This window comes from Dipodomys merriami, unplaced genomic scaffold, assembly GCF_024711535.1.
Source record: "Dipodomys merriami isolate MVZ:Mamm:240054 unplaced genomic scaffold, mDipMer1.0.p SCAF_6, whole genome shotgun sequence".
Classification (NCBI taxonomy): domain Eukaryota; kingdom Metazoa; phylum Chordata; class Mammalia; order Rodentia; family Heteromyidae; genus Dipodomys; species Dipodomys merriami.
The window spans coordinates 73086760-73144231 of record NW_027206179.1 but is presented as its reverse complement, the minus strand read 5'-3'; the positions used below and the strand labels follow the sequence as shown (position 1 = coordinate 73144231).

General features: G+C 38.7%; 1 long non-coding RNA gene across 1 annotated transcript; it reads left to right on the top strand.

Annotated features, from left to right (window-relative positions):
- Positions 1-22973: 22973 nt before the first annotated feature.
- LOC138813581 (uncharacterized) lies at positions 22974-31201 on the top strand. Its single transcript, XR_011367854.1, has 3 exons — positions 22974-23192; positions 25830-26001; positions 31110-31201. It is a non-coding gene; the product is annotated as an uncharacterized lncRNA (long non-coding RNA).
- Positions 31202-57472: the final 26271 nt, after the last annotated feature.

Here is a 57472-nt window from a genome sequence, read left to right as displayed (position 1 = left end):
TCCAACCACTTATGTAAATACTTATGTTCATATCTATCTACTATCTATCTATCTATCTATCTATCTATCTATCTATCTATCTATCTATCTATCTATCTATCTATCTATCTATCTATCTATCTATCTATGTTGCTCTATAAATCTGTATCTGGCTAATCTATATGTAGCTCATATAAAATTTTTTTTTTGGTCCGGTCGTGGGGCCTGAACTCTGGGCCTGGGAGCTGTCCCTCAGCTCTTCAGCTCAAGGCTAGCACTCTACCACTTGAGCCACAGCGCCACTTCCGGCTTTTTTCTTTTTGCTTATGTGTTGCTGCGGAATCGTACCCAGGGCCTCATGCATGCAAGGCAAGCTCTACCACTGAGCCACCTCCCAGCCCTGTAGCTCATATAAATTTAATGTTGACTTTCTCTTTCACTCCAGAACCATATATTCAATCACCTATTTGACATTTCTGCCTACTTTTCTAATAAACATGTCAAACTTAACATGGCCAAAACAAGTCTTATTTCCATCTCTAACTGAAGCCTGTTCTTGACCCTGTTCTTGTCAACATTGACACCAGAATCCAGAGTTTTCCTTGCTTCTTCTCTTGAACTTCTTTCCCATTAGCAAATCTTGTTGACCTCACCCTTAGAACTTGTCCTGAATCTCTCTATAGTGCTACATCCCAACTGCTGTGTATACCTTTTCCCCTTCTCTCCAGGTCCATGAACCTTTGTCCTGGTCCTCAGACATGTACTTTGCACAAGCAGCAACTGCCTTCACTTGGAATGTTCATCCCTCTGATTTTTAGATAATTTGCATCCTCTTCTCACTCACTCAAATGAAAGGTTTCTTCTTCAGAAGTCTCTTCACAAACATTGTATTGAAAGCATTTACTCACACACTTGTCTATCACTCCAGTTTAATATATAAAATATTTATTTATCTAATATTACAATATATTATAAAATGTGTAGTATTTAGTAAATAGGTATTATTTAATATTCATCTCACATTAGGTATCTGTTTATAACTTGTCTCCTTTACAAGAAGGATCTCTGCCAGCTTTGTTCACTGCTGTGTCCCTGGTGCCTAAAGTAGAACATATTGCAGGCTTATATACATTTTTTAAAATATACATTTATTGAGAAAGTGAGGAAAATGTGGAATACGAATCCTACCAACATTCTAAGACTTGGGTCCTCCAGATTCTGGTTAAATGATACAGGAACCCAGATTAACAGGACTTGCCATTTTGTTGTAACAACCATTTTGCCATGCCCCTCCCCCTAGTGATCCTGGCCTTCATTCCAACCCTGTAGGATAAATAAAGTCATTAAGATAGTCAGCTGAGAATGTCATGATATACCTACACTATTTTTCACTGATATTTGAGAGGTTACTAATATATTATGATTGGCTGTAGTTTTCCTTTATCCAGCTTAGCATAGAAAACCCTTCCCTTTTACCTTGGTGTTCACATATCCTCCAATTTTGCTGTCATCAAAAACATTTTTTTCTGTCTGCAAGTTCCTAATAAACTGTATTCTGTATAAACTCCTATCCATATGCTCTTTCTTTGGTCTCTTATCATCTTCTACCTTCAGTGACTGGCTCTCATACAAAGAATTTTTCTTAAACACATGAGTTTATTTCCCATTTCTGACAGTTGGATCCAATATACTTCATCACTGCTTCTGGCAATGCCTAGTGTCCATTGTGTTAACTCCTTCACTGCTAATGATACAATTTGTATTTCTTATTTTAATATTCAATGGTGCTTACAAATAATGAGGTTGAAATAAAACAAGGGAACAGAAAAAGTTCCCAGTGTCTTCTATGTCCAAATCTCATAGAGAGATTTCTTAAAACAAAGACATACAAATAATTGTACAAATTGTAATATGACAGCGTTCCTAGGATTTCATGTATGGGTATTTATTCCATTAACTTTCAGATTTTTAGTTCAATTTTTTTATCTTTAAAACACGTTCTCATGGAGAGTCAATTTTATTCAATATTTTAAGCAATCTCAGACAGTGTTTCTAGTAGATTGTCAAATTCTCATGTCTGGGAGACATACTGCACTTCTTTTTGGCCCTTTTCCCATTTAGCCCAGAGAGGGCTAAAGGATCTTTCCAAACATAGCATTCTGGGTAGATAATAGCAGTAATCACAGTTTGTAAGAAAGATGACACCTTTTGGCCCCCCTTAGTTTAAATGAAGCCAACTTTGGATGTAATGAATTTAGATTAAATAAAGTGGGTATCAGATTGAAAAGCCATTTTGTGCTGTAGTATTGTGGACTTGAAAAGACTTGGTAAATTACTTGTCTGATTTATCAGAAACTTCTGACTATTAAATCAGCCTTAATTTCTGATTCCTTACAGGGATGGCTCTGGTCATCTTTTTCTAGTGGTCATCTGGGAGGGCCTGCTTGTATCCACATGGTTCACAGGAGTTTTAAAATATAAAATATTTTTAAAATATAATATTTTATAAAATATAAGCACAAAAGCAAGCATCTGGGTATGAATCACTGCTGTACTACAAACCAGCCACAGACCTTGCCTAACCTCTCAGAAACTGCTTGTTCCTCTTCGATGTGAGATGAAGAATATATTCTTTGAAGTGCTATTACAGATAAAGCTGAAAAGGTTCCTGGTACATAGTAGGTGTTTAATAATAAATGATATAACTATATAAACTGTGGGTTTTATCCAGGATCTACAACTATAAAAAAAAAAAAGCAGAAGAATCATGAAAAGCATAGCCAGGAGTAGTGGTACACACCTGTAGTCCTAGCTACTCCAGAGGTGGAGGCTGGATGATTATAAATTTTTGCCCAGGCCCAAAGCAGCATGGCCCTGTTTTAAAACAAAATAAAAACAAAACAGCTGGGGGTATTGCTCAAGTAGTAGAGAACTCTGTTAGAATGTGCAAGGCCCTGCCTTCAATCCTGAGTGCTAGAAAAAACAACAACAACAATAATATATTAAACTCCACCGATGGGGATCAAAAATATCCACAGAATTTATGAGAATGTTAAAGGTAAGAAGGAAAAGAATATTATCTGGAAGAGGAGGTGAGGCAGAAGATGGAAAGAAATCCAGAGAGAAAACAGAACGCAGAAATGCCTCCCTCCAAGGTGATTGAGAGGCCCGTCCAGTAAGATGGTACTATAACTCACACATAGAGAATGGAAGGTCAGTGGCAATGGTACCGCTTGCCTTGTTAGTTTAGTCTAAGGGCCAAGGAGAATGGTGAGCTAGAACCCACAATTTTTACCTCCTTCACACTCTCCTCCCACTCACCAGCATAAAACAGAAAGGTAGACCTTGCTTTCCAGGGAGTCAGTGGAAAATGTTCTAACGAGGGGCAAAAATAGCAGCATTGTCTATTGCTATAGTGGCCAAGAAATGCTGTTTAGGCAAGAAGGGAGGTAACAGGCAAAAGTGGAAAAATCAGGCTACTCACTACAGCCACAAGGTCCCTCCCTGCCAGTTGAATACATCTCTTAGGGCAAAATCATATCCATTTATGAGCACCAGTGGTTCACACCTCTCATTGTAGCTGCTCAGGAGGAAGAGAACAAGAGGATCACAATGCCAGGCCTTCCCAAATAAAAAAATTCAAGAGTATAAATCTCAGCAGAAAGAGCTGGATGTGGTGGCACCCATTTGTCATCCCAGCTGTGCAGAAAATGCAAAATAGACCACTGAGGTTCAGGCTGGCAAGGCAAAACTAAATAAGACCCTTAAAAAAAAAATGAAGCAAAAAAGGCCAGAGACATAGCTCAAGCAGTAGAAAGCTTGCTTAGTAACTGTGAAGCCCAGAGCTCAAACTATATGGAGCCAGTACAAAAAAAAAAAAAAAAGACTAAACTAACTCCTCAAATCCTCCCCCCCCCCACATCAACTTAGAATGCTTGAGTCTTGTCTAAGATTTTCTTTATCCATAGGAATGAAAGCTATCTCCAACTCTTATCATCAATGTCCTCTAACAGAAATATTATCCAATTGAGGTGATATAAGAATTTAACCCACTTTTCCAAAAAACATACCAGTATAATATCTAATTATATATGACTACTATAAATAATCTCAGTGGCTGTGGTTTGTAATGGATGCGCTTTATAATGGCAAGGCTCATGAGACCCAAATCACCTGAGTTTCAAGTGGAGATTGCTACCTCTCTGCCTCTGAGCCTGATCTTGCTCTTGGCAACAGGCTGTCCATTGCCAACAGCAACTGTAACCTAGAATACATTAAGAATAACAGTGATTGACTCCAATCTAGTTAACAGATGGTAAAGCTGTTACACTAGGATTGTAGGTCAGACTAAGGTCCAAAGGTCAGTCAACATAGGGGACATGCAGCATGTTTTTTCTTGTCCTGCCATAGCTCTGAGAAGGACATCCTATCTTTTTTTTGGTATTACATTCACCAGCTTGACCTAAGAATGTAAAAGTGACAAGCTAAATGGGAGAATCCTGTATAAGCATTGATTTTTTCCCCCTACAAGAAGCCATGATCTAAAGCTTAAAAAATGTTTTTCAAACCACAAAGCCCTAGATTTTGTAGGAAAGTGAAACAAAAGATTATTCCACAGTGAACACATGCCAGCCTTCCAGCGTGATCTGATGGTCTCTTCATTGTAAGAGATTCCACAGCTGCCTTCATGACATAGTCTAAAGCTTAATGCTTCCTCAGCCAAAACTCACTGCATTGTTCTAACTTAACACTCCTTGACCATGATGAAAACCTACTGTGTAAAGATCATAGACTAGATATTACAGACACTTGGAAAGACATTTATTTTTTATTTATGATTTGCCTCTCTCACTTATTTAAATGACTAAGATATCTGCAGATGATTTTTCATCAGGTTTTCTCTTCTCTGACCAAGGAAGGTCTTTTTCTGTTTTCTTTCCTCCTCCTCCTCCTCCTCCTGCTCCTCCTTCTTTTCTTTTCTTTTTTTCTTTTTTCTTTGGCTGTCCTTGGGCTTGAACTCAAGGCCTGAGCACTGTCCCTGAGCTTCTTTTTGCTCAAGGTTATCAATCTACCACTTGAGCCACAGTGCCACTTCTGGCTTTTTCTGTGTATGTGATACTGAGTTATCAAACCCAGGGCTTCATGCATGCTAGGCAAGCATTCTACCACTAAACTGTGTTTCCAGCCCAGGAAGGTCTTTTTCTATGCAAATTTGTATCAGTGGTTTCACCCAGAATAGTCAGTTCTGAGTTATTTTCCCATCACTACCCAGCTTCTCCTTACCTGTTCAAACCTTTTCCCACCAGGTTGGCCCTTCACTTTCATGAGGTCTTTTATATTGTTGACTCTCCCTCTGTAATGCTCTTGCTTTCCCATTCTATGTTCCATGACACTTCTTACTTCAGCAGTGAGTAGACTCCCTCTGTATTGAACTCCTAAAGTGCTCTGTCCACACCTCACAGCCTAACACTCCCTAATACCTTCACCATTCACCGTTGTCCATATGGAGCATTGTTGGTGGGAGTGCAAACTTGTTCAAAAACTTTGGAAAATAGTATGGAGGTTCCTCAAAAGACTCCACATAGAGCTCCCCTCAATCCCACTTTTGGGCATTTACCCGAATGATCACAAACAAGACCACACTAAAGCTACCAGCACAACTATGTTTATTGCAGCATTATTTACCATAGCTAAGATATGGAACCAACTCAGATGCCCCTCAGTAGATGAATGGATCAAGAAAATGTGGTATATATACACAATGGAATTCTATGCCTGCATCAGAAAGAATGACATAGCCACATTTTTTAGGAAATGGAAAGACTCAAAAAATTATGTGAAGTAAGCCAAAGAAATATAGGTCCCATGGTTTCCCTTATTTGCAATTACTAGTATATGTCTGAGACAAGCAGAAAAGGACAGATAGGATGATGTTTAATGTTATCATCTTGTACTATTTTTACACATTACTTGGGATTAGGAAACCAGCACTGATATGTTACTATTGACTAGATTCCAGACCTTATTTGGATTGCACCAATTTTACCTTAAAGTAATCTTCTTATTCTAGGATCCCAAGATCTGGAATACCACATTACATAATTTATTTTATTATATTAGCAGTAGTAGTATCTTCTATTCTTCTGGTGAGAATTTCACAACTTTTTCTTGTTTTTCTCATCATATTGACCTTGATGATTCTTTTTGTGTGTGCCAGTACTGGGGCTTGTACACAGGGCCTTGGTAACGTCCCTTAGCTTTTTTTGCTCAAGGATGGTACTCTACCACTTGAACCATCGCTCCACTTTTGGCTTTGGGGTGGTTAATTGGAGATAAGAATCTTATAGACTTTCCTGCGTAGGCTAGCTTTGAACCATGATACTTAGATTTCAGCTTCCTGAATCACTAAGATTACAGGTGTGATCCATCAGCACCTGGCTCTTTGACAATTTTGAGAAATACAAGCTCAGTGTTTTGTAGCATATCCTCCACTCGAGGTTGGTGTGCTCTTTTTCTAATGATAAGACAGCATAGGTTTCAGAAAAGAATACCACAGAAGTCAAGTACAGCCTTACCACATTAAATCTGGAGTACATCAGATGACCAATAAACACACACACACACACACACACACACACACACACACACACACACACACACACACACGGAAATGTTAAACATCCTTATCTGTAAAAGAAATGCAAATCAAAACTACACTGAAATTCCATCTCTCCTCGGTCAGAATGACAATCATCACGTAAAAAATAAAAACAAATGTGATGTTAGGAAAATGAACCCTTAGATATGTATTTTAACGTTTTTTTTCTTTCATGCATGTGTTTCTAATGCATTTATAAGATTATTTCTTTGTTGCTTTGTATGTCCCTCCCCCACAGTATAACCCCTGCTTTCACTATATTTGATGTCAGTATAACTTGTGGAGGAGATGGGGAAAAACAAGTCGTTTAAGGATACAGGTGGACCTGTTGCAACAATGAGAAGTACAAGTTGTCATGTCGAAAACGAGCTTTACAACGTTGGTGCGGGGGGGGGGGAAGGATTGGGGAGGAGGGGGGAGGCTGGGAAGGGATGTGAAGGGTAAACAAAGGAGGAGGCTGCAATGCTTGGTAAGAAATGTACGCATTATCCTGCCCATGTAATTGTAACCCCTCTGTACAATATGTTCACAAATAAAATAAAATAAAATATAAAAAAAAAGAAAAAATAAAAGAAAAACAAATGTTAGTGAGACTGCATGGAAAAGGAATCCTCATATACTATTAGGTAAAATGCAAGTCAGTGCAGACACTATAGTTTAAATCAGTATGGAGATTCCTCTATATGATCCTGTAAACCATTCCTGGGCCTACATCTGAAGGAACATTCGTCTGCATATAATTGAGATACCTAAATACTTTTGCCTATTATAGGTGTATTCACAATAGTCAAGCATTAGAACCAACATAGTTGCTAAGTGCCCCATAAATGGAGATTCAATTTTTAAAAGGTGATGCATAAATACATACATAGAAACCATGATGCATATAGATTACACTTATATGTCATAGATGTATAATATATAGTACATATGTATCATATATCATGAAAATTATATATCACGGAAATATTTATATTTATATATGATACATATGAGAAGTGCTCAGCCATGAAGAATGAAATTATGTCACTTGCAAGAAAATAAATGGGCAAGAGACTATTATGTTACATGAAATAATCTAGACTGAGAAAGAAATATTGTATATTCTCTCTCATATGTAGAGCTACCCTTTAAAATGAAAGACAAAAATTTTTAAAAAAAACAGGTTCTGGTTGGGAGTAAGTACCAGGGAAATGGAAGAGAGTGAAAGGAGAGCATGAATATGATCAAAGCACTTCATTTGCATGCATGAAAATAGAATAATGAAACTCGCTAAAAATGATTTTCAAAAGAGAGTGAAGGGATAAGGAAAAGTAATAAAGGGAATGAATTTGATCAAAATGTATTATATTCATGTATAGAAATACTATGAGACCCCTTTGTACAACTAATATATTCTAACAATCAAAGAAAATAAAAATCAGGGATATATGCACAAGTTACTGACTCTAGCCCAAACTTAAAAGACACTGCTTCACATATGCACACCAAAACATAGAATTCTTTTTAAGCATCTGATCAGTTTGGATTCAATTTTGGGAGAACTTTCTAAATGCTCTGTATCTTTTCTCAAAGTTTTTCTTTAAAAGGAATATAATATTTTCATATGGCATTTCCCCCATACAGGCTGCTATACCAAATACTGGTGGTACTAGTGGTTTATAAACAGTAGACACTTATTTTTAGAGCTGGAAGTTCAAGATCAGTGACTCATCAAAATCAGGTTGATTGTCCCTCTTCCTGAGTCCCATCAGAAAACGATTGTTTTCTTGTTTTCTCACGTGGTGGGAGAAGAGCAAGGGCTCCCTGGGACTTTGGTATCTGTCCCATCCATAGGGTTCAGCCCTCACAATCTGATCTCCTAGCAAAACCCCCACCGCTTAATATAACTTCATATTGGAGTCAGGACTTTAATAGCTGAATTATGCAGGTAGGGGTATACAAAATCTAAGCCCATAACATATGGATGTAACAGAATAAACATTTTAAACAGAATAAACATGTTTAAAACCTCTATACATTATACCCTGGCCTGCCTGTCTTTCTTTCTTTTTCTTTCTTTCTTTCTTTCTTTCTTTCTTTCTTTCTTTCTTTCTTTCTTTCTTTCTTCCTTCCTTCCTTCCTTCCTTTCTTCCTTTCTTTCTTTCTTTCTTTCTTTCTTTCTTTCTTTCTTTCTTTCTTTCTTTCTTCCTTTCTTTCTTTCTTTCTTTCTTTCTTTCTTTCTTTCTTTCTTTCTTTCTTTCTTTCTTTCTTTCTTTTTCTTTCTTTCTTTTCTTCCTTTCCTTCTTTCTTTCCTTTTTCTCCCTCTATTCCTTTCCCTTTTCTTCTTTCTTTTTAGTGCTAGTCACAGGGCTTGAACTCAGGGCCTGGGTCTTTTTGTGTGGTTAATTGGAAATAAAAGTTTGACAGTCTTCTGCCTGTTCTGGCTTCAGATTATGATCTTCAGTTCTTGGCATCCTAAGTGGCTAGGATTATAGACGTGAGCTGTCAGCATTCAGCTTAGGCCAATAATTTTTATATTATTTCTTTACCCTATCCTATAATTCTTTTGAGGCTATTACAAATTAACACAGCAAATATTTCTTAATGGGTTGTTTTCAAAGTACATTGAAAACTACATCAAAAAGAAATGATCCTAGATAAATCCTTTAAAAAAAACAATTTCAGAAAAAGAAGAGAGCCAACTGTTATGCATAGGATTTGTCAATGGAGTATTTTCGGCAACTTTGATGTAATGGAAAAATTAAAATGGAATTTAGGGTTAGGAGTGAGTGGTTTGAAGTAGGAGCACAAATAGACTGAAGTGGAGGTGTGGGTGGCAGAACGGTCATAGGGAAGAGAAATGCAGTGTGTGGAGCTGTGTTTGCAGAGGTGTTTTTCTCCCATGACTGTATAAATAGAGAGGAAGGCCAGATGTTTTCACAATTGGATTAACACTGGCTAGAAGGATGGGACTGAATAATGAACAAGATCAATTAAACCTTTAATAATTTCACGACTCTACAGCTTTTAAATTAATGGAAAAAATTTCAGATTTATACCTTTGTTAATAGTGTGTTCTACTGGGTCCATCTGGCTCAGGTATACTTCTTGGTCCTTGTGCTGCAGAATATTAATCCCGTAAGACGTAACTCGACTGTGCTTCTCAAAACAATATAGACTGGAAATTTACAAACTTTTTCTGTATAAGGCCAGACAGTAAATACACACACACACACACACACACACACACACACACACACACACACACACACACACACACACACACACACACACACGTGTGTATGAGGGAGGAGGAGGGGAGGGTAAAGGAAAGGGAGAGAAGGAGTGTGGGGGAGGTGGAGAGAAAGTGAGAGGGAAAGGCCGAAGGAGAGGATTAGCTTACATGATTGGAAGCTGGAAGATCAACAATGGTGGATTGCATGCTGTATATGTGGAGAAGCCAGTAGCTGCTTGGTTCCAGAATCTGGAAGCTTAAGTACAAGAGTCAGGAACTAAAGCTGCCCCAGTCCAAGACTGTCAGCCTGGGAGCCCCTGGAGAGTCACTGGTAGGAGTTTTCATCGAAAGGCTAAAGAAACTGGAGGCTCCTCTCCATGGATGACCCCAACAGCAATAGCTATTTAGGAAGGATGGAGCTTGCATGTGCTTACTGGCTTTCTCTGCTTCCACTTTTGTTCCAGCTTCTCCTGAGCCTATTAGAATGTGGTGCTGCCCACAATCAGGGCAGTTCTTGCCCCCTTAGTTGCTGGCTCACACGCCAATCCTCCATGGAAATACCCTCACAGACACACCCAGAAGTGTGCTTTACTAATCCCTAAGGCATCTCTCAATCCAGTCAAGCTTTACATTCTTCTTCATCTTCCTTTTAAACAACACTGTTAAAAGGGGTAACAAACATTCTTCAGGGTTGCACAAATTCTGCCGATGGGGCAGAATAGTACACTGACTGGGTACTTTGCTCAATTCTGCCTCAGGGCTTTCCTGAATATTATATATTGGCACGTTAGAGACAGAAAAGATTTGTAGTATAGGAAGAATTTTCCATTGTTCATCCAGATTTATTCTAAAATTATTTGACCATATAACTAAATTTTTCTTGCCTACATATTATCTCACAAAACTAGTTCCTTATAGAAAATTCTGGCTTGGAGGGATATTCTGGCCTTTTTCATATATGGAGAATAATAAAGTTTGGGGCTGGGAAGTTGGCTCAGTGGTAGAGTGCTTGCCTTGCATTCATGAGGCTCTGGGTTCGAGTCCTCAGCACCACATAAGCAGAAAAAAGCCAGAAGTAATGCTGTGGCTCAAGTGGTAGGGCACTAGCCTTGAGTGAAGAGCTGAGGGACAGCGCCCAGGCCCAGAGTTCAGCCCCCATAACTGGCAAAAAAAAAAAAGAAGAATAAAGTTTATTTCTAATTCCTCTTACACATATAGATACCCTTTAGATGACTTCAAAACATAGAAAAGGAACAGAGATAATCTCTAAGCCTTTAAGTATTAATAGATTTCCAAGTAGCATCTCCAAGGTACAAAAGAATGAGGTAAAAATTATGGATTTGACTACATTAAAATTAAGAATTCCTGTTCAATGAGTAACACCAATGGATAATTTAATGATCAATTAAAAGAGTACACAAATACTGTCAGTGTCAGAAAACATGAAAGATTAATATTTCAAAGAGCTTTTACCAATATATTTTTTAAAGTATTGAAGCTTCAATGGAGCAAATGATATGAATAAGCAATGTGTAGAAGGGAAAAACCAGAATGGCAATGACTAGTTGATGTTTAACCTCATTAGCAATTAGAGGAAAGCATATATGAAGGAGATGAAATTCCCTTTTGTGCTACACATAGGTTGGCAAATATTTATTAAATCAGATAATAACTAATGTTAACATGTTGACAAGAACAAGGGAAGATGGTTTTCTCAGGCTCTGCTAGCAGGAGCAAAAGAACAGTGTGACCATTCTGAAAGTAGTTGGTAAAATAGTAAAATTCATTATATAAATACTCTGGAACATAAACCCAGAGAAAATTATCCACAGATCCACAGATTATAAACACAAAAGAATTCATCACTGTATTATTTTAAGGTGTGTGTGGCAGACTACTCCCTATCACTAGGAAATAAATAAAATGTAGCAGAAGCTTTTCATAGACTATGATACCAACAGCCAGAACCAGCAAACACGAACTACATAAAGCAGCATGGACAGGGCTGTAAGAATAATGTCAAGTGCTGGTCATCAGTGACTCATACTTGTATTCCTGGCTACTGAGGAGGCTGAGATTTGAGGATCACCAATGAAAGGGAGCCCAGACAGACAAATCTGAGAGATTCTTGTCTCCAATTGACCAGCAAAAAAGCTGAAAGTAAAAGTGTAGCTCAAGTGGTAGAGTGCCAGCCTTTGGTAAAAAAGCTAAGGGAGGTTGCCTAGGCCCTGACTTTAAGCACCAGTACATAACTCTCTCTGTCTCGCTCTGTCTCTGTCTCTGTCTCTGTCTCAATCTCTCTCACACATGTGTTAAGTTTAAAAATGGGAAATGGTGAGATGTATAGTATAACATCAATTATACCAATATATATGCACACACATATATACAATACATATATACCCATACATATTTGAAACACAAGATGTAAAGGAGGAAACCAGTAAAGTCAAGCTAACAGCAAATCTTAGTGTGCTATGAACAGGAAAGTTCAATTGATTCAACCCTTGACAACTGATGTTAAACCATGCGTGTTGGTTAGAGAAGTGTAAATGCCTATTACTATTTGACTTTCCCCAAGGTTCATCCTCTGTGAGAGAGGAAAGTTAAGTTGATTGTATGTCCTTTTCCTTGACACTGATCAGCATCCAGCAGAAAACAACTTGCCTTGAACATATTTTCTAAAATATTTTTTTATATTGTAAGCAACATGTAAATTTTTACCATTGTTAGGTGCAACTACCAACACCACAAATCTTCTCCAGAACTATTTCTGTCTTCATAAATTAAAACTCCATTCCTATTAACCAATAGCCTCCTGTCGCCTGGTCACCACAGACCTTGGCCACTATGATTTTATTGTCTCCATGAATTTTATATAGAATGGTGCCTCCCACAAGTAGAATCTTACAATATTTGTCACACAGTATTTGTGTGTGTGTGTGTGTGTGTGTGCCAGATTTTCCATTTTTCATTGTATGTATGTTTTGTACATACAGTGTATATTTTGTTTACCCATTAATCAATAGATAACTTCTATTGGTTATTACCATCTTTGGGCAGTAATGCTGCTAGGTACATGAAAATTTATTCAAATTTCTTTCTTGATTCTTTGGAGAGTATTCCTAAAAATTGAACTGATAGATCACAGGGTAACCCCATGCTTATTATTATTATTATTATTATTATTATTTACCAAAATAGTATAGTTTCCTCAAATAACATATTATTCTAAATATCTGAAGTGATAACTTTGCTCGTATAGCTCTTGGACTATTCATGTAATAAAAAGCTCTTTGTAAACAAAAGCTCTCTGTGATAAGGCAGTTCATCTTAAGATGTACTACACTATGCATGAAGGATCTTGCATGAGTGGAAATAATGTAGACTGATGCTCCCAGATGAAGTACCAGGATTGGAGCAAATACACCTAATAACCCCCATTCATTCCACATGTGCATATTTGGTATCTTGACTATAATCTGTCCATTTCAGGATACCTTAGAGTCTAAGTAAATTCCCTATCACAAAATAATGAAGACAAAAAGGCCAAATACACACATGAAGAACTTGGCAAAAATGAGTCGAATTGGAGCTATTTAGCACATTGCTCTAACAAATATACACACTAAAAGCAACCACAGGCAAGCTATAAATTGTCCTGAGTTATACCATGAAATCATAAGACAGATGACCTGGAAAATGTGAATTGGCGGGGCTGTGTGGGATTCATTAGTTGGCTGCTCTAATACTCAGGTAATAGGATGCCTCTCAGCTCCAGACTCTATTTTAGTCCAGATTTGTTTTCCCCATTGCCTCAAAAATTAGAAGAGACTCAATCACTTTGGGTTTGTAATCAAGTGGAAGTTCATCCTGCTCAGAATACTCCAAAATACACAAATGCCATCCATTTCATTCATTTGTCTGTTGCTGTCTTTACCATTCAAATACAAAATGCAGTGCATTTTCATCTAATGCCACAAAGCATTTCATAAGACATTGATTTGAAAACAAAACAAAACACCAGGGATGAGAAAAAGAGGCAATATCCTAAAAATAAAAATTCTAAGAAGGAAGCTCAGCAAGCCATACAATTGAAGTCATAGATGTGAAGGTGAATCAATCTCTGTATTAGAGATTTCATAGGAAAACTACAAAGCAGACATCATGATACAAGGCATGATGAGGTTAGTCAATGGGAAAGTGGAGAATTTCAGAGCCAAGTTTTGGAAATAGCCAGAAAACAAAGCAAACAAATTGATTTGGAAGAGCTCACTTTGGAATGAAAGGTACACTTTGGGTGAAGGCCAGCTTAGAAGTAGAGGCATAAGTTACAACATACCAAAAATCTTGTGCATTGAAAGTGATACTTTGAACAGCTTTCTCTAAACTTCCATTTATGTTACTATAGTTAACTTATTTTCTCTTAAGGAGAACATTGGATGCCCAGATCTTTCAAATGTATGTGTGCAAGTTGTCAATGTATATTTTCTCATCTCTGAGGGAAGCTCTCAACAGCAAACATGATCTATACTCAATTAGGTTTAAAATTAAATTGCATGATTAAATAACAAAATTTAAACCTTGCCTACTGTAAGTTCTCTGTTTCAATTTAAAAAAATCTTATTATGTTATTTATAAGTCTAGAAAATCTCATAAAATAAAGACAAGAGCGTCTGTGCTATTTGATCCACTCACGGTGAACATTTCTAAGCATCTGCAGCAATAAAATCCATCTATGAACTTAGTTAATAAATTCCCTTCAACATTGTAAACTTTATTAATAAAAGTAAGATGCTCCCTTCCTTCCTTCCTTCCCTCCCTCCCTCATTCCCTCCCTCCCTCCCTCCCTCCTTCCTTCTTTCCTTCCTTCCTTTCTTCCTTCCCTCTCTTCTCTCCCTCCCTCCCTCCCTTCTTCCCTCCTTCCTTCCTTTCTCTGTCTTTGTAAACAGATTAAAATTATTTGAAAGTGAAAGGAAAGCCATGGAAGGAAAGTAGCAAAACTCTCCATTCAGAGAGAGGCGCTAAGAGAAAGTCCAGTGAAATTCTGTTGGAGGGTGGCTATAATAGCACAGGGCTCCTCTCATATCTCCTACCCTGGGCTTTGTACTGATTGCTTGGGCATACACATTCCAGCTCTTTTCATTGGCTGAGCAGGAGCCCAGGGCATTATGGGAAGATGAAGTATTTGATCAGGAGCCCGAGGCAATTTGGGAACAAGGAGTTCCATGATGGGTCACGTGTTATCTGTCACATGTTATGTCTGCCACTTCTTATCCCGACCTACTTATCCTGGTTTCCCTTTCTCTCTTTCATTTCAAGCTTTCAGATGGATAGATTTCTTTATAAACCCATTAAATGCCTAAAAAGGCAGTTTGTAACCAGAAGCAACATCTTCCACAATTTGTTTAATTTTTTTTATAAATCGCGTGAACTGAAATTATTAAGCTATTTGAAACAGTGTAATGCTGCTTCTAAGCTAGGTCCATTTCTCTCATTTTTTAAAAACGAGAAGCCTAAATTCAAGTATACATTTTCAGTTAAATGTCATTTACCTTTCAGTTTCTCCTAATAGATTAAAATCTCTTTGGCACAGCATACACTTTCACTGTCAAGTGTTCATTAAATGTCCCTATACTTAACACACAAGCTTCATACTGTGTGTGGTTTGGTTATAATTTATCATCACTATGCTCAGTTCTTCTGCAGGTGAGTTGACGTTTTTTAGCTTAATAATCCCTACAATAGCATCATTATCTCAGGCAGCCTGGGATTGCTTATTGATCAATGCTCGAGGTCAGCATGAAGTGTTGGGGTATGAGTAAATCCAAGTGGATTCTTTTGTAGTCATTGGAAGATATTGTAAGCTTTCTGGGGCAGCTTCTATGTCAATAATAACATCAAATGCCCTGTTTTGCAAGTGGGATGGTTTAGAGTTTCCATTTTATATAATTCTTTCATCTGATAATCTGAAGTTTTCAAGCTCTTATCCAGACTAAACCAGTTGTTTTGTATATAATTGAATTTTAGATGCTTTTCTTATTCTTCACAGCAGGTAGAACACAGCACTATGGACTTTCTGACCACTTGGATTCTCTACCATGTTCACATTTTTCTCAGTCTATGTAGTTACAGCTATATGGCTGATCCAGAGACATGACAAAATGTCCCCAATGGAATGTGCTTTTGTGTAGATCTTGCCACTGGTGCTGGACTGGGTAACCGAAGTCTAGATTGAAGATAGTGATTGTTCCACAGTACTTCCTCCTTCTTTGAGTGCCCCTTTCAGATTTCTTTTTTTTTTGTGCACATGCAAACTGTAACAACCTAGTTTACAAATAGGATCTCAGGATAGAATTGTAAATTAGTTGCCTATCCCAATCCCAAACAATACTATGCAGTTGACTCAACTCCCAGGATCATCACATGGTAGGCGGAAGAATGGCTTTCCAAAAACTTTCATGTCCTAGTTCTGGGACTAGCTGACCTTATATGGCAAAAGGGACTTTGCAGTTGTGATGACATGAAAAGATCTTGAAATGGAGATCATCCTAGATTATCCAGGAGGATTCCATTTAGTTCCAAAAAGTGGTTATAAGAGGTGAGCAGAAAGTAAATGTCAAAACAGATATGACAGAAGCAAGAGGCTGGAGTGATTAAAAGAAGGGGCTGTAAACCAAGGGGTGCTGGTGGACTCTAGAAACTGAAGAAGACAAAAGAAACAACAGCAACAAAAAGCAAGGAAACACACAAAAACCCTCAGCAGGCTCTTTCGATACTTCTCAGAGCTTCAAAAACTAAATCTAAACTAAATTTAGAATTTTGACCTATGAAATGAATTTGTGTTTTAAGCTATTCCATTTGTCTTAACTTGTAACAGCAGCCAAAAATAGAAACCCAAGTGACCAGTGTCTTCTAGATGGCTCTGGCTTCACCCATGCCATTCAATTCCTTCTCAGATCCTTCTCAAAACCTTTTAATATGGCAGCATTCTTGCTGGCTAGGAGGGCATCTAGCTCCATCTCTGTGGGGTCAATGCCTGTTTACTCCCTGATGAAATCCTCTCTAGATTTTATCACCTGATTTCCAAGTAGATGCACCTGGGAAGGTGGAGAAAAGGAGGAAAGAGAGTCAGTTTATTTCTTGTCCTCTTTATGCCCACAGCATTCAGAAGCCACTGTGTTTTGTCCACAGTTCTGGCTCCCAACAGACCCAATGCTCTTCTTGGTGCTGGCTCCCACAGGGCAAAAGGTCTCTCTCCACCTACCACTGAAGTTTTACCACCTCTTCCCTATCCTTAAGGAGGATATCTAGCGGGAGGGGGATGTAACTGCTTTTGTGTTTGCTATAATGCCTCACCTTCCTTTGCTAATTTGTTTTTCAACTCTTCTAAACTTACCAAATTGTTCACATTAAATTTCGGTTTGTCAAAAACTCAAGGGATTCTGGGCATGTGTGGTTCACATCTGTAATCCCAGCTATCAGGAAGCCAAGATTTGAGGATCGTGGTTCAAAACCAGCCCAGGTAGGAAAGTCCATGAGATTCTTATCTCTAATAAACTACTCAAAACAAACCCCCCAAAGCAGAAGTGGTGCTATGGCTCAAGTGGTAGAGTGTTCGCCTTGAGCAAAAGAAGCTCAGGGATAGCTCCTGGGCCCAGAGTCCAAGCCCCAGGACCAGCAAACAAATAAAAGCCTCACTTGAGCCACAGCTCCACTTCCAGCTATTTGGTGATTAATTGGAGATAAGAGTCCCAGGAACTTTCTTGACTGGGCTGGCTTTGAACCCTGATCCTCAGCTCCCAGCCTCCTGAGTAGCTAGGATTACAGGCATGAGCCACAGGTACCTGGCTTATGCCTCAGTTTGGTGAGGGGGAGGGGGAATTTAACTCTTTCCTGATTCTGAGATCTGCCTCAGGGCTTGGGAAGCTCCTACTGGAATACTGATGCAGAAATATCTCACTGTGGTTCACATATTCTGAAATCCTGCCCTTTCCTGAGCATATGTCTTCAGATACTTTTTATTTTTATACCATTTCAACAGCCTTCTTCATAGTAATTTGCTATTTATATCTTAGTCATTCTGGCTGTTTTGAGCCAAAGGAATTTGTTGGGAGGGCATAAGGGTTCAGAAAGTTGCTAGGAGGATGGAGAAATAAGCACTAAGCCAGTACAACCAGCAAGAAGCTAGGGTACCCGGGAGACCAGGCAGCAAGACCAGTCACAGCCACACTGCCAAGTGGCTGCTCAGTCTCTGCTCTGGATGAGTGGCCTATTTCTCATCCTCTCTGAGATTCAAATTCCTGATGCCATGAGTCCAAATGGTTGAGCTCAAATTATGTGTGCCCATCCCAGGGAGAGACAGGATGGATTCCCTTTTGTTTCTTAGAAAAAGAGATCTGCTCCTTCTGACATCAGAATAACACGTGTGTGAGAGAGAAAATCCCCTAAGTGAAAGGAGATTAACATTGAACTGCTACAAGCAACATTATCTTGCATTTCAAAAATCCATGACTAATAATTTCAATACTACCCCGCATTTCCATTGTCTCACATGAACTTCTCTCATCTGGATTTACATTTAAACCCACATCTTTTGAAAGGATTTTAGACTTGTGCTGAATCATCAATGGTTTGAGTTTTGTTCAGCTATTTTTAAAAATTAATTTTATGATTAGCAAAGTAGTGAATGAATTGTAAAGTGTGAAAACTATTCCTATATTTTTTTAAGGCAAGTCCAAATCGGTTAGTACCATACCCAGCACTGAAATGGCTCCCAAGTTTAGGACATTGGGTTTCCAGAAGACATCTGGGATAAATAAGGGATTTGAATTTTTTTCCTTAAGCTTCTGGTTTACCGATCAACAAAACAGCATGTTCTCCACAAAAATGCTTTTAAGATGCATGGTATTTCTCCAGTGACACAAACATGCTGTGCAAAAGCCATCAGATAGTTCAGAAGGTAGTCAGATGTCCGTGGCGTATGCCTATAATCTTAGCTACTCAGGAAGCTGAGATACGAGATCTCAGGATCACAGTTTGAAGCCTGGGCAGATAAATCCAAGAGAATTTTTATCTCCAGTTAATCAGCAAAAAGCTGGAAGTGGAGGTATAGTTCAAGTGATGGAACAACAGATTTGAGTGAAAAAGCTCAGGGACAGTGCCCAGGCCCTGAGTTCAAGACCCAGTCCCAGCACAAAACAAAACAAAAACCCAACCAAACAAAAATAGATATTTCAGAAGGTTAAGGTGGATCTTACTTCACTGTTGCTCTTTAACATCAGGAAAAGCTTCAAGGCTCATCCCTTCATTGCTAGTTCTTCTACATGATCCAAGCCTCCTTCCCAGGCCTCATAGAGGTCAATCCATGTTAAAAATCAGCCGTGGCAAATGAAGCAAAATTACTGCACATGGCACCTTTCAGTGACTTGTTGTTAGACCAAGCCTGTTGCCTTCAATCCCTCATGAATCACATTCGCTGTTGTACCATTTGGAAAAGGAAGTAAAGGCCACTCAGATGAGTGGTGAAAATAACAACATTGCTCTAAGCCAGCTCCAGTCTCCAGAGTAGTGATGGGAACTCCTACTTTTTCTGTTTTTGTTGTTGTTGTTGTTGGTGGTGGTGTTAATCGTGGGGCTTGAACTCTGGGCTTGGGCACTGTCCCTGCGCTCTTCAGTTCAAGGCGAGTGCTCTACCGCTTGAGCCACAGCACCACTTCCGGTTTTCTAGTGGCTTATTGGAAATCAGAGTCTCATGGAGTTTCCTGCCCAGGCTGGCTTTGAACTGTGATTCTCAGATCTCAGCCTCCTGAGTAGCTAGGATTATAGGCATGAGCCATTGGCACCCAGCTTGCCTCCTACTTTTTCTATTGTGTACCACAGTCCTACCACACTAACCCTGTTCTGTAGAATGGTGTCTTCTCTCCCTTTCTGAGGACACAACCTAAGATCAGCTCAAGCCAGTGTGGGGCTGCATTGGACAATGCTTCCTCTGGGCTACCTGTGCTGAGTCAATGTGTCAGACCTGGTCCAGACCAGAGAGCTCCTCTACCAACAAGCTCCAAGTCACTGATGGAGGGGAAGGTATTGGCAGTTTTCTTTCTATCAAAGGAAGTGATATCACCAACTTGTCTATGTTATTTTTGGAAGTGATTTCGTTCTTTGTTTGTTGAGCTCTGGTTAAGTAACCAGTTAAGTAACTCCCACATATTTCATAAGATGAAGATCAGCCTTTTTTTTTTTAATTGTACCTCATTTGTCTTGCTTAGAATCACAGCATGACACTCCTGCGCTACATGCTATGAGGCTCTGAAAGCATACAAAATGATTCTTTCTGCCTCATAAAGCTCAATAAATACTTGTTGACAAACTGCCAAACACCATCCACAAAGAGAGATCAAGCCAATTGTATGATTCCTCCTTATAACAAATAGACATTCATTAATCCACTTACTAGATTTATTGACTACCTACCCTGCCAGGCACCAGACTAGACACAGGGGGAAACAATAGTGCACAAAACATTGTTCCTGCTCTCTTGGAGAAACAGGTATCTGTCAGATTCAGTGGTGAATGCTGTTTGGAGGAGATGCAAAATTCCTCAGAAGTCTTTACAGGCTGAGATTTGTTTTGTATAGAGATTGAGAGAACCTAAAGGACTGGCATTTGAGTGGAGCTGGAAAGATGAGGGAATGCCATGTAGCTGCATAAAGGAGAGTAGAGCACGCAGGCTGAGAGGATAGGCTTGGAGCAGGAGAGAGTGTTCATGATAAGAAGTGCAAGGTCCTGGGTTTTGCAGAGAGGGTAAGGAGTGTGGCAGGACCTAGGATCTACAGATTGGGGGCTCCCTAGGTCCTGGAACAAAACCAGAACTAGGTTTGAAGATGGAGAGCACGAGACCAGTATGCACTGAGCAGTTCCCCTACCAGCTTTTTTTTTTTTTTTCTTTGTCCATTGTGGGGATGGAACTCAGGGCCTGGGCAGTGTTCCTCAGCTCTTTTGCTTAAGGCTAGTGCTCTAGTGCTTTGAGCCACAGCTCCACTTCCCAGTTTTGAGTGGTTAATTTTGTAGATAAGAGTCTCACAGGGGACTTTTTCTGTCCAGGCTGGTTTAGAACCAAGATCCTCAGATCTCAGCCTCTTAAGTAGCTAGGATTATAGGCATGAGCCACTGGTGCCCTGCCCTTACGAACTTTTTGAAGGAGCAAAATGGACATGACAACAACGTGGATGGAGTACCGTGAGGAAGAAGGATGTGAGGCCTCCAGATGTCCCTTCTGGTTCTCAAGTGACTGGAGTTGTCAGTAAAAGCCAATCCTTTTGTGTGCTACCCCCACCCATTCTTTATTCTCCCACCTCTTATGAAGTAACAATCCTGTTGCCCACACTACTCAGACCTCCAGTCTCAGTTCAGAGTGGTGAAATTGTTTCTAGCCTCTACTAGCAACCTTCTGGCATATTGGAAAACCTAGGAATTCTCTGTGTATGCCTGTTTAGGGGCTTTCCATGGGCAGGTCTGGCTATTGCTGCCCACATGGATTTAGAAGGAAAGTGAGTACCACGAAGAGATTTTTGTTTTGAAAAAATGCTCACTCTTGTTCCAGAATGTAGAACAGATTAGAAGGGGGTGATGAGGCCATTGGGGTTGACAGGGCTTAGAGCCATGTGATGAAAGAACTCCAAGGAGCAGAGTCAAGCAGGGGCAGGGGCGGTGTGTGTGTGTGTGTGTGTGTGTGTGTGTGTGTGTGTGTGTGTGTGTGTGTGTGTGTGTGTGTGTTTGTGTGTGTGGAGAGTGGTATGTGATTAGGAATAGAAGTAAACAGGGCTCAGCAGTAGTTTCAGATGAGAATTCTAGGTTTATGCTTTACACCACCAGATGAATCTTTAAGTTCACTTAAAGATTCATAACAACGCCAATCTCTAAGATAGGGGGCATGGAAAAGGAGTAGATACGATTCTAAATCACCAAAATAAACATTCGATCTTGAGATCAAACCTAGGACCTCACATATAATAACAGGTCATTCTACTGCTGAGCTCCATCCCGTGTGTGTGTGTGTGTGTGTGTGTGTGTGTGTGTGTGTGTGTGTGTGTGTGTGTGCGTGTGTGTGTGTACACACACAATACACCAATAAAGCACAATGTTTTCCCTGCTGAGGAGAAGCTGTGACAGTTGTATCACTATGTACAGAGAAGCATGTGGGAACTGAATGGGGAGGAAAGTAGAAAAATTGGGCCCATGGGGAAGCTACAGGTCTTCATTATTTTCCACACAAGTTTATTAGGATTGCCAAGTTAAGCATATAAAGAAGGTCTGCAGATAAGCACGGCAGAGATGCTGGGATGGGAAGCACTTCCCAACTATCATGAATCGTCTTTTAAAGATTTTGCTTAGAGGTGTAGTAAGGCACAGGAGTCAGAGGACTGTATTGGATGAGGTCAGGCTTGACAGAACACTGGTGTGGCTGTATGGATGGTTGCAGAGTCTCATTTTGTGGGAATACCACAAATTAATCAGCATCTCTGGGGCCTGTTCCTATCCTAAAACTTGGTGACACTAAATTCACTCCCAATAGGACTCAAAACTCAAGCTGAAGACTATACACAGGCCCTTGCATATGCTAACAAGCACTCTAACACTGAGGTATATCCTCAGACTCTTGGTGTGTTTTGAGCTAGTAAGCATGTGCCATATGTAACATATGTTTCTTTTGTGTTCTCTCTCTCTCCCTCCCTCCCTGTTTCATCTGGTGATTGAATTTAGGGCCTCATTCTTTCTAGACAAGTATGCTACTACTTGAGCCACTCTCCAATCCTTTTACTTTTTAGGTTTTGTTGTTGTTTTGTTCTTTTTTTGGTTTGTTTTTCAGATAGGGTCTCAGGTCTCAAACAGCAATTCTCCTACTTTAGATTTGGAAGTAGCTGTAATTACAGGTATGATTACCATGCCCAAGTCTTTCTTCTGTAGGTTAAGAGCTTAAGTTGGTGCAGAATTGGAATAGTGGGCATATATAGTTGTCAATATCTGCATAGCGCTAGGAATTGTGAGGTCATGATGATGGAGCCGTGGAGGAGAAGGATGGAATGCTGCAGAAAGAATGCCCCAGGTCCTGGTCTTGGGGGTCATTGGAACAGTAGTGAAAAACACAGAGGCTTGCTTTCTCTTTTACAAATGTCCCAGGTGGTATTTCAGGCTCATCAATGGCTCTGATCCAGGAGATCTTTCAGGAAACCAAGTTCCTTCCATCGTCAGCCCTCCATCATCTGCGAGGGCTGCCTCCTGCTCCCGTTGTTCAGCCCTAATACTGTGTTTGGCAATAGAAACATACAGAAATTTAAGGTAATTTGGGAGTACCAATTCCAACTATTTCTAGAAAATATTATCAGCCCCCTCATGTCTCCTAAAGTTAATCAGAACTGAACCACTTCTATTCAGTAAATGTGCTCTGATCTTAAATAGTTACTAGAACCTAAATCTGGCTTTTACTTTCAGTGATGCTGCATTATTCATGTTTAAGTAGTCTGCTTACATGAATTTACCCATTTGCAGATGACAGATTATTAAAACAGTAACATATTTGCTTATAGGTTTGTGTTGGGATGTACATGTCTGCAAAGGAGAAGGAATAAAGTAAATTTACCCATTGAGAGGTGAAGGACTGGTTCTTTGTGCATTTAGAGACAAATAGTACAATTCTGTGGGTGGACAAGGTTTTGACATGGGTTGCCAGGATTAGGCTAAGCACAGTTCCTGGGATATTAGAGAAAATCATACTACTCATTGTAATGCCTCAAAATAAGGGACAGTCCTGTAGCTGTGCTATACAGAACCATAATGATTCTATTTCTCTGAAGAATGAGGTCTGTAGGACTATTTTAACACACACACACACACACACACACACACACACACACACACACACACACACACACACACACACACACACACACACACACACACACACACACACACACGGTATTTTATTTATTTTTGCCAGTCCTGGGGCTTGAACTCAGGGCTTTAGTACTGTCCCTGAGCTTCTTTTGCTCAAGACTAGCACTCTATCACTTGAGCCACGGCGCCACTTCCAGCTTTCGCTGTTTATGTGGACTGAGGAATCAAACCTAGGGCTTCATGCATGCGAGGCAAGCACTCTACCACTAAGCCAAATTCCAAGTCCCTTTTATTTCTTAATGTAAGCATCGAAGGATGAAATTAAGCTAAAATTAAGCTATAGATTGAGTGGTGCAGTTCCCATATACAATCTCAGCTAATAAGGTCCACCCAGACAAAAATGAGACTTCCTGTCTGAAAAAAAATGACTAAAGCGAAGAGGAGCTGGGAACATGGTTCAAGTGATAAAGAACCTGCTTAGCAAACACCAGGCTTTGAGTTTTAACCCCCCCCCCGTACTAATAAATATACTAACAAATAATTTTTAAATGGTGCTATAAATGAAATAATCAAAATTTTAGATCATTGGAATTTGGGAGATGCAGCAAATGAAAATAGAAAACAAAAGTATCGTGGCAAACTGGAATGATGGATTAAATAATGATTAAATCTATCAAGTTGATTCTTAATAAGGATAAATACAACGAACTAACACTAAACCAATTCCACAAGTATAGATAGGAGGATTTTTCTTTTACAAGGGTAAAAATGTTCTAGGATTTTAGATGTCATAAAAGTCAATGTGCTATAACTACACTAGAAATATTTAGTCTTGGATTCCATTTACAAAATATAGCAGGATCCAGAAAAAGGGAGCTAGTGTTCTGCTGTGGTAGAACCATCACACCCCTGATTGTTGTACTCATTTCTGAGCAACATCATGAGAGGATCTGTTTTAGTTAGGCTTATGTTTATGACTGCTGGCACAATGAGATCCATTGATAGAGTGACTTAAAAAACACAGACACTTCCTTTTCTCTTGCATAACTGTCCCAGGTGACATTCTAGGCTGGCAGTGGTCCTGTTCCATGAGGTCATTCAGGGAACAAAGCATCTGCCATTTTCATTACCTCATCACCCACCATGGCATTGATATTTCCTATGGAGCAGAGGCAAGGACACCACTATACCCAGACTGTAGCCACGCCAATGAAGGAAGAGCACGCAGGGACATGATCACTGCCTAAAGGTACTGGCCAAGAATGGCAGTCTCACTGATGCTCATGTTTCACTGTCAACAATAATTGCTCACATCTTTTTGCATAGGCTGGGAAACATAGCTGGGCTACCTTCCATGAGGGTAAATCTACATGACTATACTTTCAAAGAAGGAAAAGAATGGATGTTTGGATGGTTGGAGTATGATTTCTGTCATAACACATTGGACAAATGAATGATATGTTAGGAGCACACTACATCAGAAGAAACTAAATTTCTCACAATAGCAGTTGTGGCTCAACTAAAGCAAATGTATAAAGGACTTTCCCTCATTCCAGAAATTGGAAAACTTTTGGATTTCTTTAGGAGTTATCACATTTGTTCGAGCATTTTGAGTGGCCAACTTAGATCATAAGGGTTCCCTTCTGGTGGGATCTTCCAGGTAGATTTTGTCATTCTATAGAAACTTGTCTGTATAAGCAGTAGGGTGAAGAATGCACAAATTCCTTGGGTGTCTGCTATATGTCTGCACAACAACCTCATGAGATAGCATTATTCACATATTACCAATGCTAAAAAAAAAATCAGTGTAAATTTGTATTAAGGACTCAGCTATTTTGTGGCATGACTAGTATTGCAAAGAACATTGGCTTGATTACTCAACCCCATGATGTTTCAGCCATGTTGCTGCTGCCTGCAGAAAGAAGGTCAAAACTAAATTAAGTGTTCCTTCTTCTTCCTTCCTTCTCCCCACACCCTTCCCATCCAAATCCTTTATCTTATCAGAGCTGACTGCCGGGATGGGACTGCCTGTTCTGCACAGCAGCAAGATAGGATCTTTTCAACATCCGTTCCCTTTTACAGCTCTTTCGACTGGGCCAAATGACTGATTTGTCACCCACGTTTTCCCTGGCCAAGAGACAGAGCCATCTATTTATTTAGAAGCTTGTACATGTCTCACTTCTTACCTAAGAAGGTGGCAGGCCTTCTGATGTGACACCCCCCCCCCCACCTTGCTGCTAGCACATACAATAAGGTAATGAATCATTTTCTACTGTCAACCTGCTAGCCTGCTGCCTAAATCTTTCCTATCCTCGTTCTGAGTGTGGTGGGAGGAGGGAGGGGGGAGCTTAACTTGGAATTAATTCTTCATCCCTTATGCATTGAAATGGACGTCAAGAGTGAATTAATCACCACCAAAACTGCACCACAGAAAATTTACACAGATTTCCTCCAAAGAAAGGATGAGTCACGCAGAGCACCTGTTTGGTCTCCTTAGTAACTGGCCTCTTAGATTTCCCTCTTGTATTTGCATGTAAGCGAGCACAGCAAATGGACTGGGGGAAGGGAAAACAGTCCACATCCTGCACAGTCTGCTCCGAGCAGAATGTCACCTGTAACGCTATTTGCCAACCATTTTGTGCTTTATGAACTCACTTGATGTCTCTGTTCTAACCTGAGCATTGATTCAGCTGCAGAGATAGAGTGGGGATAAGCCTGGAAAATTACTAAATGGCCTCAGGGAAGTTTTGATGACACAATAGAAATGGATACTCAGTATTGTGAAGATGGATTCATCACTGTGTTAGAAGTAGGATTTTCTTGACTTTAATCTTTGCTGCACTTAGAGAGAGACACAACACCATCAAGGCAGAGGTAGACCAGGTAGAAGGGAGAGGTCTAATTAGACCACTAATCCAGCTTTACCACAGGAAATAGTATTTTAAGCACTGTTGTTTTTTTTTTTTTACAAGGTTCTATGTGGTTTTATTTATCCCTTTCACAAAACTCCCCTCTGGAATTGTGGGATACATCTTTTTTGTGGGATACATTTTTAAAAATAATTTTTGAAGTAATCTTTGGATCAAGATGTTCTCAGCCACTTAAGCTGGTACCTATGAATGAATCATTTAACTTTTCAGGGGTTCCTCCTGGAAACAGGCATTGAACAAAATAACATTATTCTCTTTTCAAATTGTGAAATTTGAACTCCACTCTCTGGAATCATGTTGAGTTTAAAGTTAAAATTATTAGCTTAACACTTAAATGTATTGGGTCAGAGAATACCTTACACAAAAAGTTAACCCATCCACTTTTTGTATATGATGTCCTTATAGATTAAATTACTGACTCAAGAGGACATAAAATTCAAGTCTCTATTTTTTTTTGCTTTTTGAAAAATATGATTAAACAAACTAATTTTGTAATTTAAAAGTATGTTTTTAGATGAAAAATATTATCAGTGTCCCGCCTGCCTCTCTTTCCCTACTTCTCCAAGGCAGATACTTTAAGAATATTTTTAGCCAGTTATTTTGATTATTTATCTCATTACCACTAGTACTAAAGTGTTTCAGATTCAAGTGTTGTCTGAATAAAAAGACCCATTTCTCCATCCGTAACTATTTTTTATATCAATGCTATTCATAGTTGAACTATGCTGCATATGATGATTACTTTCTTTTGTTTTCTTTTCCCAGAGATAATAATGATCACATTTTGATTTTACTTCATTTCTGAAGAATAATCATAAACTGAACCCAAACTCTCAGTGCTCGTGTCTTTCTTACATGCTTAGAAACATTTAAGTATAGATAAGTTCATATTCTTGAAGAATCATCACCCAGATCTTTTATATCTGCTTCTGTCTGGACCAGTTGCTTTCCAGGCCTCCCTCTACCATGGTTAGCCTGTGCTATGCACTGGCAGATTTTCTGGAAGTACTTGACCTTCCTATTGGTTTGGATTTTCAGGTTCTTGGATCCCACATCTTCTTTCAGCACTTAATCTCTTATTGTGGCAGAACACTGCCTTCTCAGTAAATTCCTTTAAAAAAAAGTGCATAGAAGGCAAATTCTTTGTTGTTTTGCATGTCAGAAACATTTTCATTCTATCCTCACAGATAGTTGATAGATCTTCTGGGCATAGAATTCTAGAAAGCATTTTTTTTAACCGCAGAATTGTGAAGGCATTTGTGCACGTTAATACGATCCAGGGCTCATCATTGAAATGGGTATTCCTTTTTAATTATTTGTGAAGGGATGGGTTCCAAGTTTATGCAGAGGCTCTTAGCATCTCCAAGAGATCATTAGGCTTCTGTATGGTGTTTCTTTGACTCATCTTCTTCTTTTCCTATACCTGCTACTGTTTGTTCACCTTAGGAACACTGACTCATGTATCTCTTTAACTTCAGTTATGATGAAAGCATGACCCACATATGGCCTTACTATTGTCACAGGGATATAAGTTTGAATGAAATGACAAGCATTCCTTGTGAAAACATTTGCTTGGCAAATAATGTCTGGATACTCTAAAAATATCTGATGGAAAATTTCCTTCTCTAATTCCTACTGGTGTCTTTTATAAGAGCTTTATAATCAAATGATATATTAATAATATATAGTAATAAGAGGGGGGGCAAGCCAAGGCCAATGGCTCATACCTAGCTATTCATGAGGCTAAGACCTGGATTAAAGTCCAGACCCAGCTGTGAATAAGCAAGCTAGGAGGGAGGGAGGGAGGGAGGGAGGGAGGGAGGGAGGAGAGAGAGAGAGAGAGAGAGAGAGAGAGAGAGAGAGAGAGAGAGAGAGAGAGAATAATTAGCCAATTGTAGTGATTACCAAAGAGTGTTTTCAAAAAGGATCTGCTCATAGCACTGAAGTATTATTGATTAATACCTTTTACACTGTTTTAGGACATGCAAATAGCAAATATCCCAAATGATGAGAGGACATCTGGTAACAATTAGCAATTGAGTCCAATTTAACATTTTTTCTTTTCTTTTATTTTGGGGGGGGGGGTCCGGCCGTGGGGCCTGAACTCGGCCTGGGCGCTGTCCCTCAGCTCTTCAGCTCAAGGCTAGTGCTCTACCACTTGAGCCACAGCACCACTTCTGGCTTTTTTCTTTTTGCTTATGTGGTGCTGGGGAATTGAACCCAGGGCCTCAGGCATGCAAGGCAAGCGCTCTACCACTGAGCCACCTTCCCAGCCCCTAACATTTTTTCTTTATGCTTAATGCTTTTTGGTACATCATATAAAAGATATCTTTTCGTATTTGAATTTGGTATTCCTATGGTAGCCTCACATTTAAGTTTGAAGTTAATTTAGAATTGGTTTTCATAAATGACACAAGGTAGAAATTAATAGTTTTTTAAAATAAGGATATCCAATTGCTTTGGCATCATTTAATGAAAAGCCTATACTTTCCAGGTGCTTTGTAGTAGTGATGGTGATTTCTTTTCTTTTCTTTTCTTTTTTTTTTTTTTTTGATGGTCATGGGGCTTGAACTCTGGGCCTGGGCACTGTCCCTCAGCTCTGAAGCTCACGGCAAGCACTCTACCACTTGAGCTACAGTGCCACTTCTGGTTTTCTAGTGGTATAGTGGAGACAGGAGTCTCACGGTCTTTCCTGAACCGTGATCCTCAGATCTCAGCCTCCTGAGTAGCTAGGATTTCAGGCATGAGCCACACTGGCGCCCGGCTGATGGTGATGTTTTTTAAATAAAAGACTTCTGATTCTATAATGTCTGGGTTGTTTTAATCACTCTAGTTGTCTCTTCTTACACCAAGATGACAGTTTTTGGGGTTTTTTTGTTGGTTTTGTTTGGGGTTTTTGTTGGGGCTTGAATTCTGGGTTTTTCAGCTTAAGGCTAGTGCTCTACCACTTGAGCCACAGTACCACTTCTGGTTTTCTGGTGGTTAATTGGATATAAGGGTCTCATCGACTTTCCTGCCCAGGCTGGCTTTGAATCAAGGTTCTCAGATCTCAGCCTCCTGAGTAGCTAGGATAAGAGGCGGGAACCACTGCCACCCAGCAACATCACAGTTTTAATTAATGCCATTGTATAACTCTTAATAACTGATGGTGGTAGCCTCCAACTTTGTTCTTCATGGGTTTTCTTGAGTACGCTTGAAGAGTATTTTTGGTCCTTACTTGTTCTGGGTAATCTTTCAGATTATACACACACACACACACACACACACACACACGCACACGCACATGCATGCGTGCGCGCGCACACAAACACACACACACACACACACACACACACACACACACACACACACACACACCCCACACCCCACACATACCAGTCAATGGAATTTTGATTTGAATTACACTTGAATTAGGTTAAATTTATAGATCAGTTTAGAATAATTTACACCTTTTCCTTTCTTTAATATTTTTACTTATTGTAATTGTAAAGGTGATGTACAGAGGGTTTGCAGTTATATAAGTTCGGTAATGAGTACATTTCTTTTTGAACAGTGTCATCTTTCCCCTTACTTTTTCCCTGTTCTTCCCTCCTACCCCCTCCCCCTTAAGTTACCATAGCTTATTTTCAACTTAGTGAGTATCACTGCTGCATTTGTTAGAACTGACGTTTTTTAATTGACACTTGAGTCTTTCAGCTCAGGAATATGGTATATTTCCCTGCTGTTTAAGTCCTTAATTTGTTTCCATATTTTATGGTTTCCAGTGTAGAGGTATTACCTACATTTTATTAGTTAAGTAATGTTTTATGCTAATATAATGGTATCATTTGAAAATTTTATTTCTAGTTGTTTCTAGCATATAAATGTATAGCTGATTTTTATTATTGACATTGTGTCGAGAAACTTTGTCAAATTCATGTTTTAACTTTAATGGTCATATTTCCATATACTCAACCCCCTTATCTGCAAATTATAGCTGTATTGTTTTCCTTTCCCATTTCTCATCTCTGTCTCCTTCTTCCTTTCTTCCTTTCCTTTCCTTCTTTTCTTCCTTTCTTTTTCTCCTTTCATTCCTTCCTTCCTTCTTTCCTTTCTTTTCCTCCCTCTTTTCTTCCTTTCTTTCCTTCTTTCCTTCTTTCCTTCCCTCCTTCCCTCCTTCCTCTTTCTTCCTTTCATCTTTTCTTTCTTTTTTCTTTCTTTCTTTCTCCTGGAACCTCCAGTACAATGCTGATTAAACCTGGTAATATTTGTGTTACTACTTATACTAGAAGAAAAATTATTATTTACTCATGACATATAATGTCTTCTGTGAGAGTAAGCAGTACTGTTTAAGTTTTTAATATTTAAATTATCTCCTATTTCTTTCTATTATTCCTTAAGAAGAAATAATTATCCTATAACTATTAATAGACTTTGTGTTTGTTGTTTTCAGGACTGGGGATTGAAAGCGAGGACATATTCATGCTAGGAAAGTACTTTACCACTTTCTGAGCTTCATCCTTAACTTGCTCCTCTAACTTTTGAGATGATCATACAATTTTTCCTTTTTGTTCTGTTAAGGTAATATTATACTTATTTTTCTAATATTAAACAATCTTGCATTCTTGATATAAACTCAACTTGGTAATAGTGTATCATTTATATAAATGCTGAATTCTGTGTGTTAATTCTTAAATTCTTAAAATTCTTAAATTTGTGCTCACAGCTGTGAAGAGCCTGCAATACTCCTTTGTTACTCTCTTGCTATCAGTATTTACATCAAGGGATGGATAGTTCTAGAATCTTGGCCCTTACGGTCCTGGTTGCCTTGGTTGTTCTCTGATCTATTAAAATAAGTGGATTAAAAGAAAAGAAAAACAAAATTCAACCAGAGCTTATAATTTTTCTCAAGGGAGGATTTGTGTGAAACATGCTATGCAATCACAGCCAGAAGTAATCCATTTGCATTTTGAAAACCTGTTGAACAAAACGAAACATCATTTTTAACCTTCCGTTGTGTTTCAGTTCCTGAAAATTTCTTGGGTTACCAAAAGTATAGTTTTGATTCTTAGTGTCATTTAGTGCTCTCATCTGTTAAAACAGAGCTGTAGGGGATAAATGAAATTTAATGGCAGCTATAACATGAAGAGGGGGGAAAGAAGTGAGACTCTAAAATTGGAACAGAAAAAGAGAACTTGGCTATTCATGTTAATGACAATTTTCAGTAAGCTAAAGATATTCACTGGGAAGAAAGGTGGTCAGATTCTACCCCTTAATTTAAATTGTTGTCATACATGTCTTCGATCTGGCTAAGGAATTATGAGATGCATTCTATAGTAATAAAATATATGATGAGGTGATCAACTTAAAATTGATATAAACATTAAAAGGGGAAAGGGAAGGGAGAAGACAGAAGTTGAGATAATGCCATTTGGCAGATTCTCTTCTGTGCTAGGCGCTTTGCCTGGGGCTTTGCTGGCATTTTCTTGCATAACCCCTGCAAACATAATGCGTTAATCCCCATCTTACAGAAGAGGACACTGAGACTCAGTAAGAAAAAAATAACCAAAAATAAAAATCAAATGGCTGAAGGTTTATGAATTTATTTTGGGGTCTTTCAATGGTTTTAACATGTAGTTTAACAACAAGAATATTAGGAAGTTGGAACATGTCTTGATTTGGGATGGGGAAAGTAGAGGGCAGGAGATTCAAGAGGAGGAAAGAGGATGAATATGGTCATAGAATATATGTACATGTGTTGAATTGAACGTGACTAGGGGAGAAGAGGAAGGGACGAAGAAGGATAATGATGGACGTGATGACAACTCAGGATGTGCGGTGTCTGCAAATGGACATGTTCAAATGAAACACCTTTGCACAACGAATTGATGCTCATACCAAAAAGATATGTAACGTCCCAAACATCCCATAGATATTAATGATTCAAATCTAGTTGTTTGATGTTAGAGCTTGAGGTCTTTTTCTAAACCCAGTTAAGACTAAACAGAAGAGAAACCAGGTGTTCTTCTCAGTAGACTAGGTTCTCTATTAGGAAGCCCTGCAAAAGGGGCAGCAAGAAGGAAGTTTTTCATTAGATGTTTGTGGTTTGTTGGGTAAGGATTATGGGGTGGGGGGGTATATTTCCTTTGTCTCAGAGTTCTTGCTATATTCTCAAATACAAACATTTCCTGTTTACCACTAGACTGGGCTAGCATCCAATAGTCAAGCAATATGAATAAATTTCAACATTTCTCTATCTAGCATAGGGCTAGAGTCTGTGTATCTATTGTTGACCTGCTCAGTGGCTTGCAAATGAGGCCAACCAATTATGATCAACTCATGGGGGCCAATCTGAATTTCCTAAATGTGTTTTTACAGAACATGCCAGTTCCATATCATATTGAGAGTTATGCAGAAAAAATCTGATTCCTAGACAAATATGGATTCAACCAATACAAACTCTAGATTAGCCTACATTAAATATGTTTATTTTAAACCTTAAACTGTCCATCTATACTGTGAAATTTCAATAATTATACATTTCTTTTCCTAAATCTTCTTTGGTTCCAGAACACTCTGAGGATCATCATCTAGCGTGGGGAGGTTATAAAGACCACATTGTAGGAAAAGATGAGTTAAATGCCTTACAGGCCAATTAATCTTACAGCAACCCACCATATCTCTAGTCATAAGCAGGAAGACATAAACGTGTAAACAAAGCAGCCCGTGAACTGGCCTTTCATGACCTGGATGGTGTAGATCCCATCTCAAAAATTTTGGCACATAGTCTGGGTGAAGCAATGTTGTAGAATGTGTTCCTCCATAGAAGAGAAATTGGACAGGCTAAATTTCAACTTTCCCTCCATATTCTAAGATTCTTTGTGTCTGTGAAAAATATCACCATTTTTTAAAAAAGAAAACCAAGTGTTGTAATATTGTGATATGGAACCGGAAGTGCTTATGTAATCTTCAGCTTGGTTCCTGCTACACTGTTTCTAAAATTAAAACACTCAGAATCTTCAAACTGATGTGCTGCTTAGTATTCTAAGGAGATTATTGGTAAGGGGGAGTCACAATCATGTAGCTAGAGCTTTTCCAGGTCTAAGGATAAACCTAAGAAGGGTTAGTCTGTTTTCCATTGCTGTAACAAAATACCCAAGGCTAAATGATTATATGAAGAAAAGACATTTGTTCAATTCATAGATTTTGGAGGCAGCCCCACTGGTTTGTCCTTTGGTGAAGGACTTCTAGCAGATGACATCACATGGTGGGAACACAAGCCAAAAAAAAAAAAAAAAAAAAAAGGAGAGATTCCGGAACCAGATTTGCTCTTTTTATAGCAGCCCCTTATTCCGGAACCAGATTTGCTCTTTTTATAGCAGCCCCTTCTCAGAGAACTGACTGGAGCCCCAAGAGAACTACATTAATCCCTTCTAAAGGAAGTGCCCCTGGTGACCTAATTACCTCATACCAGGCTCCACCTGCTAAAGAGATTCCACCACCTTTCAACCTCTACTATACCAAGCCACCTCCAAACCACAGCAGAGGCTAAAGGTTGAATTCATCAGCAATGCCCAATGATTAAATCTAATCAACCATGCCTACATAATAAGGCTGCCATAAACCTGCCAAAGAATGTGGTATGGACAGAGTGCACATGGCTAGAAGGGTGGCACCCTGGGAGAGCACGGCAGTTCTGCATCTCATCCCCAGCACCTTCCTTGTGCATCTCTTTCATGTGGCTTTCATCTATATTCTTTGAAAAATAGTCTTTAGAGTAAATGAAAATGTTTCCCCACGTTCTGTGAGCCATGATAGCATGTGTCAGACCCAAAGAAGAGAGAGTGGGAACCTCCAACTTGTCGCTAATTGGTTAAAAGCACAGGGGACAATCAGGGGCTTGTGATTGGCAGCTAAAGGGGGATGCAGTTTTGTGGGGCTGAGACTTAAACATGTGGGTTTGGCACTAACGCTGGTTTGAGTCAGAATTGAATTACATTTTGGGACATCTCATTGGTGTCCAGTGGAAACATGTGACATCAAGGTGTCTATTGTGTATAATGGAGTATAATGGCTGTAATGGAGTATTTCCTGATACCTTGTAACTACATGCATTCATTAGGAAATAGAGCTGCAACAAGACCACCACAAGACAGTGGTATAAATGAAATAAAAATTTCTTATATAAAAGTCCTAAGGTGAGCATTTCTGGTTAGGAAATTGGCTCTATTCCACAGGATTCTTCAGAGTCTCAGGTTTCTCGTTGGAGAATTGGCTTTGCTCTGCAAGGCAGGGCTACATGGTGTAGCTGTCTCACCGGAAGCCCTGCTTTCTGTGCCACAATGTGAGAACTGAGGCAAGCAAGATGCCTTCACTTAGGTGAGCAAAAGTTAGCTGCATTCAATCTGCTCCCATTTCACGGGGAGCAATTTAATATCATGGTCACTGGGAACTCCATCTCTTTCTAGGTAGTTAAGTTAGATGCCCAAGGTAAAGACAAAAAGGGATTTTGGAGAAACAACTAAGACTGTACACCTTTTCTTGGGACAAACAGGAGTTGGTTATTGTTACTTGGGCTTTACTAACATTTAATAATGAGCAGCCACTTCAGGCTAATCAAAATCTTCCAAGAAACATATTGAGTTCTTGTCAGTGTGCTCCTCAAGCACTCCAATTTATGAAGCATGGAATTTCTCAGAAGAGCTCTGATTATCTGTCAGGATTGGAGGACCAGTACAGCAAGTCTGAGGGAGAGGTGAGAGCTGGTAAACAACTCACAGTCAATATCCTTTGCAGGCTCACTCTTTTATTGACCTTCAGGTATTTCAGGTCTTTTTTTTTTAATAGCCCAAGAGAGAAGGAGGACTGGCAAATCTAATTTTTCATATAACCTCAACTTTTACACTATGTGTTACAATCCCATAGGATAGAGTGCAGGGGAAAAAACCAAACCAGTTCAGAGAGGCAATTTTCAGTTTAAATGCTGCTCTTTCTAATCTTCAGGCAGGAACTAAGTAGGGACCTGATTATATGTACACAGCAAAACAGAGGCAGTGGAAGTTGGTCTGTTGCATTTCCTTTCATCTTTTCCTGAGGGTAGTATTGTACTGCACATTCCCAGTATTCCAGGTTCCGCTTTCTTTTTTCTTTGTATGTATGTATGTATATATGTATGTATGTATGTATGTATGTATGTATGTATGTATGTATGTATGTATGTATGTATGTATGTATGTATTTTTGAGTTGCTGCTATTGCATGGGAGGCCAGGGACATTATAGAGCCTGCAAAGCAGGTGGAGTCCACATGGAACTTTTCTAAATTATTTCTCTTACAGATTTTAGAAACTCTACCACCTTAGATGAAGAGTTTATGGATTTGAAAATTTCAGGAGTTTTCAAGAGTAACACGAAAATACCTTGGGGAGGACATATCACAAGTTAATTCTCCAAGAAAGGCATTAGAATCACCTGAAGTACTTGGGCCCCCACCTCTACCTCCAAAGTTAGAGCTTCTGAAAATGGGACTGGGCTTTTCTTTGTTTCTAAAAACATTTTAAATTATCTTTAAGTAGTCATACAAAGGGATTTCAATTCAATGTATCAATTTCTAAGTACAATGCATCTTGAACAATGGCACCCCTTCCTTCATTCTCCCTCACCTCTTCCAACCTGGGCTTTGCTATTCTGTTGCCAAGTTTATAGAGAATTCTATGCCTAGCTTTAGGAATCAGGGACTTATGTCATTGCCAGTAATAATTCAGAGACTCCTCAATAACCGAGAGTTGTTTTGAGGCAAGATTGGAGAAGAAAGAGAGTTGAGTAGGGAGAAGAAGGCCCTGAAAACTACAAGGAAAGACTCAGGCAAGGAGACTGGCTCTTCATCTGGTTTTGCTTTGACTTTAAAAATGGTTGTTTTTGTGGAGACTGGGTAGAGTGCTTGCCTGGCATCCACAAGTAAATGATATAAACATGCAAAACAAAAATGGCCTTTTGTGAAATAACAGCCTTTTTCAGATCTAGTCTTATGAAAATGTCTGATCCCATTCTCTTTCTAATATATGCTATACTTTATTTTTTTTAACTTTTTGTTTCCCCTTAATTTATGAGATCAATAGTTCATGAATGCTGGGTTGGAATAATCGTCTGAATTCCTAGAAAGAATCTCTAGGAAGCCTTGAATTCTATCCCCACTCCTGAGCAGACCCATAGAGCTTCTAGGAGAGGCAATGGTTCTCCGAGTATAAAAATTGAAAAGGCTGGGAATGTGACTTAGTGGTAGAGTGCTTGCCTAGCATGCATGAACCCTAGGTTCGATTCCTCAGTACCACATAAACAGAAAAGGCTGCAAGTAGTCCTGTGGCTCAAGTGATAGAGTGCTAGCCTTGAGCAAAAACAACTCAGAGACAGTGCCCAGGCCCTGAGTTCAAGCCCAGGACTGGCAAAAAAAAAAAGAAAAAAAAAAGAAGTGAAAGACAAAAAGCAATCTACAGCTTCCTTTCTCTGTGAGTATCAGACCTCCAGATCAGAGACCTTTAGTTTACATCTAATTCATCCTTTTGGCTTCATATGCAAGCCTGTTTTCTCTGGTTTTCTGCCTTCTGGAGAGATAGAAAACAGCTGCTTAGGGGACATCTTGATCCCTGAAGCTAAAGAATTTCCCCATTAACATTCTTTATACAGACTAAATAACTCTGATTTCCATAACCTTTCTTATGGTCTCATTTCCTAGACCTTTATTTTCATAGCTCTGTTTTGGATGAAATTCTTCCAAGAAGAAATGAATTGATGCCAAATATAACCAAACAGTTCTTTCCTGTCTCTTCTATGACATTCTCCAATTAATAGGACAATCTTAAGTTTTTGTGTGTTTTTTTTAAAAAAAAAACTTTACTGGCTATTGGTAATTTATATTCAACATGTGGCCCTCATGTTCTTGAGTTATTGGGGAAAGTTACTTGTATAGATAAAATAGAAATCCAGAGGCCTGTTCTCAGATCTGATCTTCTCACAGCTACATAATATAGATTCCCTTTATTTTGAAACTTTATTTGGGGTCTGCTTTCATCTATAAAGTGAATCAGATAGATGAGGTGACCTATAAACTCACTTCCCCTCTAAAATTCTTATGATTCATATCTGATTTCTCTATAACAAAGTAGTCTGAACTCTCACAGCAATTTATTCATACATTTCTTATAGCTGTATCACTCTCTTACCTATAATATAGCCATTGATAGCATATCACATGTGCCACAACTTTTCCTCATAGACTAAAAACTCCATACAGGCAGGGCCCAAGCAATGGTGACTGGTTTCACTTAGCAGAATGCTTTTCGGGAAGACATTTGTTAAATGGGTCTATGCAAAAATATAAGTCGAAAGTAAGACATTTTGGTATGAAAAAATGTACTAGGAAATTTGGTCCCTGCATGTCTGTTTTCCCTGTGAGGATATGCTTGCCACTTCTGAGTATCGTTCTCTTGTGAGTAATCTACATAGCATGTAAGTTTGTTGAAAATGCTACAGATAATAGCACACACACAAAACCATGTTCCCCAAGAGAAATTAAGAGGCTTTAAAAGATTGGAGTACCAGGGGCTGGGAAGGTAGCTCAGAGGATAGAGTGCATGCCTTGCAAGCATGAGGCATGAGGCCCTGGAGGCCCTGGGTTCGATTCCTCAACACCACATAAACAGAAAAGGCCGGAAGTGGCGCTGTGGCTCCAGTGGTAGAGCGCGCTAGCCTTGAGCTGAAGAGCTGAGGGTCGGTGCCCAAGCCCAGAGTTCAGGCCCCATGACCGGCAAAAAAGAAAGATTGGAGTACCAAAACCCAGTAAAGATTCCAAAGTGAAAATTAGGAGAAAGGAAAGGTTAGGAAGGCAGAAGACAGTTGAGAAAGTCGTAACTGGAAGTACAAGGAGGGCATTCATCTTAAGCATCCCCAAACTCCTGGTTCAAGGCTCAGTACTGGTGAAAGAAAGAAAAGAAAGGAAGAAAGAAAAGAAGAAAGAAAGGAAAAAGAAATGAAGGAAGGTAGGAAGGAAGAAGGAAGGAAGGAAGGACATCCAACAAATTCAGTTATGCAATTCTAAACATTCTGTAAGCATTGTTAGTGATTGTTTTTGTTTGGAAGTTTGACTGTTGTTCAATGGTCAACAGGAACACTTGGTTCCATCTACTTAAAACGTTCCCAAGTCTTTATTATGATGACTGCTCAAAAGTATAAAGTTTTGGACTCTCTCCCAATCTGGGGATTAAGGAACATCCAAGATAACTTCCTGGGGATTCTCTTGGCCCTATCTTAGACTCAGGGGGATAGTACTGTGGTCTTGTCTTGCTCTAGTTCCAAACTTTTTGTTACAATCTTATCAATTCTTCCTATATCAGACTATGTAAGTCAACTCTAGTCTAAATAGGACTGACTGACTTAAAATAGGTAGTTTTATGTTATATTTGTTGCAGAGGAGAGCTGAGATCCAGGTATTTCTAATTTCTAGCACATTTCTGTAAGACATAAAAATCAAAAGTCCTGTTGAGAAAAGTAATATTTGTGGGGAATTGAGTGTCTTTGCAGTCTAGGTCAGTGATTTTGTAGAGGTTTATATTTCACAGATTGGAGCTTTAAAAGTTTTTTTGTGGTGTTTACTGATATATGTTGCTAACTTATTTGACTAAAAAAGTCTTCTGAATTGAAGTTCAATAAAGATTTAATTTTAAGGGAAATTCACTACTCACTGCACTGTTGGTTTTTTTTTCTTTCATTTTACCACAAACTCATGAAAACTTTATCACTGATGGCCAATCTGGAATTTGAAAAGAGCCAGATGTGTGTGTTGTGTGTGTGTGTGTGTGTGTGTGTGTGTGTGTGTGTGTGTGTGTGGTGTGTGTGTATGTGCTGTATGCTCTATCACTTGAGCCATACCACCACTTCTGGCTTTTTGTTAATTGGAGATTAGAATCTCTTCAATTTGTCTGCAAAGGCTGGTTACCAACCAAGATTCTCAGACCTCAGCCTCCTGAGTAATTAGGATTATTAGGATTATAGATGTGAGCCACTGGTGCTAGCCAGAGCTAGATAATTTATTGATTATTCTTTAGGTGATGTCAATCACTGGTGATTCACACATGGGACACATCACACAGTTATTTGCAGAAGGCTTTCTGTTAGGCTACATTCTGGTCTAATGCTCCTGACTCAGGATGTTACAGAAAAGAGTCTTCAAAGCTTGTCACTTCATTTAGTCTGAAGATACTGTAAACACAGTATTGTTTATACTTCCAGTATTCTCTCTTAGAAGATCTACTTGAGAAATCTCACTCTAGTCTCAATAACAGAAGCACTTGGACTTGTTGAAGCCATGGAGTTGTCTCGTATCTTCCATAGACTATGAATCCTTTTACCCTTCTGTCTCTTTACAGAATCGCCCTCCAACTTTTAGCTCATTTACATAGCTAATAATTACACCTATATTAAGATTGTAATTTTTATTTTCACTTTGTTTCTGGCTCTAGTCTAAGCTCTTATCGTCATTTCCTTTTGCTTCTTTAAAACAAAAACAAAAACACTATTTGACTATACTGTACTAACATAACTGTTTGTAAGCCATCTTAAATCCTGTCCATGGATAGCAGAAATATACTCCAGTGTATACATTAGTCAACAGAGACCTAAGCCCTAGATACAGCTTCATGAAAACTCCTAGCAACCCAGGGGCCCAATGTTATTTCTGGAACTTGTCTGAAGCCAATTTTCCAGTAATGATAGAAAGAAAGCCTGCTACGTATGTCCATGCTGCTGGCTTGATTCTTGTCCTGTTCTATAATTTAACAGGAGCCACCACGGTCTTACATAAAGTGAATGAAATGGGGATTTTAAATGCCATAGAAAAGCCAGTTGGAAGATATTTGGTGAAGAAGAACCAAAAATCAGAGTTGAATTGCAGAACCCAGCTATTTAGGAGGGTGTAAAATGGGGATTAGAACTAACACTTTTAATGAAAAAGTTAAAGTTGTATGCAAATAGAGCTTTATGGAAAAGAAATATAAAACTATCTAAGTGCATTTATATGAAGTGAAAGCTAGGATTTATTCTGTGTGTGTGTATGTGTGTGTGTGCGTGCGCGTGTGTACTGGGTTACAACAAAAGATATATTTTTTACTGTTCATTATGGAAACTACCTTAAGAATAGCACATAAGGGGATGTCTCTTGTATTTATACTTAATAAGCATGGGCCTGGCCACACTCAATCTCACATAGAAACTATACAACGCAAAATGCCACATAGTACATAATCACTATCTTCACAGAATGCCTGCTCATTAATTAGTCTTTTCATTAATAAGTAGTTGTATACTGAGCTAGAGCTAAAGCTACCTTTTAGGAATTTGGCTCACACAAATGTAGAGAGTTTGGCCAACCTCAAATTTTCAGAGTACTAGCAAAGAGTTATAATTCCAATCCAAAGGCAGAATTCAGGCTGAATCTCTTGGAGAGTCAGTCTTCTTTTTTTTTTTTTCCTAAGACTTTCAACTGATTGAACAAGGCAAACCCACATTATGCCAAGTAATCTGCTCTATTCAAAGTCTAATGGTTTAAATGTTCATCTCTGTTTGAGTAGCACTTCAGAGAGGAAGAAGGGTAGACAATGCTTTCCAGCCTTGTAAACTAATAAGAAATGAATAAACACTAATATTATTTTTTAATCTGCACAGAAACATCCAAACATATGACTAAATAGCTGGTCCCATGGCTCAGGCAAGATACTACATGAAATTAAACACCATGAAATTAAAACACCAATCTCAGTTTAGATTCACAGAGTCAAAGAAAAATAGTAGGTTTCATCTAAACTGTCTAAATTATCGTTGACTGTTAAGACCATATCATGTGCTGGTTGTAGCAATGTGTGCTGGAGCTGGGCCTTACAGGCTGCTGTACTTAGCTCTTCTCAAGTCTGCATTTAGTGGCATCACATGAATAGTCCATGGGATTGCACTTGCACTGCAAAGACATTATCTATCTGAGATGGTCAGTCCCTCAGTGGACTAGCTTGCTAGCACAGCATTAGATTACTATTTTTAGTTGTCCTTAAGCAATGCCATCATAATCCTATACTTTGGAATACAGTCACCCTTCAATCCTTAGAACCCACAAGAATACCCCAAATACCCCGATATTCAAATCCCTTGTATAAAACTGGTGCTCTGTTTGTACACAACCTATCATGTTCTCCTATATGTTTTAAATTATATCTCGATTATTTCTGCCTAATACAAAATAAGTGCTGTGTAAACCATTCTTTTATTGGATTGCACAGAAAATAATGACATAAAGAAAATAGTCTGTATATGTTCTGTGCTGATACGATACGTATTTTTTCTAATATTTTCCATCTGTGGTTGGTTGAATCCACAGATGCTGAGCCTGCAGGTATGGAGGGACAACTATTTTTCAATTCCAATTACAAGAATAAAGGTGTATAGTTCCAAAACATGAGTTCCTTTTTTCAAACAGGAAAGACAAAGTAGCCAACATTGCCAAGTGACAGCATCTGCCATGAATTTTCAATCTCTAAATAAATTGATCTATACAGAGTGAACATATGCATTGTTTATATTTCTTCAAGAAATAACTGTTAAATTATTATAGGAAAGAAATCTGCAAGATCTAACCTGTAGGACACAAACTGCGGAAATCCATACAGTATTGTATTACTCAGTGTTCTCCACAGCAACAGAGCCAGCTGAATAAATGTATAATCATAAGAGGGGATTTGTTGGATTAGATCACATGATCAGAGGCTGGATAGTCCCACAATGGCCATCTGCAGGCTGGAGAGCCAGAGAAACAAGAAGCTATTGACTCTAGGAAGCCTCAGAATGAGAGAGGCCGATGTTGTAGTCTCATTCTGAGGCTGAAGAACTAGGTCCTCCTGGAGGGCCGCTGGTGTAGGCATTGAAAGGCTGAAGACCCTGGAGTCTGATGTCTCCAGGAGACAGCTGCAGAAAAGTGCACATACTCAGGAAGTGTCTAGCAAGCTCAAGCTACATGTACCCTTCTTCAACTTGTTTGTTCCACTCTGGTCTGTGGCCTATGGAATGGTGTTCCCACACTCAGGACTCACTGTGAGTCCTCCCCATTCAGTTTTCTGACTCTCCTGACAAGCTTCTCTGGAAACACCTTCACAGACACACCCAAATTACTAGCATTCCTCAATCAAGCCAAACTGACAAACAAAATTAACTATCACTCTGACAGAAGATCTAGTAGACCCCTTTAATCCCAGCACTCAGGAGATTGAGGTAAAAGGAAGGTGAATTCAAGGCTATACTGGGTTACATCATAAGATCCCAGCTCAAAGATACAAATAAAATGCACAAAAACAGAGGATCAATTTCTTTAATAAATACATTTTAAGGATGAGAAGCAAATAAAAGTGAGACTAGAAGAAACCTGAAGATTAGTACTCTTCAAATGTTAATGCACATCACAATCACCCCAAGGCTCACATGTGAAATCCCCTCCTCAGACTTTTTGGATGAGTTTGTATATTAATGTGAGAGAATCTTCATTTCTAGTAACTTCCCTGGTGGTACTAGGGACCACATTTTAAGAACCACTGGATTAGAGAGACCTATGAGAAAAATTTACACATTATAGTATATGGATCATATTTGAATTTTAAATCAATTGAAAATAAAATTAGATACTTAGAAAAGTTTGAGTACTGACCCATTTACTGAAATTAAGAAATTATTGTTAGCTGGGTGCCCGTGGCTCACACCTATAATCCTAGCTACTCAGGAGGCTGGATCTGAGGATTGCAATTCAAAGCCAGTCCCAGGGGAAAGTCCATGAGACTCTTCAATTAACCACTAGAAAACTGGAAGTGGTGCTGTGGCTCATGTGGTAGAGCACTAGCCTTGAGCTGAAGAGCTCAGGGACAGTGCTCAGGCCCAGAATTCAAGCCCCATGACTGATGAAAGGAAAAGGAAGGAAGGTAAGAAGGAAGGAAGGAAGGAAGGAAAGAAGGAAGGAAGGAAGGAAGGAAGGAAAGAAGGAAGGAAGGAAGGAAGGAAGGAAGAAAGGAAGAAAGAAAGAAGGAAAGAAAGAAAGAATGTTGCTTACTTCTTTTATGCATGGTAATTATATTCAAATTTTGTCTTTTACTCAAAGGTACTTATATTTTCAGATACGCTGAATATTATGGATAAAATATTATCTGTGATTGCTTTGGTTTGTGTCCCTCCAAAATTCGTGTTGGAACTTATTCTCCAATATAGAACAAGTTGAGTGCCTCTTACTTAAGTCCTAGAATGTTTCCAGCTTTTTTAGGGGTGTGTTTATTTTTCTGAATATGTGCACACAATTTGCTAGTTGAGTATCCTCTCTCTCTCTCTCTCTTTCTCTCTCTCTCCCCCCACTCTTCCTCCCTCTCCCTCTCCCTCTCCCTCTTCCTTTCCCTCTTCCTCCTCCTCTCCCTTTCCTGGTACTGTGCTTGAACTAAGAGCCTTGTTCATCTAGCTTTCTTGCTCAGAGCTGTTGTTCTATCACTTGAGTTATGCCTCTAGTCCATAATTTTACTGGTTAATTGGAGATGGAGTCTCTGCCCTGGTTGATATTGATCTTCCATACTCCAGGTTTTAGCCTCCTGAGTGGTAGGGTAGGAGCATAGCAGTAAGCCATCAGTGCTAGGCACAGTTAACTATTTTTAATTTAAAAATCTATAATCTGAAGTGCTCCTGGATGCTAAACTTTTTGAGTGGGTATGGAAAGATAAATTCCAAATTGAAGAGGTCTTTAAGTTTTTCAGGACCATTTTGGACTTTAGATTCTTAGGTTAGAGGTATCCAACCCATAGTGCTAAGAGGGTAGGCGTTTGGGAGGTGATGGAGCAGGACACCATCACTTCCTGAATGAGGACAGGTCCTAATAAAAGAAGTTTCTCACAACTTGTCCCTCTTTACTCTTTTGGTCTTTCTGCCATGTGAGGACCCAGAGTTCAAGGTACCATGTAGGAAGAAGTTGGAATTTCACTGGATGTGGAGACTACCATCCCTTGATGTTAGACTCCTCAGCTTCCAGAACTGTGAGAAATACATTTCTATTCTTTCCAAGTGGCCCATTTTGTTACAGCAGCACGAATATTCTCAAACACTGACTTATTACAAATTAATCTTCAGGGCAGTGTTGAATAACCAGGATATTACAAATGCAAACACGATCAGCCACGTAATTGCCACATATGGATGGTAAGCACATGAAGCCTTATGTTATTTTCTCCTTCTGTGTGTTCCATCATTAAAAGCTTTTTTTAAAAAAAGAAAATGGACTCGAGTCCCTTTAAATGTCCATTTCACTTCTCTAGAAGCAAATCATCTTTCTTTTCCAATCATTTCCCATTACAAAAAAAGGCAAGGATGTCATTCATTAAAAGGGCAAAGCTTTTTACTAATTTTTTAAACCAGAAAAGACCCTAAATTCAATTGAATCCCATTATAACTTGGGTGTCATGGATGAGGGATGATCAGCTGCCCAATGTCAACACTGCCTTTTCCTTGGACAGCTCTTTCTTTTCCTGTACTGCTTGATGACACTCAGGAGTCAAATACAGTCTCAGAGAGCAGGGGACCCAGACTGACATATGTCCTTCTACAACATCATAGCTAGGATTTGGTCCTAGTTACACATACCTATGAACTTATTATATGTACTCAGGAAAAGGAACTAGAAAGATGGCTTTCTTTAGAGGGATATGAATGTGTTTCTATCTTCCCCAGAGATAACCACACATCACTGTAGTTTAAAACTAGCAAGATAGAAAGACAGACAGAAAGAAAGAAAGAAAGAAAGAAAGAAAGAAAGAAAGAAAGAAAGAAAGAAAGAAAGAAAGAAAGAAAAGAAAGAAAGAAAGAAAGAAAGAAAAAAGAAAGGAGGGAGGGAGGGAAAGAGGGAGGGAAGGAGGGAGGGAAGGAAGATAGGAAGGAAGAAAGGGAGGGAGGAAGGAGAGGAAGAAAGAGATTGAAGGAATGAAGGAAGGAAGCAAGGAAGGAAAGAAGGAAGGAAGGAAGAAAGAAGGAATGGGAGAGAGGTAACATCTTAGAAGTTCCAAAGTGCACCCCTTCCACATAACAGATAGGGAAATTAATGTCCAATAATCAGAATGGAAAAGAAAGAATGAAGGGAGGAAAGTAGAAAAGGAAAGAAAGAAGGAAGGAGGAAAGGAGGACAACAAAAACCCAAACAAAAAATGTAGGTATTGGCAGAGCCCTACTTTAAAGAAGAATCAAAAAACATCTCTGGTTAAATGAAAGGTTAAAAATGAAAGGAGGGAGTGACAACTGACTCACAGACTATCTGTAGTCTATTCAGGTTATCTACATAATAAAATTTTGAAGTGAAATTCTATCTAACTGCTGGTTTTTGTCCTAAAACTGGAGATAGGTATGGTGTAGTCTATTAATGAATTCAGTTGAAGACAGGACTAAAGAGGAAGCCTGTCATTCCTGGAATGCTGTCTTGGGGATACACTGATGAAAATAGTAGCACTTGGGACATTTTTTCAGCCAATAACAATAACGTTTTTTTTTAATTTTTATTTTATTTTATTTGAGAACATACTGTACAGAGGGGTTACAATTACATGGGCAGGATAATGCATACATTTCTTACCAAGCATTGCAGCCTCCTCCTTTGTTTACCCTTCACCTCCCTTCCCAGCCTCCCCCCTCCCCCCCACCCAATCATACCCCTCTCCCCCCCCCACACACCGACATTGTAAAGCTGGTTTTGACATGACATTTTGTACTTCTCATTGTTGCAACAGGTCCACCTGAATCCTTAAACGACTTGTTTTTCCCCATCTCCTCCACATGTTATACTGACATCAAATATAGTGAAAGCGGGGGTTACACTGTGGGGGAGGGACATACAAAGCAACAAAGAAATAATCTTATAAATGCATTAGAAACACATGCATGAAAGAAACGAAAACATTAAAATACACATTTAAGGGTTCATTTTCCTAACATCACATTAACTGACCTTTTCCGCTTGACTCATTCCTATACTAGATATTGCAAATAAGGGAAACCATGGGACCTATGTTTCTTTGGGACTGGCTTACTTCACTTAATATAATTTTTTCCAAATCTTTCCATTTCCTAACAAATGGGGAAATGTCATTCTTTCTGATGGAGGCATAGAATTCCATTGTGTATATATACCACATTTTCTTGATCCATTCATCTACTGAGGGGCATCTGGGGTGGTTCCATATCTTAGCTATGGTAAATAATGCTGCAATAAACATAGTTGTGCTGGTAGCTTTAGTGTGGTCTTGTTTGTAAACATTTGGGTAAATGCCCAAAAGTGGGATTGCTGGATCATAGGGGAGATCTATGTGAAGTCTTTTGAGGAACCTCCATACTGCTTTCCAAAGTGGTTGAACAAGTTTACATTCCCACCAACAAAACAATAACGTTTTTAAGTACTAATGCACAAGAGACTTTGCCTTATTCCGCATTCCATACTTCATTACCATGATGACTCTGCAAGGTAGATCCTATTCTCATTGCACAGATGTGGACACAGAACCTCAGGAAGGTAACAGAACAGTTATTCAAGTTTATATAGAGTTGGATCTAAACTATGAATCCCCACTCTCTGCTAATACTTTTTCCCAAGATTACTGGATACAGTTCTACAGGCTGTATCTAGCAAAAGAGCCCAGACTAGAGGTGGAGGGAAGAAAAGGCTGAAATGAAGCCCAGGCTTTTCTTACCAATCTGTGAAGCTTTTTCTGAAAGAAGAACCTTTTAAATTCACACAAATGCACTTTTATTTATAAATGGTCACCTAAACCCTCCTTCAACCAATTTCCAGGCCTTGGGAATCCACACTTTAAGGAGCTAACACTCCTGGAATTTTATACTCTGTTATAATGTCTAGTTGTCTAATAAAACCAGCAATGTCATTTTGTCCTTAAGGCTTACTGTAGCCATAGATTGTAAAGAACAGTATTTCTCCCCAGGCTAGGGTGGAAATAGAAGGTGACTACGGCAGGCAGGAGGTAACTTCTTGGTGATGTAGGGTTTTAAACTTGGAACATATTGAACAACTATATAAATTTACTAAAAATACTAAGTTCTCATTTGCATAAAGTGAATTGTATGTATTTTCAATAAAGTTGATTTTTAACTGCTATGATTAGATCAACAACTCATTAAATTGAATTAATTCTCTAACATGACTCTATTTTAAGAAAACACATCCAGGCATAAACAGGATCATGATACAAGGAAGTCAGTAGATGGGATGTAGAGCTTTGAAGATAAGGGACGACATTGTGAGCTCAAGAGACCTTTGCATTCCTACAGTTCCTAGAGCACAAAAGGACCCAGCTCTAGATTGAAAGCTGGATGGTTTCCATGCATCCTGTGACTCATAATAAGTTGATCTTTGAATCTTTGCTTTTTGAGTGAAGACCAGTGGTGGAGTACATAGGAAAGACATGTGTTGTTTGTGCCCTCTCTCAGTCCTTTGCATCTTCATAAGTATGTAGCAGATGGCTACATGCTTTGGAATTCTAAAGGCAAAGAACTCTGGTGACCCTTGATACATGGGAATTAAACAAGAGTTAAAGCAAGCATGTTCCTCTGTGAAATTAGTAGGGAAAAGGAAATGACAGCCCTCAAGAGGCCACAGTTTCTACATAACCAGAACTTGCTTCAAATGACATTCTGAGAAACATGAACCACCAAGAATATTCATTCACTCCATGTGGGAAGTCTGATGAGCCTACAGCTGCCATGTTATCAGAAAGCTCAAGCTAGCCATGTAGACAGACCACAGAGAAAGGAGAAAGATACTTGGTTGATCACTGGCATTTGCAGCCATCCCAACTTAATGACACATCCTTTCACTAAGCTAATCACCCTGAAAATGATGGCCATGAAGGAGGGACAGATAGTGCAATTCATAGTCGCTTTTCCTTTCAGGATTTCCTTACTCAGAATAAATTCAAAGTAGAAAGTGATGGTAGAATGTGAGTCTATATCAGGAAGTGACAAACAAAAAAGAAATGAATGCAAACAATGGAGTGAGTTTTGTGTTTTTGCATCATCCAAAGGATGAAATACATATATAAGCATAGCTCCTACATATATGTGTATGTAGAAGCTATGAAATACAAACTCCATGTCAGTTGAATGCACATTCACATTTAAAGCAAACCATGTGTAATATAAAGGTAAATGGCAAACCATGCCAATTAAACCTTTAGTTTGTTGTTAGAATGGCATAAAATAGCCAAATTAAAAAACTACCCTAACAAGTCAAGGAATAATGGGAAAAAATAGTATGAAGTTCTCACAATGAATGTTTTTCATTGTGCTTGAACCACAGGCCTTACAAATTCTAAAGCCATCCCTTTAAAAATGATTATTTAACCTTTCTGGGACAAAAACTGAGACCCAAGGAAAACGTGTGACTTGCCAAAATCACAATTAAAAGCAGGTCTGGCACTACAGCCCAGGGCCACCTCTCAGGTCTTTTTACCATTCCTGCAGCTGTCGAAGAAAAAAAGAAAAGTTGGCTTCAAACTCAAGAATACAGTATTTCAAATCAGCAAGTTCAAAGAACGACCGAATTAGACACATTTGTTGTAAATGTCTCTCAAAGGCTTTGAAAGATGGCACTGTGGCATTTTGTTTTAAGCAAGTAAACATATTTTCTGAGTTTAAAATTTTCTCCTGCCACTACAGAGCTTAAATAGATGATAAATACAGCATGGAGAGAATTCATGGGAAACCATTACAGCTAAGTGTCTATTTGTAAACCCAGCTGGCTTCTAGTTAAAATTTTTCTAAAGAAGGAAAAATAATATGCTGTATTTAAGTATGATTTGAGAAAGGACTAGGGCCTGCCCCTTTCCTGAGTTTAAAGCTCTATGCTCTGCTCCTGGAGGATAAAGGATCAGATGACCACATTGGACAGCGAGGGGCAAAGATTTGCCCCTCCTTTGATGTGAGCAGCAATCTCAGTAATTGTTGGCAGAGAAGTGAATACAACTTGCCCTCTACTTTTAGAATTCACAAGTAGTAATTAACATAAGCAAGTTCTTAACCACCTCCAGAAACATTAGTCTGTAAAAAAAAATCCCAAGATGTTATATGCAAAACAAAACAGACACCTAAATGATATATACTTTGGGTTAAAAAAAATCTCTGGTACTATTGATTAAATCTTGTGTAGTTCTCAATGTTTCAAGTCCTAGACAAATGTGGTTTACTCAAGATCCACACTCTAGTTTCCTTCTTTCTCTAAACTGTCTCCTCCCACAGAGTTGCAGAACTGATCACCTGCTCCTACAAAGAAGTGGTACACATTAAGAAGGGTGAGGGCTGGTATTGGTAGAAGAGAGTCACCAATATCATAATTATTTTTTCTTTTACCTCTTCTTTCCCCGAAGGCTCTCATCTCTTAGAGTGCCGATTCTGAAACATTGTTCACCAGTGGGCAAGTGTGGATGGTGATATGCTAAAATCATTTTATCCAATACTGCTAGGGTCTTTCTGGAAATTAGAGAAAAGGAACCTTCCTTTAGCTGATGCAGATAAGCTGGATTTATTCTTAGTATCTGAGAGATAGCTTCGTTAGGGCACAACCTCTGCCTTGTACATAGATACCCTGAGATTACTGCAGTCACTTTGAATGACAGTCATTTGAATGTCTAGTCATTTTGGCTGAGAGTGACAGTATAATATTTTATATGATTATATATGTGATTACACATGGGCTATCATGTGTTCCAAAGAGAAAAAACATGATCATTAAAAGAAATGTAAGGTTATTCACCAAATTTGAAATCTTGTTTTTGTCATTTTTTCCCTCTGAGTCCCAACTCCCAGGAGATTGTCTGACTAAAGACTAGAGAGTTTCATGCTGTGGAATATACTCATTAAACTCAATAGCTCTTAATTGCTAAACATGCAGGAGAAAGCTCTGTGTGTCTTGTATATATGTTTTCCTGAGAGAGAGCAGAATGTAACCATTAGGGAAATATATCGAATCAGTCACAGTTTTCCTGAACATAACTCAAGCCAATGGGTAAAGACAAGAATTAGGTCTGCTTTTAAAGCAATGGGCTGACTCTGACCCTGGTGATAACTATCTTCCCATCCAACCAAGAAGAATGCCACATTTAACATATCTGAATCTCCATGTAGCTATTAATGTAGGAAACTAAATAATTTGCTTTGCTGTAAGGGAAGCCTTCCTCACTATGGAAGTGTCTAGAATATATATCAGGGAATCAGATATTCTCTGAGAACAAATAAAAAAGCCAGTTATTCTAAATTCTAACATATTTAGGTGTATATAATACATACTTAAATTTCAAAGGGAGAGTGTCAAGATCTCTGTATTGAATTATATTAGTCTTGATTTTTTGACAGTTGAGGGACTTGAACTCAGGACCTGGGCACTGCTCCTGAGCTCTTTTGCTCCACGCTAGAGCTCTATCACTTTTCACCACAGATCTACTTCTGGTCTCGGGAATAAGAGTTTCACATACTTTTCTGCCCAGGCTGGTTTCAAATCATGATCTTTAGATCTCAGCCTCCTGTATAGCTAGGATTACAGGATTATAGGCATGAGCCACCAGCACCCAATTAGTCTTGATTTTTTTTAAGTATTAGGGCACACTATCTTATCAAAATTTGACTGAGTAGGAAAAGCTAGTGTTTTAAACTATGTGCAGACTAGAGCAACTCCCTTGTCAATATAATAATATTCAGGAAACCAATCTCTCTCAAGCTGAACTTTAGGGAGCCACATAAATAAAAATGGCTGCCATCTTGAATGGCATAAACTCAGGCTGTGTAAATTTTCAACTGGAAAAGACTCTAGGGAGCTATCACGGTTCTGCTATCCTTAAGTAACTGAATAATAGAGCTATAATTCAGTCTGAAGTATGTGTGGAAAAAATCTATGGCAGAACTATCAGCCTCCAAAAGTGCAGAGTCAACCCTCTACTAACACAAAGTCACATTGGTGGCAGCCAATCCTCTGAAGTGGCAAGTTTGTTTTTTTCAGAATACACTGTGCTGAAATTAAGGAGAAAAAATGTTTGCAAGAAAAGGATGTAAGTGTCAAACAGATAGCAGATTTATTTTCAGGATTATATAAAGCACAAAAAATGAAAAGACTTTCACCAGGCAGGGTTGTCATGGTTACCTGATCTCTTATCAAAAAGGGGAATCAAGCAGGGAAGGGAAACCTAGAAAAGGCAGTGACCATAGGCCTGCACTTCCACAAGAGCTTTTTATGAGGATATGAAATAAGGGCCAGCCTTATGCTACTCTAGATAATTTTTAAGGAGCTTATTTTGCTGTACAGAATAAGGACTCTATGCTGCTGTGCTTTCTAAAACATGATGGCCGAAACATCATTGTTTGAAAGGGTTTGTAAATGAACAAAACGAATGTCTTTAAAATTTCTTCGTGCAGTTAAAAAAAGAACTTTTCTGCAACTGCAAGCGTAGTATACAGGTTGAATTGTTTTCTTAAAAAGGTACGTTTTTCTCTTTGAAAAAGATTTTAAAGGATTTTATTTTGAAAGCTACTGGTTTACACGAAAACTGGAGGTTTTTTTCTTAGGCAGTAGAAAGAACGTCCCCTTAATGTCCGTCCACTTCCCAATTAGAACAGAGGAACAGTGTGCACTTTACCCCTTTCTTATCAAGCCCACTTGGCTTCTACAAATGATGTGGTGTTCCCAGCCATCACTTTCATAAACCATTGTCCTGGAAAAACACTGAACCTACAGACTTCTAGGTACAAGCTCTCACTTTTCCAAATCATAATCAAGTCCCCAACATACCTAACATGGCTTGTAAAGTGCCCTTCCTTCCAGTGACAGATAATCAGAATGTGTGTACAGGGTAACCGGTAGGAATAGCCTCAGCTCAGGGGAAGACCTGTAACGCAGATTCTGTTTCTTTTACAGCCGTGGGAAAGCTGGGGAATCAGTAAAGTCAGTTATTTCTTGAACAGTGTAATCTCTGAATTACTCCCACTTCTCTCCCATTTTCTCTGGGGAAAAATACATTAAGCCTAAGTAAATAGATTGTACAAGGGCTGGGTAGGGGAAGGAGGGCTGGATATGACTTAGATTCACAGCGACATCTTTTGCAAAGAATGTGTTGAAAATTAACATTCCTTGTGACTTTACTGTGGACTCAACATGGAACTAGTTGCTTTAAGTGTTGTAGCATTACCATTAAAGAGTGACCTCATTAAATATGTGGGAGTTGAGATTCACAAATGGTAACTTATACTAAGTCATAGAGACCTTTACATTTATGTACTGATTTCAAAGACAGGGTCTCTTTGTGTTGTTCAAGACCATCCTCAAACATGCAGTCCTTCCTGTCTGAGCCTCCTGAGATCAAAGACACATGCCAAACCCAGAATAAGCTCTTCTAAATTTACATTTCTTTTTCTTTTTTTTTCTGTGTCAGTTGTGGAGCTTGAACTCAGGGCCTGTGTATTATCCGGGTGTGAGCCCCCGGTGCCCAGCTAGGGATGTTATTTTTGTTGTTGTTGGTGGTGGTGGTCATGGGGCCTGAACTCTGGGCCTGGGCGCTGTCCCTCAGCTCTTCAGCTCAAGGCTAGCGCTCTACCATTTGAGCCACAGCGCCACTTCCGGCTTTTTTTGCTTATGTGGTGCTGAGGAATCGAACCCAGGGCCTCTTGCATGCGAGGCAAGCACTCTATCACTGAGCCATCTTCCTAGCCCCAAGCTCTTCTAAATTTACTTATCATATCATCCAACAGTAGAGAAGCTGAGAGTGTTCTCACCCCCCAAGTAGCTCCACTCCTGATGAAATGCTTTAGAATAGTACTTTTGCTCGTCCGGGCAAAAGCACGAGATCCTATCTGAAAAACAAACTAAAAACAAAAGAATTGGAGGTGTAGCTCAAGTAATAATGAGCCTGCCTAACTAGCAAGTATAATCCCCAGTACCACAAAAAAGAAAGAAAATATTAAAATGCATATTAAAGTTGTAATCTTTACATTGTTTGCTTTCTATTACAAACTGTATATTTTTGTGCATGATTAGGTGGATAGTTAGGTTATATTACCTGCAAATTTCCTTTCATGAATGTTTCTGTGTCCTATATTAGATCTGATAGTTCTCAAATCAAAACTGAGACTTCATTGTTCCCGGAGCACAACCATGTGGTTTTAAAATAAAATAAAATAAAAGCCCTATTTCTCAACAGCAATTGGGGAGGGAAAAGGAAAGTCCAAACTCATTTGTAAAGAGATATCTTTAAAAAAAAAAAAAGAAATATCTTCACCTTTTAACTGGCAAGTCAGTTTCTTTGCTACATTATTAGTCACTTCTCAAACAGTTATTAAGGGCCAAGTGCCAAGCTGAGGGCCATGGCTTATACCACTGAGCTGGTGTACCGCTAAGGGAAGCAACAGTTCGATGCTGTTCTGTGATAGATCTAAAAATAAGACATAGTTCAGGTTCTATTAAGCCAGTAAGAAAATGGAACAAGAGATGGTTTCATGTTTTTTAGTTTCTGACTCCCGTGTGGTTGAATCCATGAGGGAATTTCCAGGATATTATACTTAAAATCTCTAGAATCATAGCACCTACTCTGTAATAGACATTTAAGTGGGAATAATTTGAAGAACCTGGGCTACCTTAACATATCAGTGTGATCAGTGAACTCATCTAATTATGTTTATCTTGAATATGTAATACAAAGAAATTGTTCTCCCCTCCAACTCTTTTGGGAAGAAGAGTTAAATATGTGAGAAATAATAAATTCTCTACTGTCTTCTGTTATACTTTAGATCTAATACTTTTCAACAAAAGCTCTTATTCAATATGCATATAATCTACAAAGAATCCACAGGATATCTGTTGGACTAAATTGACTTCTCAAAGTTTATTTCTTTTGATAAGAAATCATGTTTTAGTGGAGGGAGGAAATTTTATGGTAGGAAGCTAAAATTTCAAATTTTATTCAGGCCTTATTTTTCTTAGAAACAATATTGTTTTTCTTTATAGAATACAAAAAGATTAAATTCCATTTTTCAATTCCTGTAAAGGCCTCAAGATCCAAATCCAACATTGCATGTGTATGTTTGACTCCATATCCTCCCAATATTAACAATATGGCTCATACATAAATAGGAGACAATACATAGCCACCCACCTCAGCATGAATAATACATGGGACTCAGAGCAATATGGACTCCAGAATGGACTTGGTTAGCACATCTCAAAATGACAGAGTATTAAAATATGGGCCAGAAATGGGATTTGATTTCAATACATCTCTATTTTATACAATTTTGACTTCTCAACCATTGCTTTGGGTTCTGTCCTTATAGAATAAAATCCAAGAGCTTAAGATGGAAATATAGATGCTGTGTAATTATAGGCATCTTGTGATTTATACTTATTTATTCTTATATTTAGGAGCCTTTAAAAAATCGACTCGTTTTCTATCAAAAAAGCTATATAGAAGGGCAAATTATGGACTAAATAAAGATTCTGATCTGGTCCATTTTTGAGCAATTTGACTAGAATGGCCACATGCTGGGCAGATTTTAGATTGGTGGTAGCAGTAGCAGGGTATCCCTCTGTATAGGCTAAGTTGCCTGAATGACCCCTTTGAGAGCCTCCCTTCTTCCCTATAGACAATTGTTCTCTGAAACCAATTGTCCTAAAGGTCAAAATATACTTAACATAAAAACCTGTTGAGTGGACTCGAAACTAGTTCCATTAAAGGTCCTTTAATAGCCAGGTGCAATGGCTCAAATTTGTAATCCTAATTTCTAAGGTTGGCAGAAACCAGCTTGGTGGTTTGAAATCAGCTGAGTCATAAGAAAAGTATGTGAGACTCCATCTTAACCAATGCCTGGATGTGATGGTGAGTGCCTGTTATTTTCATCAATGAGGGGAAGCACAAATAGGAAGCCTCAGGCAGCCCAAGTAAAACCCTACCAGGAAAATGACCAAGTCAAGAAGGGACTAGAGGTATAGCTCAAATGGTACAGCACCTGCCTAGCAAATGCAATTTCAGTACATTATTTCAATTCTCTTGAAGTTTTGCCTGAGTATCTATTAGTAATTCTTTTGTAATTTTCTTGACAGATTATTCATATTTGTTATCTCTGGATCCAAATAAGCTGAAGCATGAACAGGTCCAAATGATCTACCAAAAATGACAAAACAAGTGACTCACTGAAGAACACTACTAAGCATCAAAGAGCTTCTGGATGAATTGAATTCAGAACAAGATCCACAACCTCTAGAAGTTCATAAATTCACCTCGTCCGCAGTATATCTAGCTCTGTCTTTGTTTACTTGTAAAAAATGTCCCTTTTCTATTTTCTGGGTGGAGACTGGAAAGCTGTGTAGATTAAAGGATATGAAGGATGGTCACAAAGAAATAAAACTAATGATCATGTGTACTCATATGCATTCAGTTTCTGTGAAAATCCATGGTTTTACTTAGATAAAACTTTGAAACAACATTAACCTGATAAATTATGTTTAAAATATTGATGAGGGGCTGGGATGTAGCTCAGTGGCAAAGTGCTTGACTAGCAAGGGCAACATCCTGGGTTCAACCCCCAGTACCAAAAAAGAAAAGAGAAAAATAAAAATACAGTTAAAAGAAATTTAAAATATTGGTGAATTTATATATAACCTGCTCCCTAATAGATTTAAATGATATATAAATATGTGTATATAAACATGTACTTATAAATATTCTGCATAAATACATAGTTTGCTCTTATAAATACTCATTATGGAAGAAGACTAGCATACCTGAGGAAATACTAAATTTATTCACAGATTAACTCTGGGTCTTCTGGAAATCAAAGCAGGAAGAGAAAGTCTGTGTTAACCATAAGGCAATTTAATAATTTGTATAATTACTGATGCGGAGAATCACTAAAGGCATAATTCCTTACTACTGTTCACAAATTGCTATGAATTATTTATTTATCCTTGGTATAATTTTAAAAATGATAAAAAAAATCCTTGACCTGAAGGATATTTCAGTCTAGTGAATGGAGAGATATTTAAACAAATAATTAAATCCCAATATATTGACTGCAAAGTACTATAAATAGTGCCCCTGTAAAAGTTTCTAGAAATCCAGATCAGTTTTGCTTTTATCCTTCTGTGTGTGTGTGTGTGTGTGTGTGTTGTGTGTATTTCCAGAATCTAGAACAATATCCAGTATACATGTTCAACTTTTTTTTTTTACCATGGGCTTAGTATTGTCATTGTGACCAATATCCCTGCCCTGAGCACAGGTTCCTGTGTTCCTGTGTATTCCCCAAGCATCTGGTTCTCTTCTGGAGTTTTTTTTCCTTTCGTCTTTGCCCCTACCCCAGCCCTACTCTTCACTTGTCTTTGAGCTGTTAGGTAATTACCTGCTTCATTTTGGTTAAATGTTAAAGACCTGAAGTCAAAGGAAATCTGGGATTTGAGATTTGGAAGCAAACCTGGGATTCTCAGTAGGATTCCTTTGTTGAAGAAAAGAAGTCTCTGCAACATTAGTTCTGGATCCTTAGGATGTAAGAAGTATGGATCTAAGGAATAGAAGAAGCCACAATGAAACCAGACCTAAACCAGCCTCATAACCAGTAGTAAGCCAATACTACTACTGATATTACTACTGATAATAAAATAATAAGAATGAATACTAATAATATCTGCTTGATACTTCAGAAATTATTTAAATTCAATAGTAAACCAGGTTTCCCTCAG